The 62,904-nt window shown below is 50.4% G+C and overlaps 1 protein-coding gene across 1 annotated transcript; it reads left to right on the plus strand.

Moving 5' to 3' along the window:
- The first annotated feature begins 26,821 nt into the window (after window positions 1-26,821).
- Window positions 26,822-60,739, plus strand: CCN4 (cellular communication network factor 4). The gene is made up of 5 exons (XM_059395201.1): window positions 26,822-27,171; window positions 44,416-44,695; window positions 51,217-51,477; window positions 54,854-55,047; window positions 56,636-60,739. The coding sequence occupies exons 1-5, from the start codon at window positions 27,103-27,105 to the stop codon at window positions 56,933-56,935; spliced, it is 1,104 nt and encodes a 367-aa protein (XP_059251184.1). The 5' UTR covers window positions 26,822-27,102; the 3' UTR covers window positions 56,936-60,739.
- Window positions 60,740-62,904: the final 2,165 nt, after the last annotated feature.

The raw sequence follows: 62,904 nt of genomic DNA on the forward strand, positions 1-62,904 counted from the left end.
GGGAGGTGACAGTGGGCAGGGCTGAGTGAGGAGTGCAGTCCCAACAGAGGAGCCAGCATATACATGGGACCTGAGCCCAGAAAGCCCAGAATGTTCTAGAATCAACAAGAAGCATGGGGCACCTCAACTGGTTAAACGACTATGTTCAGCTGAGGTCATGATCCCAGGGTCCTGGGATGGAGCCCCACATCAGGCTCCCTGCTCTGCGGAGGAGCCCGCTTCTCCCTCTCATTCTGCATGCTGTTCCCCTTGTGCTCTTTCTCTCTCTTTCTGTGTGTGTGTCAAATAAATAAAATCTTAAAAATTAAAAAAAAAGGCAGTGTGGTAAGGGTAGAATGAAAGAAGGGAAAGATGAGACAGGAGGAGATGATACAGATGTTTTAACATTTATAAAAATGGAGTACAGGCACTTTACTTAATGTTATGGGATTATTTACCATAAGGACTATGAACAAAGAAGTCAAGATAGTAATTTTCAAGGTATGGACTTTGTATGCTCTTTGAATTTTTGTTTCCCTATGAACCCATGGCCCTCATGTTTTTTTTTTTTTTTAATTAAAGTGTTATTAAGTGGACAGAGCAACACACCAGGGAGAGAATAAGTGAAAAATGAAGACTTTTGTTAATAGCAAAGTAAGTACGTAGGTTATCTTCTACAACTGATTCCAAAAGCTGCATCCAGGTTAGCTCACTCCTCCACCATCTACCACCATAGTCAAGGAAGAGCCAGTGCGAATCCACTTTCAGGAGCATCATCCTGATATCCTTACGGAACTGTATGCCCCAGGGTATTTGAACGCTCAGTCTACTCTACGATTTTATAAAATAATTTTAAATTGTTTTATTTTGTGACTACAAAAGGAATAGAAGTTTATTCTAGAAAATTTTGAAATCAAAACTTAAATGAGAATACTGAGCCATGATGCCATCGACTAACTGGTCTCTGTTAAATAGGATATGTTTCTCTTTCTAGGTTTTTCTCTATAGTTGAGATCATGTGACATAAATAAACTATAGTCTACTTTTTTCTTTCTTTCTTTCTTTCTTTTTGCTTAAAGTTATAGCATTGATTTTCTAGTTTCTTAAAGAGAAAGAGTGAGAGAGATCATCTAAGGGATGATGATTGCCAAAACTCTTAATTAACCAGCATTTTGAAGTGACTAGAATATGCCATTTTCCCAATATTCTGGAACTATAAAGCTCATCACTCAAACTGTATACATTTAGAGATTCACTTGAAATCTTACTTCACTTGAAATTCACTTAACAGATATACAGTTCCATATATCAAATGTATCTCCGGTCAAAATAAACTTCAAAGGAGTTTCCTATCCTTCTAACCAAGTCCCAGCAAATTCTCAAGTGCTAATTCTACTCTGTCCCTCTTTCTGTCAATCAGTTAGCAGGCTGCTCCCAGCATCCAGGGACATGCGCAGGAACAAGAGCAATGGCAATGAGGAAGGGAGGAGTCCCTACATTCAAGATCCGCTTAAGAGGTAAAGTCAAGAGGATTTATTAAGAGGCTAGTTAAGGAAACATGCCCATTTTTCTGACATTAACAAGTGAATGGATGGAGGTGACTTTGACCAACATGGAAAGAGTGTGGGAGGAATATTTTGGAGGTCCCACAAAAGCTCGGTTCAGGACGTGCTGTCCTTGGCATGTCTGTGACATAGCCATTGGACATTTGAGTCTGGGTTCTGAGAAGAAGACATGGCTGGAGGTGTACATCTGGGAGTTGTTGGGATGTGGTTGGCACTTCAAGGCACTGGAATAGATGACGTCACCAATGAAACAGAAGAGGTCCTTAAAAAATTCAAAACCCAACTCAGTTATTTCTAAACAAAATACCCATATTCTTGAAGATTTTTAGAATAAATGATACTTGGAAGGATTTCCTCCATGGAGCTGGGTTCCACTAGTCATCTTTGGCTGCAGGTTTGATGTTGCTGGCCCCAGTCCTTGGCTGATCCACACGGTACAAAGCCGGCTTGGAAAGCATGTGTCCTCCGGTACTCCTGGTGCCAGGTCCTGTGATCCCACTTCCTCCCACTCCCCCTTCTTCCACTCCCTCTCTGCTCCAAGGTAATGAGACTTTGGTCTCGGAGTTCTGGAAAAGTTATAAGGATTTTACAACAAGGTTTTGCCTTCTTTCTCATATGCTACAGCTTCATTTTGGATTAGTCATACATGTCTAGAACGGATATGAGAAAGCCAGGTCTGTAGGATTCAGTCTGGGGAAAGGCTCAGCACCAGAATAAATGGATCCAGTGAGGTGGTCTAGAATTTGGGGCGGCTCTGGTATCAGGGCAGACAGAGGTCGTTGCAGAGGGAGGAAAGCAGTGTGAGCCTCCTTCTCATGGGCTTCTCACTTACTATAGCTAAAACAAAAACCCTGATGCTTTCTTCTCCAAAGCAAACCCTCATTCAGTCTTGCTAATTTCTTTTAATGATGTCATTATTCATCAAATCATTTGACCCAAAAGGTAGAGATAAACAATGAAGATTCTGTCCCTTTCCACATTGCCCAGTCAATGAGACTCCCAATTTTGTGGACTCTGCCTCCCTGAGGTGTTGCTCACGAGTCTTCTGTCCTCACCATATATCCACTCCAGCAATCCTTGCTTGGGAATACTCGCTGGGAGACTTACCCCCTAATTCTCCCCCAACCACCACAATCTCTCTTCTGAATGTTGCCCGATATAATTCTGGTTCCATAATGTAAAACCCTGCCAGGGTCCTCCTAGTCCCTCAGGATGAGTTCCAAGGTCCTTAACTATCATGGCCACTGCCTACCTCCCCATCTACCTCCCCAATTTCCTCTCATACCTTTCACCTCAATCTTAGTGAAGTACATGTACCTAATGCTCACTGCCTTCCTGTACCTCCATTTCCACCGGCATGTTGATCCTCTTGCTTTGTGCCCATCCCCCCAGCTATATCCTTCTCATCCTTCCCTGGCTTCCCCCTGCAACTGCACCTCATCTGACTGAGATGCCACTTCCTCTGTGGTCCCATTATTATGCTGTTTTGACACCGGACACTGTGTTGTGTTGTTGAAGTTCATTAGCTTCCTTCCTGGCAGGTCTGCATGATCTGTGAAGATGGAAGCCAGACCTTAGCAGATTTTATGTTTCCAGTGATGGCCACAGTGCCTGCCACAGAGGAGACATCAACGAATGCTTATTAACCTAGAGAACTGATGATCAAGATACACCCTCACATACACATCAGTCTAGCTCCCTGCAGGACATACAAAACACATTCATGGGGGACTTGAAACTGGAGGGACACTTGGTTGAGTTGTAAAGAAGGGATGTCAAAGTATAGGGACCAAGCAATAGCAGACATCATTACCACACCTCTGCTAGAGGAGCCAGTAGAGGACAGTTTTACTGGGGTGGAGTGAGAGCCAAGTCCATGAAGATGGGCCACCTGGAGAGAACTTTAGGACAAGCTGGTAGAAACCAGGAGGCTTGGGTCATTCCTGTTGGTTTCCTTGTCTGACCTCCTCATGAAATTGTAAGCTCCTTAATAAGTCACATGTTATTCATCACCAGGTCTCCAGAATTAAAAACCAGGCCTGTCATTGATGAAGCATAAGTTCAATTAATTTATTAAGTAACGAGCCCTCTTATTTCCTAAGACTAGGAATGCCGGTAATGTGACCTTCATAACCTATCATGCACTTCCCTCAAAGAAGCAGCAGACCAGCTGTACCAGAAAATGGTCTCAAAAAGCAGCATTCAGTTTCCACTATATGTGCACCTCTCCATTTGTGGTACCAGCTTCTGGATCCTGCCTGATAATCCCAAAGAACATATTATAGTGACTGTACACTTGGCCAAGCCAAGTAAGCTACAGCTAAAGGATCCCAAGCCTCCATTAGAAAAGTCAGAGAATCTGAAATGACTGGGGCAGCCAGAGAAAATCTCCTGCAAAGCCTTGTATGTTTCTTCTGGTGTTAATGTGAAAAAATGGGGAGCGAAGACTAGAATCTTCAGAATCTTCTAGAATCTTCAGGTCAGTTGCTGAAGAGGAGGGTTATGTCAATTCTCTTTATTTTGTTCTTAACCAACTTTGAATCTTCTCCTCTATGATTTTCCCTTCCCATAATCACAGTTATATTCACTCATTCATTCATTCATTCATTCATTCATTTGTTCATTCAGTTAATCATTCAATATGTACTAAACACCCACTCTATGCGAGGCACAGTTCTGAGTGCTTAGGTTCCTTTTTTAGAAACAAAAAAAGCCATATTCCAGCCTAATGGGAGGGAGACAATGATAAATAATGAGATTAATAAATAAGCTAATTATAGGAAATCTTATAATGTGAGAGGTTTTATGATTAAAAAAAAAGTTGAGCAAGAAAAAGAAGATTGGGAGTGAGCAGGGAGAAGGGGCAACTAGAATAAGCAGCAACAGCAACAAAGTCCCCATTAGCAATTTTTTAAAAATTATGTTAGTCATCATACAATATGTCATTAGTATTTGATGCTGTGCTCCATGATTTGTTATTTGTGATAACACCCAGTGCCCTCCTTAATACCCACGCCTGGGCTACCCCATTGGCATTTAAACTTTTAACTCACTTCGTTAACTTTGGGTCACTCTTTTCTAGTGCTCTATTTTTCTCCTCTCTGTGACAGCAAAATTCTGAAAGAGAATTACATTGTCTATTCATTCTCTCCTCCAGTAGGGTACCTATCCCCATGAGTTGGCTCTGAACAAGGTCACCAGTGATGCCTGCTAGTCTCATCTCAATCAGCCTCTCGACACTTCTGTTTCTTCTTGAAGCTTCTGCAGTACTTCTCACCTGGTTCTCCTCTTACCTCACTTGTGTCTCCTTCTCAGTCACCTTGCTGCTGCTTCTCCTTCCACTTATACCTATAAATGCTGAGGTAAATACCTTGGTTATCTATTACTATATAAAAGACACCCCCAAAATGTGGGGGTCCCAAACAACTAATTATTATACTGCAATTCTCCAGTAGATCAAAATATTCTTCTTCTTCCTGTGGTGTCTCCTGGGGGTGCTGAAACACTTGAAAGATCCAGAATGGCCTCACTTACATGGCTGGCTGCTGACTGCCAGCTGGGGGCCTTTCCATGTGACTCCTTGGGTTTCCTCACAGCATGGCAGCTAGTTTCCAAGGTTGAAGATTCCAAAAGGGTAAACACCAAGGGCAAACACTTAAAAAGCCTTTACTTGCACCCTGCTTGGTAATAGCCCATTAGCCAAAGCTAGTCACATGGCTAAGTCCAGAGTCAACATGATAGAGAGGTACAAAGGGATGAGGACCAGGGACGATGGTTGACCAAGAGCCACCATTGTAATAGTTGTTCACAGAGTGTCCATAGGTTTTGGACATCGCCTATCTTCTACCCTCTCCCAACACTGTCTCCTCATGATCTCACCCAGTTTCATGGCTTCAAATGCCTTCCAAAAGCTGAGGACATCCCATTTATTAGTAAACCAGGCATACTTTCTTTTTTTTTTAATATTTTATTTATTTATTTGACAATCAGAGATCACAAGTAGGTAGAGAGGCAGGCAGAGAAGGAGGAAGAAGCAGGCTCCTTGCTCAGCAGAGAGCCTGATGCGGGGCTCGATCCCAGGACCCTGGGATCATGACCTGAACCGAAAGCAGAGGCTTTAACCCACTGAACCACCCAGGCACCCCCCAGGCATACTTTCTTAATCAACATCTCTTCTTCTTTTTTTTTTTTTTTTAAAGATTTTATTTATTTATTTGACAGAGAGATATCACAAGTAGGCAGAGAGGCAGGCAGAGAGAGAGGAGGAAAAGGGTTCCCTGTCGAGCAGAGAGCCTGATGCGGGGCTCGATCCCAGGACCCTGGGATCATGATCTGAGCTGAAGGCAGAGGCTTTAACCCACTGAGCCACCCAGGCACCCGTCAACATCTTTTCTTTAGTATACAAAACTGTCTCAAACGTAGCATACCCTTGACCCCGAGTCTCCTCTTCCCCCAACAATTGATCAAGCCCAAATCCAAGAACTCATCTATTATTTTCTCATTCTTTATTACCCACACACAGACAACTCTGCCTTCAAAGTAGATCCCAAGTTCACCATGTCTCACCACCAGTACCATTTATCCCTGCACGAAGCCAGTAACTGATTTGCCTGATTTCAATGTGTTCCCTTTCCATAGCCCATCCTCCATCCAGCAGCCAAAATCTTCTTGCCACAGAGGAAGGTGGTCAAAGGGACCTTATGGGACCTAACCTTACACCCAAGCCCTAGTGCCAGAAAGACGCTCTGTGGTCAGCTTCCAGCTACCTTTATACTATCCATGCTCCCTCCCTTCATTGTGCTTCTCCACACCCACCTCCCTTGCATCCTCAAACATCCCATGGTCCTCTTGAGGTCTTTGCATTCTCTGTTCCCTCTGCCCAGAGCACTCTTCCCCTAGACTGTCACATCTCTGCCTCTTTCTCATCATTCATGTCAGAACTCAAGTGACAGCTGCTCTCTGTCTTCCCAGAACTTAGTAGATGAATTTGATGCTTCTAAACCCTCTTTTCCATATTCCCTGATTTCTTCTCCATCCAGCACTTAGTTTCTGACATTTTCTTATTTACTTAGGTAGATATTCATTATCTGACTTTCCTTTCTGAGGGGTAAGACTCTGTCTGCCTCTGATACTTCTGCATCCTCAGTGTGAAGAGGAGAGCCTGGCACATAGGATGTGCTTAATAAATCTTTGCTGGCTGTCTACTTATAGCAAAATTAGAGCTATGATTTAATAACTACTCACATGTATGGAGATAGATAGTATTTTTGTAAGAATTCAAATTTTTGCAAGAATTCAATTTTTTTTGCAAGAATTTCAGTCCATGCTAGCTCTGTGGTTTGCCCATGCTGCTTAACTTCTCTAAGCAACATAAGATAATATCAGCCCTTCCTTCCAGGAGGAGAGGATGGAAAGCTCACTGATGTTAAGAAAGTCAACAGCTTTTTGCAAGCTGCCTATTCTCTCATTTCATCTTTCCAACAGTTACTAACTACGCAGTAAGTGTTTTTTTTTTTTTCCATTTTACAGAAGGCTGAACCTCAGAGCTGCCGGTTGACTGATTGGAGGTCACACATAAGAAGTGGCAGAGCAGGACGTGACTGTACCCAACTAGTGCTAACAACAGCACTCGGGCCTCGACTTCACCTTGCTTGAGTATTACATTCAGCCTGAGAGACTGAGCACCTAAGACAGCTTTCCGAGATAGTTTGATTTTATTTTCTCTTGGCCTTAGTTTTCCCATCTTTGAAACAAGTCGATGGTCTAGACACTGCCCATGACCTGTGAGGACGCACGAGGCTGACACTCAATTCTCCATTCCTGGAATGACTGGTTGTTCTTCCAGAGTTACTCATGGCAGAGAAACAAAATCAACAACTCTAGTACATGAGGTTGTTGGGGGATTTGTCTGAGGTCAGAGGCTGGCTTTGGGTGACACCAACCAACCACAAACCTACACTAAGCTCAAGGCAGCCTTGTCTCAACCAACATTCATAGCACTGGCATGGCTCACAAGTGAGCTCATGGCAGCTGAGCAATGGGGGAAACCATGGGATTGGCTCAGATTGCTCCAGTACATTGTTCAACCATGAGAGAGAACTTCCATCTTCCAGAGCTGTGGAATGGCCTTAGACCACGGGTTTGCTGTAGAGATGCCAAAGCCTGGAGAATGTTAGCTGTGAAGCATTATCAGCCAAACCTCAGCCCTGGCTATGGTTAGGTTGAAAACAGTGAAGGCAGCAAGAGGGGAGAAAAGGGAGTCTCATCACAGAATTGGGGTAGCAGTGGGAAAGGGTTAAGGGAAGAGCGGGTGCCATGGGCTACCCTGTTCCTCACTCGAGTTCCTTGCCCAGGCCAGATCTTGCTTGGGCAAGATTGCCTCAACCAATTCTGATTGATTTTTCAGACCCAACCTGTGGGCACCCGGTTTCTAACAATGTTAGGCTCCAGATCATTAATTATGCAGCATAATGATTTTTTTAAAGATAACAATAGTGGAGTGGGTGGAACCTGGGTGGCTCAGTCAGTTAAGTGCTGACTCGTGATTTCAACTCAGTTTTTGATCTCAAGATTGTGGGTTCAAGTCCCATGTTAGGGTCCATACTGGGCATGGAGCCTACTTAAATATTTTTTTAAATATAGTAAAAATTAAAAAAAAAAAACCCAAAGATACTAATACTTGGCACCAGAGTCCCTTCATTCATTTACTTATACTCGTACTTGCAAAAATATTTATAAAACCCTAGTGTTATGCCTACATTCTTTAGGACTGAGAGAACAGGCAGCTTTCAAAATGCTGTTGACTTTCTTAACATCAGTGACCTTTCCATCCTCTCCTCCTGGAAGGAAGGGCTGATATTATCTTATGTTGCTCAGAAAGGTTAAGCAGCATGGACTAACCACAGAGCTAGCATGGACTGAAATTCTTACAAAATTGATCCTAACAGTAAAGATAACCAAGCCTCTAGCCTCTTTGAATTTATACTCTGATGGGAGAGAGATAACACAAATGTAAAATATTTGGAGTATTGGGTGGATATTTGAATAAAATCAAGATGGGGAAAGTGGTAGAGGAGGGACCTTGGCCATTTCCAACAAGATGCTCCCAGAAGTCTCTCTCAGAAGGTGACATTTTAGTGCAGATATTTGTTCAGGGAGTGACTTTGATAAGCAACTTGAGATTGGTTTGGGGGGCCTTGTGGGCATAAATAAGTAGAGACAAGGAACCAAGAAGTATTAGATACAAAGATGAATTCAGGGTTAAGGAAAAAAGAGAAGAGAGAGGCCAAGACATATAGCAGAGAAGCTCGTGACCCGGTAAGATGAAAGATGTGTGTAGTTCAAGATTATTTTCTTAGTATTATGGTGAATAAGCTTCCTTGCCTGTCCTGTAAGCTTTCTGGTAAGTCAGCTACAGACAGATGCCCTGTGTTTGGTGCATATGTGTGTGTGTGCATATGTGTGTGTGTGTGTGTGTGTGTGTGCGCGCGTGCGTGTGTGTGAGAGAGAGAGAGAGAGAAGACGAGGGCTGAGTCTGAGTCTGAGTCCATCCCAAGACTAGATACAGAATGGAGAACAACCCTACAGAGGTAGCAGAAGGCAGTGACAGCTGGAGGTGGTGCTCTCTGGCAGAAGAGCAGTCCTTCTGAGCTCCCCACTGCCTCCCAGGCAGAGGACGTTCTGCCAGCATATTGCACCTTGTTCTCTCCGCCCCTTTGCACAACCTGCCCAGGTGAGAAGAATCAGTGGGTTCTTGCTCTCTTCCTTGGGAGCACAGACCTTTCTCTGCTCATTGGAGTCCACATCTCTCTGTGTGAATTCCACAGATAATTCCACCCCCAGAATCATGAAGAGTGACCCACTCAGATAAATGCCAGTAATTGTTAACACAGGTGTGAAGCATGTAGAGTCTTGTGGGTGTGCGCAGACCCAGCACACAGAAGACCCACACATCCAAACCTTGGAAATTCAAGGAAGTTTCCTAGAGATTACTACCTAACAAAGCACCCCAAACTCAGTGTTTTAAGACAATCATTTTATTTTGCTCACCATTTTATGATTCAGGAACACAAGAAGGACTCAGCTATGTGGTTCATCTCTGACCCACATGGTGTCCACTGGGGCTGGGAACATCCACATCCAAGATGGCTGCTTGGCAGGGATGGTGGAAGGCTGGACTTGGGTGGGCACCTCTGTTTCACATGTAGTCTCAGGCCCTCTCTGGTAGGCTGCAAGAGACCGCAGGAGAGGATCTATCCCTTTAAAGTTCAGGCCCCAAACTGAGTGATTTCTGCTTTACTTTATTAGTGAAAATATTGATGGAACCAGTCCAATGTCAAGGGGAGTAGGGATCGACTCTACCTTCCACTAAAAGATTGCCAAAGAATCCCAGCCATCTGTAATCTTCCAAAAGAGGGGATGCCTGAGCTCAAGGATACACTAACATTTCTTGAACCCATAGTACAGGGCAGGCCCTTTGCTGAGCATTTCATACATAACAACCCCCTGAATCTTCATCCTGACCCTCTGAGGAGGTAGAATTATCAGCCACATTTTAATTTGAAAAAAGTGGGACTCAGAGAGGTTCAGTCACTTGCCAAAAACCACACAGGGCAGAACTAGGTTTAAAACCCAGACTGACTGACCTGGAGCTTACCCCACTGAGACCTCCCCTTAGGGGCTGGTAGGTGAAGAGCTTTATGAAAGAAAGATCGATCAAAGATGGGTCTTCTTGGCCAAGAGAACAGAATGAGCAAGGTCCGGAACAAAAGAGAAAGAGTGTGAGAGACTGTAGGTGCTTGCTTGGGTCAGATTCAGGATGTGGAAAGGCATGGGGTATAGATGGTCAGGAGAGGACCCATCCCAGAAGAGTCTGGGCCCCAGGCTTTTGAAGCTTGGTCTTACCTTGAGAGCAAAAACACCACTTGATGGATTTAAGGAAAGACAGGGCAATGGTCAGGTTTCTATTTTAGGCCAGTAGCTCTGGCATGTGGGCCGGGCGGGGTGGGGGTGGGGGAGGACAGCTGCGAGGGGATCTGAGGGGGGTGTTTGCTGCAAAGTGGGAGGGAGGATGCTCCTACCTCTACGGGCCATCTCTCCTCCTGAGCTATGTTTTAGGAACGTGTGCACGCACAGGAGAAGCGGGGGCCACATTCAGCATGCACTGCTGTCTGGAACTTGCTCCCTTCGCAGCCCCTCGCAATGTGGTCTTAACATAGAGTAAACAGGCCCAGAAACACATGGTGCTGTGTTTCTTGCACTTAGGAAAACAAAAACAGATTTACACGAGAAACTTCTGAAGTCGAGCTTTGAAGCTTTGGGCCAAGCCCTAAAGGACAAAAACAGAGCAAAACAAAAACCCCAAACATAAAACCAAAACCATTCTCAGCAGATTGCCCCCTTCCTGCCCGTGAGTATTCAGCATGTCTCTTCACCCCTCTTCCCCCGAAATCTCCGAATCCCCCCACCTTCCCATCGGGCAGACCATAAGGGAAGGGAAGGGAAGGGAACAGGCTCTAACAAGGGCACATCTGTAGTTCCTTAGTGAGCTGTGGGTGGCACTCAGGCTACTGGGTTTCTGGAGGGAGGTGGAGGAAGGATCCCGGGGGAGTAAAGTTGGGCAGAGGTGGAGTTTGAAACTTCAGAGACTGGCAGAAATTGCAGCCTCAGCCCCTGGGAAGCCTCATGGGTCACACAGTCATCCTGGGCTTTGGTCTCAGGCAGACTTGGGTTCAAATCCTGAGCCTGCACAGCTAGAGTAGTACAAAGTTGGAAACAAGCTAAGTGTCCAGTGATAAAGGAATCGCTTGCCTAAATCTCAGTGGGACCGTATACAGGGTGTCACTTATCCACTTCAAACGAGGCCCTCCCAGGATGCTGAAGGCACAAAAATAATTTAGCTTAAAATATCAAATAAAAAGTGAATAAATACAAGTAACTTGACTTCGGTTTCTGAATATATATGTAATATATACGTATGTATAGGAAAAAAAACTGGAAGTCACTCAAAATGGTAGCCTCACTTTAGGCGTAAAATTCCTATGTCTTTGGACTTTCTTCTTTAATAAGTTTACTTTATAAGCAAATATTATTTTAAAAATATATAAATTACACACACACACACAGGGATACACACACTTATAAGTTAGTATGAAAAATGGCCAGCATTTCGTCACGTGGCAGACATTTGGCCAGATTCTTCATAAAGGTTCTATGCTAATTCTCATAAAAGCCCTTCTTGTCAATTGTTAGTTAATTTTCACTTGCAGAAGAATAAATTGGAAGGCTAAGTAGCTTATTCAAAGATATCCCACAAGTCAGAGGTGAGGGGTGTTTGCTGAGGGGCAAAGTCTGGTTTCATACTGATTCTTCTCCAGGGGCCCTGAGTCTCATTGCGCTCCCTGCACCCCGGAAACCTGTCCCATCCGGGGTGGGGGTGAGTTGTTTTGGAAACCAGTCTGGGCTGTTTTTCCTGTGGAAGATCACGTTGAGCTCACTTTTGACAAACACCAGGTTCCCACTGATCTGGCAGCTTTCTCTGGGGCAGAATTTGCTGAGACTCATAGAAAATAAGGAGAGAGAAGAAAGCAGATGGTTTATCTAACCCAGATCTCAAAGAGAGAAGACAGGCAGCATTGTGCCCAGGCAAGGCATGTGGGCTGGGGACAATGGGGACCAGGCGCCCTCCAGGCAAGGCTACCCACGCAGAGCCAGAGATGTCCCTGTAGTCTGCAGGATAAATGAATTGGGTGCCATCCCAGCCAGAGACTGCCAGCCCGCCGGGCAAGGGGGCTGTCCTCAATTCCCCTCAACTGCAGGAGGGTACTGAGGTTCTCTGGGTAACTCAGGGAGAGTCAGAGGGGGAGGTTTCCCTCAGATGGTCAGTCTAGTCATTCATTTGATAGAATGAGAATCTGAGGCCCAGAAGGAGAAAGACCAGCCTGGGGACTTACAGTGAGATAGTGCCTGAGTGTGCTGCCCAAGCCAGCACCCTACACCTGGGCGCAAAGGGAAGGTGTACTAATTCTGCACCAGCAGTGGGCAAAGCACACAAACTCACTAGTGCATGGAGGCCATACCCCAGTGATAAGCACTGTATACCCGCTTAACAGAATGGGAAACTGAGTGCCAAGTGATTAACAAACTTGCCTCAAGACCACCCAAGCAAGAATATTTGAGGTTCCCCTACTGCTTATACACACAGATTCATAAGTAGAAACAGCCCTGAATTCAGAGGCTGGGAGTCAGTTCTTTAGGTCCTGTTCCTCCATCAACCAGCCCAGAGACATCCATTCTCTAAGTCCACCAGGCTGTAGGCTGTAGGCTGTAGGGCTGGCCTTGCCATCCCAATGGTTTGCAAAAAAATCAAATTGATCTTCAGCTCTCCAGCATTCCTGTTTCTTCATTTATTTAATTATCTCTTTAATCCATCAGTTCATGTCTGTCTATCATCCATATAGCCATCCTTTCCATCCATTCTTCCATTCTTCCATCCACTCATCCATCCATCCCTCCATCCCTCCGTCCATCCATCCATCCATCCACCCATCCCTCCATCCCTCCATCCATCTGTCCATCCATCCATCCATCCCTCCATCCGTCCATCCATCTGTCCATCCATTCTTTCACCCATCTGTTCGTCTCTCTGTCCTTCTGTCAATCCATCATCCATGCATCCATCCATCCTTCCATCCATCCATCCATCCTTCCATTCGTCTTTCTGTTCTTCCACCCATCCATCCATCCACCCATTCATATACCCATCCATCCACCTTTCCACCCATCTAATTTTTTGTCCACCCATCCACCCACCCACCCATATATTCATTTTCCCAACTCGGTCATCTTTTTGTCTATTGTTTTCACTTTTTATGCTTTCTTTTCCTGTTCTTCTTTGTTCTTTGCTCCCTCTCTCTTTCCATTCCTCCCTTCCTTCCTGTAAACCCTTAACTGAACACAGGTTGAACACTACAGCTAATGTAGACAGCTAAATGAAGACCCGCTTCTGCCCCCAGACATCTCAGAATCCTTTGAGAGAGTTCAAAGTATTTCCAACTAATACTACACATAGGACATGTATATGTTATGTGTAAAATCTATAGCGGTCACTTTAACTATACAGGGAGAAACAAAATGTTACAGGAATGAGGGTGGGAGAGAGAGAAGGAGGGAGCAAGAGAGAGAAACCTCTAGTTGAGGGTTCAGGGAAACCTGCAAAGAGGAGAACAACAGCATTCAAAGCAGCAGGGACTGTGGCTAAAGAGCCATCCTCTGGTCTGCAAATCTGTCTCTTATTCCAGTAGAATCTCTGCCCTCCATCATTGCTTCACATACTGTGCAAATAGTTGGCTTGTCCCAAACCGGGGCCAGTGCCCAGCATGCTGCTGGATGGTTGAATGAGCCATTCACCTTTCTTGTCTCCCTTTCACACCTGCTTTAATCCCAGAAGTGGAGACTGTGTGTGCTGGGCACTCAGATTCTAAGTCAGCCCCTAGTGCCCCAGGAATATGGGTATGGCAAAGGCCTCACACCTTTCTCCACACCACAGCCATAGCATTCCTCCCTTCTTTCCTTTGTCCACTCACCCATCCTTCATCACGTCAGCCCCACTCAGCAGCCCTGGGAGTGCTCCTTACCTAGAGGGTGAAATCACTTCTGTCTGCTTCTGTGACTTGCCTCGTGTGGCCTGAGCCCAGCCACCTCAGCCACAATAGCCCCACAGACTGGACTCCTTGCCTCCAACACTCTCTCCACCATGCTCCCACCCAGCAGGGGCCATAGGAAACATTCTAGAAGATCTGACCACATCTGTCCTGTAATACTTCTTTAAGTGGCTCTCACAGCCCTTCAAAGGACATGCAGGGCCACAGGTTTGGGGTGTCTGGCCCCTCTGCAGGTCTCCCAACCACTCTCCCAGAGTCTCCTACAGTCTGAACTCATAGCCCCACCAACATGCAGGGACCTTTCCCATCCCTGGGTCACCTGGTCTTCCTTCTGCCCAGAAAGCCATGTTCTCTTGCTCCACCTCATGAAGTCTACGTCTCCCATCTCAGCTTCCTCCACTCACAAACTTCCACCCACCTCTGGCCCCACATCCCACAACCCTTGAGGGTGAGTGACCCGTCTCCTCGGTATTTCCATAATTCCTTGCATTTGCCTCCAATGCCATCGTATTGCAGAGTATAGAATTTTTTTTAATTTTTTAATTTTTTTTTTTTGTCTGTTGTCTTTGGGGCTGCAGCTGTGTTGACCACCATAACCCCAGCTCCTTCCAGGGTCTGGCAACAGAAAAATCACCATCAGTGCTATAGACAGCAAGACTGCAACAGTGTTAAGCAGGAGCCACACTGAATAGCATCCCTGCCATTTACTAGCTGTGAACTTTGGAATGAGCAGTTTAATTTATCCATACCTCTGTTTACTCACATATAAAACAGAGCTGAAAAGACTGCTAGGTTTTGTTTTGTAGTGAAGATTAGTGGGTGAATGTGTGTCAAGTGCTTTAAATGGCGCAGAGATCTCAGTAAATGTAAGCTTGCATTGCAAAGACGTGCTTTCCTCCACTTGAAATCTCAGTCCGCCCACTCCCTTACCTAGTGACCAGACTCGTACTCATCCTCACTGTCCCCTTTATGACCCATCAACAGCTTTCTCACATTGGCTCTCTTTGTCCCTAGCACAGGTGACCTGAGTCCCCCTTATGAGGAAGTTGCACATGGACACATCATGATCCCTCACAGCCCTGCAGTGGCCAGGACCTCGGCTTGCCCTCTTGTTCCCCTTAGGGTATCCCCTGGGAGTCAGGCCTGACTCACAGCTTCGTCTGCAGACACTTGACTCCCTTTACTCAGATGCTCATGAGAGACTTGCCATCGGGGGGGACAGCTGGGCTGGGGCAGAGCACAAGGGGGCATCACATCACTTTGCCACAGCGGTATCTGTGTCTCCATCTGTGGCTTGGAAGCTGGACAGGGAACCGGGAAGAACTCTGAGACCACGTAGCGCTCAACAACACCCAGAGAGTAACAACACTCCACAGAGGCAGGAAACCACCACCAGCTCCAAACATCCCAGACCGTCTTGGCAGGAAAAAGCGCTAAGCAGGGGATACTGTCTGACTCCTAGAACCTCCCAGGCATTCAGAACTCCAGGGAGCAGGGTCACATTCCAGCTGGCTGGCCCTCTGCTGAAGCAAGCTGAGTGTCGTGCCCAGGGGACAGAGCCGCAGCCCAGCTACTCGCCTCCACGCTCTGCCGAAGGACAGCAAACCCAGTAGCGGCCGGCTTCCTGTAACCTCGGCCCACGGTCTGCTTGTCTGAGTCACCGCCTGGTGGCCCTGGGCCCTGTCTCTCACCATGTCCACTCACCCGTCCCTGGAGAATCTTCCCTGATAACTAGTCCTGCTCTGTTGATTACCAGCAGCGTGTTATGGGCTGAACGGTGCTTCCCCCAAAATTTGCATGTTGAAGTCCTTCACGCCAGAACGTCAGACTGTGGCTGCATTTGGAGACGGGGTCTTTAAAGAGGTGATTAAGGGAAAAGGAGCTCCTTAGGGTGGTTGCTGATCTGATATGACTGGTGTCCTTATAAGAAGAAGAGATTGGGGCACAGGCGCGCCCAGAGGGAATGTGATGTGAAGACACAGAGAAGCAGGCCATTTACAGGCCTGGGAGACAGAGCTCAAAGAAACCAGCCCTGCTCACACCCTGTTCTCAGACTTCCGGCTCCACACATGTGAGAAAATCACTTTCCGTCCCTTCGGCCACCCAGGCTGTGGTACTTCTTAATGGCCCCCAGCACACTCCGTGATCCCCGCGAGCTCCCCTCCCTCAGCTGCGAAGTGGGCATTCTACTGTCTAGAGTCATAGGTCAGGATAGAGCAAGCCTTGACCTTAAAAGTGCCTGGACCATGTCATTTCTGACTGCCACCCAGAACTCTCTGGCCTGCATTGTCAAGGGTTTAGCTCCCCATGTCCCTGAGGCGGGAGGAAGTTTGCCCCCAGCTCCTCATCACGGGAAGCAGAACCTGAATGTTTCCCCCTAGATCCCATGGATGGTCCCCAGGAAAATGTCTCAAGGCATGATCACAGGGCAGTTGCCTGAGTGTGTCTTATTGCTAAGTGGTGTTCGGTGGCTCTACAGAATGGCTGCCCCAGCCTGTCCTGGGTGGGGTGCATGGCCATGCAGGCTTCATCTTCCCTGCATCGTCTTCGGGAAGCAGGGACAGTGTGTGGTTGTGCTTTCGGGTGGCAATGACTCCCAGGCCTGGTCCCAAGCATCCAGCAGCTGACAGACAAGACCACCATGGCAGACACCTCCATTGACAGCTGGAGCCTGGGAGAGCTGAGCCTATAGCAGGATGCTGTGTGTCTAGAATGTTTTTCTCTCAATAGCCAGGATGTGTGAACCAATAGGAGCGTGTGTGTGTGTGTGTGTGTGTGTGTGTGTGTGTGTTTCTATTATGGTTCTGAAAGAAATCCTTATCTTTGGTAGTCAAAGGGTTGAGATTTCTGAAAGCCAAACCCAACACGAAATCCTGGGGTGACTGAGTGATAATGCAAATTGTATCCACAACCTTGCAAGGAAGGAGGCATGGAGAGAGTGGTACCCACAATACTGAGATGAGGACAGATGAACATTTTCAATGAATCCGAGGACCATGGATGCTAATTCTGCAAATTTCCTCTTCCAGGTGGAACAACCCTCCCTCCCCATCTAAGAAGATCGTCTTCCCCTATGTGTAGAACCCACTAGGGAATGTTCTGCATGTCAGGAAGGGCTGGTCCTCCTCAGGACCCACTTCCACCACCTCTCCCTGCCCCCAGATTGACTGCCGCATGCAACTTCCAACAGCACTGGGGGCTAGAGTCCGAAACCTACAAAGTTTTGCTAGTTTATATCTGCAGGCACTTGAGTCATTTATGATTTATAAGGTTGATATGATTTGTAAGGTTGTTGGACTAGGGTGAAAGAAACAGGATATTGAATCAAGTCTTATTTATTGACACAAGCTCATGATCCAGAAACCTAGGGTCCAGCATGGCAGCTCAAATGGCTGGGAGTGGTTCTAATGGTCAGTTTGGTGGAGACACAGAAACCTGGACCCAAAGATGACCCATATGGAATGAAGTTGACATACCAGAATTTTTTGGTGATCCATGAATGGACTTAGGGAAACTGGATTACTGGGATGGCTATTTTTTTATACATCTGCTCACTTGCCCCAAGTTGTACCCCCAGGAGGGTCCCAGAGATGCCCATGTCTCCAAGCCCCTGGAAATGGTGGTGGGAAGGGCCCTGATGTGGACCTCTTCAGCAGGCCACTGCTGACAGCAGAAGATGCTCTAGCCAGTGAGATTTCTGAATTCAGCGAGGACGATGAAGATCCAGAGGGGAAACTGTCAGAGACCAGGTGGACACGACTGCCATAAGAGACAGCAGTGTCAAAATCAAAACTGGGCCAACTTAGCAGGTATGATTCCCCAACTCCCTCCACCTCCTTCCTCCAAATCTGCATGGCCCTTTCCCGGACTCCTGTGTGTAAGCTCTAATGCCTGAAATTTCATTTAAAAAAAAAATCCCATGTGCAATCAATGGAACTCATTATTTCCAGCCTGGTCTGAGCTGAGGGAAGCAGAAAGTGTGTGGTGTGAGATGAGGCTGGACAGTAGTTAGGGCCGTCCTGAGCACACGGTGAAGGACATCGGTCTTTCACATCTAGAAAACCCCACTTTCTACTCAGGCCCTTGATAATCTCCCTTCCCTCTGAACAAACGCAGCATATACAGCAGAGATGAGCACTAGGATACAGAGTTATGGAGACTCAAGGCTTCAGGCAGGAGCCTTCCTGGATGGGGATGAACGGGGAACTGGCCTGCCCACCACCACCACTCCAGGAAATGTCGAGCTGAGTTGATTCTGAAAGCCCCAGCTCTCCTGAGGGCCAGCCAGGGCACCCCGCCCCACCACCTGAGTTCCAGAAAGACCACTGCTCGGCACCCGTGGGTCCAGCTCCAGCCATCAGAGAGGCCCCCCAGCACTTCTCAGAATGGCTAGTCTCCCGAGGGGACACTGTCCCTGGTGAGCCCAGTGTCTGTCCACGTCCTAACCTCCAGAGCCTAGGGATGTGACCCTATTTGGGAAAGGGGTTTTTACAAATGGAAATAAACTAGAGCTCTTGAGATGAGATCAGCCTGGACCCTCGGGGTGAGCCCTGGATCCAATGACACGGGTCTCTACAAGACACACAGAGGACAGACCCACAGGCAGAGGACAAACCAGGCAAGTGTCGAGGCACACAGGGAGGTTATGCAGCCAGAAGTCATGGGACGCCTGGGGCCTCCAGAAGCCAGAAGAAGGTGCAGAAGGATTCTCTGCTAGAAACTTCGGGGAGACTACAGGCTGGCCAACTCCTTGGTTTCTGGTTTCTGACCTCTGGAACTCTGACAGGAAAAGCATCTGCAGATCTCAGCCACCAGGCTACGGTCATTTTGGGAGTAACCCTAGCACGCTAACACAATGATTATATGCCAGCCTCACAACTCCAACACAACACATCATCAGCCCATTTTACGGATGAGAAGTAAGAGGCTAAGAGAATGTAGACAGCTCTTCCAAGACAAAACGCTAGCAGGAGCTGAATCCAATTCAGGTCCGCTTGCACCCAGGGCCTGGGCTTGCTTACTCTGCCCTGTTTCTCAAAGCAGGCTCCAGGGAAACCCTCCTGCAGACTTACCAGGAAGTGTTTGTTTAAAAGCAAATTTGCAGCCTTTCCCAGACACACTGACTCAGAACCTCTGGGTTGCAGTCCTGGGAAGCTGTACATTTTAAAAGTTAATTCCATGTCCAGTGACTTTTGAGAATGTCCAGGCCTCACTGGGCTGCGTCTGAGGCTGGCCAAACACCCAGGAGCTCACGATAGAAGACAGGCCCATCACTGGCCCAACCTAGCCTCCTGTGGCACAATGGCTGGGGTGTCTCTGGCAGGCAGGCTTTGAACCTGCTGCTCGGAGGTCCCCTTCACAGGGGTTTTGAAAAGCCTCACTGCCAAGGACAAGGGTGAAATTAAGCTCCTTTCTGCAACCAGACAGCTCCCTGCTTCCGAGCCTGGAACCTGCGTTCTTCCTGCTGACTTCTGCCACACCCAGCACAGACCCCAGCACTCAGCGAGCACCAGTTTTCCCCACCAAGCCTGCCCAGGGCTCCAGACCACTCTCCCTTTCTCCTTGACCATGCATGAGCCCTGGAGCTTTGCACAACCCTCACTCAAAGAGGCATAAGTGTGGGTAAGGGTCCCAACATTCTGGAGTCCAAGCCTCAGCTCCAACATCCTCAAGACTTGGACCTCTTTACTCCTCTCTGTGAACCCGTTTCTGCTTCTGTTAAATGGGGATGATGTTTGCATCCAGTGGCTCTGAGATAACAGTAAAACATGGGGAGATTTCAACAATAGTGTGAAACAGCTATCCACCTAGGAGAACGGCCCAAATCCAGAACACTGACAATCCCTAGTGCGGGCAAGAATATGGGGCAACAGGAGATCTCATTCACTGACGGTGGGCATGCAAAATGGAGCAGCCACTTTGGAAGACAATTTGGGGGCATCTTACAAAAAGAAATGTACTCTTACGGTGGATCCAACCATTGCGTCCCTGGGTGTTTCCCCGAAGGAGCTGAGAACTTACGTCCACACAAAACCCACACACAGGTGTTTATTCCAACTAGATTCATCGTGCCAGACTTGGAAAGAGCCCAGCCGTCCTGCAGGAGGTCCATGAAGAAACGTGTGGTGTATGCAGAAAATGGAATATTATTCCACGCTAATGAGACACGAGCTCTCAAGGCGTAAAGAGACCTGGAGGAATCTTCAGAACATATCAGCACGCGGGAGACTCCAATCTGGAAAGGCTAGATGGCTAGATGCTGCCTGAATTCCGATTACGAAACCCCCTGAAAAAGGCAAAACTATCACACAGGAAAAAGATCAGCGGTTGCCACGTGTTGGTGTGAAGGGAGGTGAGCGGACGGAGCAACAGGAGATTTTTAGGGCCGTGAAAATACTCGAGGGTATGTTAACGGATGCCTGTCATTGTGCGCCTGGTCCACGCTGTGGCGCGCGCAACATCAAGAATGAGCCCTGACGTGCCTGTGGACTTCGGGTGAAGAGCGTGAGTCAGTGTCGGTTCATCCCTGGTGGGCAACGGGCATGGTGGTGGACGACGGTGGTTGGGGGGGGGGGTTGTGTCTGCGTACGGGCAGCGGGCGTACGGGAAATCTCTACACCTGTCTCTCAACTTTATTTTAAACCTAAAACTAAGAAACTAAAGTCTTAAAAAAAGAAAAAAAAACACACACACACACAGGGAGGGTTTGGGTAAGTCGCCAACACAGAGCAATAACGCATGTCGCCAACTCTCACAGGGACCCCAGACACAGAGCGTCACCCATTTTCTTTGATTTAAGACTCACTAAAATCCCAGGCGGTAGATAGCATTGTCCTTTTGGAAGAGGGTGGAGAAGGTTTCTTTTTATTTTTAATTTCTAATTTTTTACATTTCTTTTCAGTGTACCAGAATTCATTGTTTATGAACCACACCCACTGCTCCATGGAATACGTGGCCTCCATAATACCCACCACCAGGCTCATCCAACTTCCCACCCCCCACCCCTTCAAAACCCTCAGATTGTTTTTCAGAGTCCATAGTCTCTCACGGTTCACCTCCCCTTCCAATTTCCCCCAACTCCCTTCTCTCCATCTCCCCATGTCCTCTGTGTTATTCCTTATGTTCCACAAGTAAGTGAAACCATATGATAATTGACTCTCTCTGCTTGACTTATTTCACTCAGCATAATCTCTTCCAGTCCCGTCCATGTTGCTACAAAGTTGGGTATTCATCCTTTCTGATGGAGGCATCATACTCCATAGTGTATATGGACCTCATCTTCCTTATCCATGCGTCTGTTGAAGGACATCTTGGTTCTTTCCACAGTTTGGCGACTGTGTTTCTTTTTATAATGACCATCTCTAGAGTCACTGTTGCAAGCAAGGCACGGGGTCAGCTCAGAGGGGCAGAAATGGAAAGGTGTGGTGTGGTCTTCGGAGAGTGTCCCTGCTCCCACCCACAGCAGCTGCCTCCCAGCCAGCCGGGAATCCCAGGAGGGAGATGGCGCAGAGGCTCCAGGACAAGGGCTCCCAGAGACCTTGTGGGTCCCGGCAGGAAGGGGTCTTGGGGTGGACAAGTTCAGGGCACATTTGCATTTGCATTCAAGGGGTTTCAAGCAAAGGACCTTGCCACCCCTTTAGGAGAAAGCCCCGAAATGCCACCAGGGATTCAAGAAGCAGCCTAGGTGGCTGCCAGGACAGCCTGTCCCTGTCCCACTGTTTCCATTTGTCTTTCCTTGTCTGTACCCGCCCCCCTGCGCCCCCGCTCATTTTCATCAAAGAGCCCGGCAGATACCCACGCACTGCTGGGAGGACTATGGGATTTTACTGGAGGAGACAGGGACAGAGAAGAGCGGGCGATATTAGGTCCCAGCCTGCACCCATGCTGGGGACAGGAGACTCCCGGTGAGCTAGGGGTGACCCGGGCAGGGCCGCAGGCAGAGTCTCTGTGATGCAGAGCCAAAAACATACTAACCATAACCACGTACTCAGCATCTACCACAGACTGAGCACCAGTTTAGTCTCTCTCATGGCTAGGAGTAGATATGATCATTACCCCCATTTTATAGCCAGGAAAACTGAGGCTCAGAGACTAGAATTGGCTTCTTCCAAGATCTGCCACCTGATACATAACAGATGGAGAGCTTGCTGTAGGCCTGGCTCACCCCAATGTCCTTCCTTGCTTTTCCCCTCTACCTTTCCAGCTGAAACATGAGGAGTCCTGGGGATCCACACCTCAGGCCAAGGCTGACTCTAGAGGTGTTCTCCTGCGCAATTCTATCGTCCTTCTAGAACCAAGGAGTAAGCAGGGGAGCCCTCCAGGGGCTGCCTGTGACTCCAGCCTCCTGGAGCAGATCTAGCTGTTCTGGCTGAGCACGAGGGAGGTTTACCTTGACCCCTTGGGATCTAGGCAGTCCTGGAGCCAAGGGTCACTCCTTCCAGCATTCTTCCGTTCTTGCTTGGGGCCCAGGAGGAGAGCGGAGCCCCGCCTGGCACCAAGCAAGCACGGCAGGGAGGCCCCGCAGACCCACCTCTGCCTCTGCAGCAGCCAGGTTGGGTCAGGGCAGCTGGCCTCTGTCTCCCAGGCAGGGGTGTGTTGTGCGGATCTGAAGAGCCCCAGGAACTGGCATCGTGTGGCCTACACAACGTGGGCTCCGTGCTCGTTTATGGGACAAACACATGATAAAAGGGCTGTGAGCAGATCTGGGGCTTCCTGGGCGTCTGGTGCTGAGCGTCTGGAATCTTCCGTGCATCTGGTTCTGGTCAAAGCAGCCTTACTGTTTGGCCTCGGAATCCTCTCGGATGGCCTCTGTTCTTGAACCCCCTCCTCCAGCCCCTCTTTGGAATGTATTTATAGCTCTGGGAGATCTGCTGGAGGAGGCCCCTCGAAGCTGTGCTCAGGCTGACAGAGAACATGCCAACAGCTGGAGACAGGGACACTGGAAGAGGCGGAAGCAGAGGCTTCTGGTAAGGGGGCTCCAGCCAAAACCTGCCCCACGCAGCCTCCCCTGTCCACCACACACGTCTGCAGTGCTGCTGTGTGTCAGGCCTGGGGGCAGGTCACAGAGCTGACCTTGTCCAGACCCTGCTCTGTGCTCCCAGCAGAGGCCGAGTGAGAGCATTCATTAAGACGAGGGGTGCTATGGAGCCCTGATGATGTGCGCAGCTTGTTGAACACACGCTCACACAGCCCTGACTCCAGGCCAGAGATCAGCACCTCCCTCATCCCCATGTTACAGACAGAGAAATCAGCAGGCCAACCAGAGAAATCACACACAGCAGGTGAATGGCAGGAGGCAGGATCCCACCCAGGCCTGTGCATTAGCTACACAGGAACGGCAACAGCTACAGTGACATCTAACTGTGAGGCCCAAGTCACACAGAAATCCCCCACCGGGCCTGCTGGGTGGGAGCTGGAGGTCACGTGATGGCCCCTCACGGGGGTGATGGGATGAAGCAGCACCTGAAGATTGCACCCTGGGGAAACTGAGGAGCGGCAGAAGCCACACGCCAGGAAGAAGTGGAGGGATCGGAAGACCACAGAAGTGAGTGGGAAACAGGAACTGGAAGGTTCCAGGAGGCCGCGTCCCACCCTTCTGCAGGAGGAGCTCGCAAGTGCCCCCCCCCCCCGCACACACACACACACACACACAGCCCACGCTCTGCTCTGGACTCTGCGCTGTGACTTGCTGACCCTTCAGCTCTCTGTGCCTCAACTTCCCTAAATATAAAGAGAGATGAAATCAGCACCTCCCTCCCTGTAAGGTGCTCAGAGCAGAACTTAGCACATAGTTCACGCGTCATACGTGACTATTAAATCAAAACCCTCACTAGGTATTTTACAAAGATATATAGGGGCGGCATGAGTTCAAGGACACAGGTCCTTGCTGTTGCAGGTGGGGGGTGGGGAGAGGCATGGAGGCAGGGGACATTGGGAGTGAGGAGACAGTGTCACCTGCGGATGGGGCCCTGTGTAACCCTCCCCCCTCCCCCTTCTCTCCTTCCTTCCGTCATCGTCCACACGTCCATCCAGCACCTCTCCACGCGCTCTGCTCATGCACCTGGCTGCTCACTCCCCGTGTGTCTTGGACCCGCACTCTGCCAGGCTCTGTGCGTCTGCTGGGATACGGCACAGAGAGAAAGACGTGGGGCTGGTCTCACCCTCGGACCTCACCATCTAGGAGACCCCCCAGGACCTATGTTGGCAGAGTGGTCAGGGAAAGGAGACGTGGATGCAGAAAACAAATATGTGGAGCCCAGGCTGGGAAGGCCTGGGACCTGGAACATTCCAGACAGCAGACTCATCTCTGCATGCATTCCTCCATCTGCCAAGCCGTCTGCCCATCTACTGCATTCATTCATTCCTGCATTGACTCATCTGTTTGTTCCACGCGTGGTCTGCTTGACCAAAGCCTTGTTTGGAAGCTGCTCAGGTCTGAGTTCCGATCACAATTCCGCTGCCACGTGGTACGTGATCTCCCCAGGCCTCAGTTTCCTCATCTGTAGGACGGGGCTGTGCCAGAGCAGGAACTAAGAGGAGGACCCGGTGGGACAGCGAGCATTCCTGGAATGTGGTGAATGTCCCATAAATGGCAGCTAGAGTCCCAGTCACCACCAGCCAGTCACTTACAGTTTGTCCAGCTTGAGGGAGGGGAGTGCCTGGCCCTGAACTCCCACCCACCAAGGCAAACCCCAGCCATACACCCAGGCTGCTCCATGAGCTCCAAGAAGCTGGACCCCTGAAACAGGATGTGCATGGGGCTATCCGGTCATACTGGTCCATTCTGACGCTGCCCTTCACAAATGCCAAGACACACCTCCCTATCTCGGGCAGGCCTCCTGATGACCTTGTAGGCACTAACACCATCTTATTTTTTTATGCAAAGGCAACTGAAGTACAGAGAGACCATTTGTTGTCCAAGGCCCTCCAGTAAGTGGCACCGCTCTGCCTGGGTCACCACGTCACCTTTCTCAAGGTGTCATTGGTGCCGAAGGATGGCGGCTTCCAGCAGGACCAGCTGGCCATCTGAGACTTCCCCCGCAGGGGCAAGCGGTCAGCACTGTGCCATACTTTGCAGTATCTGTTCTGACTGCCTGTCACCATCAGATTTCCCAAAACAGCCTGGCATTCTCTGGGTTCTGCATGGCTCCTGGCAGAGAATATCCAGAGCCTTTGGTAAGTCAAGCTCACTTGCTTGGAAGTATCGGGTCCTGACTCGGTCTTGTCAGGGTTCAGAGTCTTGGGTTCTTGTCCCAGGCCTGCCACTAACTTAGTGTATGCTCAGCATCAGCCAGCATCTCTGAGTTTACACTGTCTCTCTTCTGGTCATCAGATATCTCGTAGCATGGGGACCAGTCTGTACTTGGTGCTCATCAAAGGGTCACCAAACGTGGATTAGCACCTAACACCTTGCATGACTCCTTTAATGACACCTGTTGATGGTGCTTGCTTCATGGGACTTATTCTGAAGACCAGCAAGTAAGTTCATGAGAAGGAAGCAAGGATTCACACTTACTAAGCAGTGTCCATGTATCATAACCCTCCTCCTTGGCCACTTGACATGCATGATTTTTGTAAAGCCCCATATAGTAGTTAGGAGGCATTTGGCACCAAAGAATAAGATACCTAATTTCAGCATGCTCAGTAAGTCACTGAGTTAATTCATGTAACAGAAAGTCTGGAGGTCACTGTTCCAGGTTTGGTTTAGTAACACCATAAAATCCCAAAGCCCCAGCCTCTTTTCCTCTTTCTGCTCTACCATCCTCAGCACGCTGGCTTTTCATCCTCAAGTTTGTGCCTCATGTACTCAATAGGGCTGCTGCAGCTCCAGCCACCAATTCTGCACACAAGGTAAAAACAGAATGAGTAGAGAATTTTCTCCTTCTAAGGGATTCAGTCTTTACTAAGGAGCCCCCAGCAGATCTCTCTTTATGTCTTACTGGCCAGAAGGAGGACAGAGGCCAAATCAATAAATGGAAAGATCACCAGAGTCCCCTCTTGAGGGGTCATGTCCATGGTCACAAACCTACATCACACTGAGCAGCCATGCATGCTCCACATCCCCTTGTAGAGGCTGCAGGAAAAGAGAAGAGGGGAAGTGACTGCTCTGGGAACCACAGGGATGGGACCTTGCTGGGGTGTGAGTGGGAACAGCAAGGCGGCCAGCATGGTCAAGTGTAGCCCAGGGAGAGAGGACAGAGAAGTGTGCAGGGAGGTCTCAGATGCCTCAGCAGGACTGGGGATTCTGCATAAATCAGTGGGCGGGCTCAGGGAGCCTGTAGCCATTTCTAGATGGCTGCTCTCAAAGCCATCCCCCTTCGCCTGCAGCCGGGGAGAGAAGAGTGCATGATGGCAAATGAAAACCAGAAGTAGGCGCAGTCTGAAGAAATGGGAGGGAGTTCATTTCCCTCCGCTGGGAGCGCGTTCAAAGCCCCCCGCCCGCCCAGGGTAACAGTATCCCCACCTCCACCTTGCGCCCTCCCCGACTTCCCCCTCCCCACCTTTATGAAATAGCCGGGCAGGATGACCCCAGCTCCTTCTCTGAGAATTTACTGCCCCAGTGTGAAATCATAGCCCTGTAACTTTCCCTTTAAGAGCTGTCAGAGCGGGAGAGGCTGGCCAAGCTTGGGCTGGAGGTGGGGACAGAGGGAAGAAAGGGAAAAAAAAAAAAAAAAAAAAGGAGAGAGGCAGGAAAAGTTTTTTCAGAGGAAAATGCAGGGTTTGTCCTTAACTCTGACGTCAGATCTTGCTTTAATAAAACCCCCCCAGGGCTGTGGGAAGAGGCATATCTGCTGCTCCTGATGGGCCAGGCCAGTCTCTCGGCCCAGCTCCCCGGAGAGGCAGCCGGAACCCTGGAGAGGCTGCTTGGTAGATGCCTTTGCCCCTGACTTCCAGGCATGAGGTGGTTCCTGCCCTGGACGCTGGCAGCAGTGACAGCAGCAGCCGCGGGCAGCGTCCCGGCCACGGTGAGTCCTGCCGGCAGGGGCTTGCAGAGGGGTCCCAGATCCCTTTCTCCAGCTGGTTCTGCTACATGGGTGGGCCAATCAAGAGGGGCTGGAAGTGTGGGGGCCAGTGAAGCCCAGGGCGGGAGGAGGAGGACTGTGCGGGGTCGGCTGATGCTGGAGGAATGCGGGGGGGGGGGGGGGGAGAAGCCCCCGGGGGGGGGACCAAGCAAACAGGTGGCCCACGCCCTTCTTTCCCCCCTGAAACTCAGAAAAAAAAAAAGGGGACACTTGTTGGAGCAGGGAGTCAGGGCCCTGGACTCCAGTCCCAGCTCTGCCCAGGTTGGCCGTGTGACCTTGGGCCAGTCACTCCTCCCCACGCAGCACTAACTGAAGACTTTGGCAGGAGACTTGTCAAGTCTTAGGTCTGGAACTTGAGTCTCCAAATGCTAGGGATACTACAGAGAGAGGAGTCAGAAAACACCCAGAGAGCTTGGGAAGGCTAATGCCAGCTTTCAACACAAGTGCCTCCCTTAAGCAAACATTGCCTGGGCGTGCTTTCCATCCCCAGCTGCTGGTGTCTCGGGCTGGCACAGCCCTCTACAGCTTAGGAAGCGTGTGCCTTGGGGCCCTGCACGTGACACCTGCTGTTCAGCGGATCCCGAGGTTTCTCTCTCTCTCCTCTCTCTAGCCCAGGGCATGCCAAAGGGAAAAAAGGGGAAGGGTCTGCACCTCCAAGAGGCCAGGGGAGCAAGACACGTGGCGGCACACAGCCAGCCTACTGGCGTGGGGACGGGGCAGACCCAGGGTGCAAAGGAGGTGGGCAGCAGGGAAGAACAGAATCCAAGACCCTACGGCCCGGGGCCAAGGCCTGCTGCCTGTAGTAGTGCCCAGAGGCAGTGAGAAGCTTTCATCACCAACTCCCCATGACGGTTTCCTTGAGGATCACTGTGCTCCACTTGTGGATGGGGGAGCTGAGGCTCAGGGGTAAAGTGACTCACCCACGGGCTCAAAGACATGGGTTCTGATTCAACCAGATCTGAGGCTGAGCGCTGGCCGCTGACCGCAGCCCCGCTGCCTCTGGACCTGGGGGTGAAGTGGGGTAGAGGTTCTTCCAAGCACCATAGTAAGATTAAGGAAGGTAGGGAGTGTATCTTGTGATTTGTTGTGAAATCCTTTGAACCTAGGCTAGTGTGGTCCCCGCCCAGGGTGGGTGCCAAGCCGCGCTACAAAAAGAGGTACTGACTTCACTTTATAAAAGAAAGAAACGGAAGCTCGGGGCAAGCAAGGGACTTACCCAGGGTCTCACAAGGAGTAAGTGACCAGGGCTCCAATTTAAACCTTCCCCTGCCAAATCCCACTCTTCCTTCTAGAACTTTCCTAGCTGAGGGGAAACCGAGCATTTCCTGCAGACTGCAGCAACCACGAGGAGCCATAGCAGCCTTTTTTGGGGGTTGCTCTGGCTGGGAGGACCAGGGGTGGATGGAGAGGCGAGACGGGTAGGGGAGCAGGAGTGTGAGGGAGTGTGAGGAAAGAAGCTGACGATGGCAGAGCCCAGTGCCCTGGGGCCCATTACCTCCCACAGCAGGCAGTGCTGGGGAAGGGAGGGGTCCTGATCCAGGGGCCCAGCCATGGGGCCATGTAGCCAGGGAGCCAAGAGCCGGGACAGATCCTCCGGACAGCAGGCTGGAGGGGAGGCTCCTGGGAGGATATCAGGCTCCTCTCTCCTGTGTAGCCACCCCCACCCCGAGGGCATCTCTGGACCCCCAGGCCCACCCACTGCACAACAAACAGATTAAGGTGCTCCCAGCAGGAGGGCTCTCGGAGCAGCCTAACATTCGGCAAGGGCTGGGAGACAGATGTCGACCAGGGCTTTGCTTTCTGGCCAATTCCATACGTAGCTGTCCTCTGCTCACTAGTGTATAATAGGAATGCAAGTTCCCTTTGGGGCCCAGTGAGGTTTTAATGGAAAAAGGATCATAGAGGTTCATATGGAAGACAAGGTTTGTGGGAATTGCCAAGAGAACTTGAGGAAATAGCGTTCTGAGGGAAGACTTGCCCTGTTGGATAGTGAATCTGTGCCTGAAGGAGCAAGATGCCGACCAGGAAGAGAAACGCTGAGGAGGACAGGGCAGCGCGCTCAGAAACCCAGCCAGCCGACTTGAGAACGTGATATCTGTGATAAAGGTGACTACAGATTCGACTGGTTTTCCCATCTCTTTGTTCTTTCCTTCCTCCCACGTGGAGAGTACCCCGCCCCCCACGCCCGAGAATGGGGCTACCCTTAGTGGTTGATCTCACATGCCCTGCCAGGTGCTCCAGACCTTCCTCGAATCATCCAACAGTCAAGGGCATTCATCGGACACCTCCTGAAATCCTCATCACAAAACCTTGGAGTGGATGTGATGATCCCTCTTTGTAGATGCCCAAACTAGAAGTCAGAGAGGGTCAGTTATTTGCCCAAGGTCACACAGCTGGTGATCAGCAGAGCTGACTTTGAACCTAGGTCCCACGCTTTGCCATACGGCCGGCTGCCTTCCTGGTCCAGGTACTTGCAGAGAAATGAGAGGCACAGAGTTTCTGCCCCTACAGAGGGTACGGGCTAGAGACGGATGACAGCCACCACGCGTGGGGAAGTGGGGCAGCAGGGGCGGAGTCATCCAGGAGGGAGAGGCTGGGTGCAGGTTAGGCTGCGGGCTGTGCCAGCTTCGGCAGGACCCTTAACTACTCCGGGCCTCTCTGTCTTCTCTTGTTAATCGGGGCTCACGACCTCAGTCCTACCCAGCGCCCTGCTGGGGCTGAGGAATGACCACAGGACTGCATCAGGGAAGCTGCCCAGAAGCCTGGGGCTGGGGAAACATATTATGTGCCAGGAATTCCAAGTACACATTGGGTCCCTGATAGTGTGCAGAGGAGACCCACGCCCCATCTCCCCTGTGAATGTACATGGGAATGGGCACAGGTGTGCGCGTGCACGCGTGTCTGAGATTGCAGCTTGTCTGAGTGTACAAATCGGCCTGGCGTGTGTGAATACATAAGGATGCGCATGTGGGACGCACACTCTTTTTCCGCTCCTAGGACCAACCACGGGGCGCTGCGGCCCAGGAGGCGGCCTGTCCCTTTTAAAAATGTGAGAACAGAAGTGACACATCTTCTTTACATCGCCTGTCCATAACTTTGGACCCAATCCAGCATGCAAATCTGCACCCCACCCCCACCCCGGCCCCTGCTTGGGGCCTCTCCCTGCAGCTTCGCTGCTCTGCTCACAGCGGCAGCCCCTCCCACTCGCCGCTTGTCCAGGGTGCAGGAGTGAGTGCAGCACAAGCAGGCATTTCCCACCTGGCACAGCGCTTGACAGAGCCTCAGCATCTGGAATGGGCATGGGAGCAGTGCTCCTTGGAGAACCTGATCCTGGCTAGAGGTGGAGCAGTACCTCTGGCCTGTCAGCAGACTCACCAACCCCAGCGTTTAGAAAAGGCCCCTGCCCCATGCCAACAAAGCAGCCAAATACCAGGAAGCAGCCTTTGGCTTTGTACAAGGATTTGGGCACGGGGTTCCTCCCAGGAGCCTCAGCCATCTCTCTGGGCAGCTGTGAGGGGCCACGACACACAAGGGTTTCCATATGGGGGCAAGGAAAGTAAGACAGGAGTGGCCCAGGTGGGGGGGTCCCAATGGGGGCTGGGAGCCTTGCCAACAACAGCCAGGAAAGCAAAGCAAGGAAGGAAGTGTTGAGCAAGAACACAGAATGCTGCGAGTGCCTGAGAGCAAGCCTTCAGCACATGGTACATTCATTCAACACCTCTGGAGCTCCCCAGGTCTCAGAAACACCGATGATAATGAAGGCGGTCACTCTGTAAATGCTCACAGTGTCCTATGCACCTGTATCTATCAGCTCACTTGAAAACCACACCCAAAAGGCAGGCAGCATCCTTCTCCCGCCACCGTCCAATGTGGCCACTCATTGCGTGAGGCCACCAAGTGCCAGAAATGTGGCTCATCCCATGTGAGATGGAGAACCGCATCAGATTTCAGACTTGGTATGAGCACAAGAACATCACATGCTCACTGTAAATTTTTCTATCGGCTCCATGTTAAAACAAGAATATTTTCAATACTTTGGGTTAAACAAATAGAATGTTAAACTTCCACTAGTTTCTTACTGGTTTTCAGTGCAGCTGCTAGAAAATATAAAATTCCATATATGGTTCATCTTGTGTTTTACTAGATACTGTTGGCCTGGGAAGACGCAATTGTGCATAGATGGATTTTAACAAGTGGAGAGAGAAAGATACAAAGTGCTCTAATCCCAGCACCTCCATGGAGCCAGTCTTTTTATCTGTGAAAAGATGTAATATTAGTACTTGCTTCCTTGGGTTACTGACAAGATTAAAGAATGAAACAGAGATAAAGCACAGGAACCCCCAGCACATGCAAGGGGAGGTGGGGACATGATTCACATCCCAGCTTGAGAGGAAGCATTGGCCACGACAAGGGCCAGGTCTGAACAAATGAGCAGAGGTTCAGAAAGACCCCAGACAGCAGCAGGTGGGTGAGAGGAGGGGCAGACTTACCTGTGGGCCATATAGGGCTCAGGGCTGAGTTGGTCTCTTAAAGCTCCCAAGATTTCCCCATCATGGCTAGCTTTCCAGTACATTTTGAGGGAGTCAAGGAACATGTTTGGATTATCATGTAGGAGAGAGAAATACTAATGCTGGCTGTGATGAGGAGGATGGAGCTGATTGATGGTGGTGCTGTGACGAAGGTGATGATGATGAAGTTGGGGATAATGATGGTGGTGGTGGTGATGGTGATGATGGTGGTAATAATGGTAATGATGGCGGTGATGGTGGTGGTGATGATGGCGAAGATGGTGATGATGGTGATGATGGTGATGATGATGATGGTAACAGTGATGGTGTTGGTGATGGTGGTGGTATAATAATGATGGTGGTGGTGATGATGGTGATGGTGGTGGTGATGATGGTGGTGGTTGGGCTAATGGTGATGATAGTGATGATGGTGGTGGTGGTGATGAAGATGGAGATGATGGTGATGGTTGTGGTGGGGTGAAGTTGGTAAAGACGACAGTAGTCTTGATGATGGTGCTGATGAATTATGGTGTTTGTAGTTGAGACTTGTGTCTTACAACCTTGAATCTCTTGATGCTGATAGTCCATCCACTTATGCACTCCATGGATGCTCACAGACTTGCTGTGCACTCAGCCCCTTCCTATTCTAGAGACATGGTGATAAATGGTCATTTCTGCCCTACTCTCAAGAATGGCTCGTGTGTTGGAGATAGACTTTTATGCTAGCAGAGAGGAGCATGTTGAGGAATCCAAAAGGAAGCTCAGAGGGCTTCAGGAGAAAAACACCAATTCTGGGGCTCTGAACCTGATTTCCTGGGGAGACACCCCAGGTACATGCACATTAACTGGCACCTCGGTGATTCTTAACACACACCTGAATTCAAAAATCACTCCTGTCTGTCATCTAGCCTTGACGTTTTGCTCATCTGCCAAATGTCTTCCTGCACTTCTCTGTGAAAGGGGGAGGTGGAGGAGGAAGGAGAGACAGACTTGGAGAAGGAACTGTGCCTCTCAAAGCATGAATAATGGACATTCCAGGGGATGTGGTATTATCTGTGCCCACCCACCCCAAGGCCCTCAGCCTGGAGGGAAGTCCAGGCTTGGGACATCGACTATGGGACTGCTAAGGCCCAGTAGGGGTGGGCAGGGGGAGTGAGAGGAAATGAGAGTCGGGGCCCAAAGAAGAGGAAGGGACGGGTCCAGCCTTGCCCTTCTGGGAATCCTGCATTTAGCCTTGGAGGTGAGAGAAGAGGCGTGTTCTATGAGCCTGCCTAGGTCAGGGTGGGTCTGGGGGGAGAGGGTGGAGGAATATTCTGAGAGAGCAAGGATGTGTCACTCTGTCATTGGGGCAGGTGGTGGACTGGCCTGGTTGCTCGCCTTCTCAGCCCTTGTTATCTGGTTTTAAAACTGAGGAGACTGGACTTGACTCCTAAGCTTGCTTCCAGCTGGAGCCACCAGAGTCCTGAGGTCCATTCACAGATTCACTGGGCGGCTGATCCTCACACCAGGAACAGAGATCATGGGCTGGGATTCTCATGCTGTTGCTGCAGGACAGGACACTGAAAAGGGTGTCCCATGCTCTGGGATGACCCTCCAGATATGCCTCTTCCCCTTAAGGTGTCCAAAGATGATTTCCTGTGTGCCTACATCTCGTCTTTCAACCCTCAGAGTGTATCGCTGGTCTCATAAAGCCGTAAAGCACACCCCCGGCTTAATCTCCATAGGATTCCACCCCAGTCGGGCCCAATCCTGAGGATCCCCAAGTACTCCCTACAAAAAGCAATCCCAGGCTCCCCAGGCCTACTGAGTCAGGCTGGGCAGGGATCCAGGACTCCAGAGGTTTAACACTTCCCACCACAGATGAACCTTGATGCCTTGAAAGTTCGGGAGGCACCCTGGCGGGTAGCAGTGCCCTTGGAGGACTTCAGTCCCCAGCTGCCTCCCCATGTCGGTGAGGAAGTCTCCATCTGCCCCTAAGGCCAGCCTTGTCTTCAGGTCCCCCACTCCTCCCAGCTGCCAGCGGGAGCACTGTGACCTTCAGCTGCCCCTCCTTCTGGGCCCTCCAGGGGTTTCCTCTGACCTCGAGGCTCAAGTGCACACACGGACATTGGAGGGAAGAGAGTGAACTCTGCAAACAGAATGATCGAGAGTAAACCATGGAGTCTGAATTTAGAAAGGGGCTCATCTTGAGCCCCTCACTTAGCTTTTTTAAGTCTCAGTGTCCTGTGACACAGGGATCTGGTCCTGAATGTCACTGTGCCAGGGGACGAGCTGGGTCGAACACAGAGCCTAAAGCAGGTGGGCGTGCCCTGAACACCGCTGTCCTCCCCACTGTGAGTCTGGCCAAGCCTGCATCCTCATCCTCATCCTCTGGGACTGCCTTCGTTCACCTTCTTCCCTACATCAAGGACAATTGTCCCAAATACACAAGCGTCCTCTCTCCTGGTCACAGGCCCCTTTTGTTCCTTCTGCCTGAAATGTTTTCCCTCTCTTCTCTGTTGCTGAAATTGATGCTGTTGGAACTGACACCCTCTAGGATGTTCCCTTTGGTTCCCTCGCAGGTGGAGCAGGCAGTGGGCACCCATGGGTCCTTGTTCTCGCCCACGGAGAAGGAAACATGTCACAGTGTCGGAGCCCTCTGCTGGCCCCACCCCCATGCATGAGCCATCCGCCCTCAGGCCCCTACCTCCAGCAAGGATACACACCGGTGACCTTGGCACAAGCTGTGCCCCACTCCCCTGGCCTTGAGCACACTTTCCCCTTCTGGACCTGACACTTCCTGGTGGACAACAGTGTGGTTGAATATTAGAAGTGCTCAATACGTACTTGTTGGTTGGTCAGTTGAATGAATGAATGAATGAATAAACAAAGCCAGAAAGGCTGGGCAGGATGGGTATAGAGGGGAAGGGAGGGAGGGAAGCTATGGCACTGACCTTTACGGTAGAGGCTTTGCGCTGGGGAAGGGGACAGGGGAATCTGACAAGGCCTGGGCCTGAATGCTAAGAGGGCTGAACGGGGAACAGGAACGTATGGACTGACTTCCTGAGCTCAGAACAAGGAATCCAAAGGCGTGGTCCTAGTCAGGCTCTGACAGTCTCTGAGTCCCTGTTTCTCCATCTGAAATGCAGACAAGAAACCTGGGCTGCCTGTGCTGGACGGCATGCTGGTTGAGGGCAGGCGGCGGCACACGGCCCGGGGCGAGAGCCAGCTCTGCCATTTCTCAGCGCAGCATCAGCTTGTCATTCATAAAATGGACTTTAAAAGCCCGGCTGATGTCTGCGTTGGACCCGATCCAGGATGGGGGAAAGGAGCTGAGGTCAGGGTCTGGATGCTGGAGGGAGGAACCACCTTTATCAGAGGCCCAGCTCCACCAGCCAAGAGTGCTGGAAGGTGCCAGAAGATTGCCTCACCTAAGCCTGCCCTGCGGGGGAGCAAAGGGTGGTCCAAGGCCACAAATCTCAGCCTGGGGGCTGGAGCCCAGGGCCTCCCATCGAGGGCAATTTTTTCCACCCTTGTTGCTATTGGCTATTGCTCCTGGACAGCCCTGTCCCTGGTCACCTCATGGCCACTGCCATTTCTAGACCTAGGACAGGGAATCCCCCCAGTTCCTTTGGGTGAATTGCAGGAACTGGACATTGGGCAAGAGAAGCGTCGCTTAGAGGCCACTGGAAGACTATGAGATCCAGAGTCTGAAGACCAGAGTGTGTAATTTTCCTGCTGCATGCTAACCTCTGTGGACCTCGGTTTCCCCATCTGTCAAATTGAGACCATGAGGGCTGACCTCCCAGGGCTGTTTTGATCATCACCAGCACAATGGGTTGGCTACGTCATGAAAGACTATTTCCCCCAGGGATGCACATATCCCAGGTGTGGCTCTTAAGGTCCTCTGACCATGGCGCCAGCCTACCTTCTCCGTGTCCCTGAACCCTAAGCCCCAACCTTGACCACAGGTCATTCCCGCTCCACACTGCATCACTGCTACCAGCACACCCTGCTCCTGCTGTATCTCTCTCTGCCCTTCTGGTCAGTTCTCAGTCATCCTTCAGGACACAGTGCACGGGACGCCTCCTCCAAGAAGCACTCCCTGTTCCTATGCCCTCACCCCTTACCGTCGTATCTTGCTCTCAAAGCCCTTATTTAGACTCTGCTGAGACAGCACGTGGTGTGGCCATTGGAGTTAAAATCCCACCCCTGCCATTTGTGGGTGGCCTTGGGTAGATTATCTGACTGTTCTGGGGCTCGGTTTATGCATCTGTACATTGGGAAAGATGGTTGCAAAAGCCACACGCCGCCTGGGGGTGTCATGAGTTAGACAGAATGAAAATGATTAGGAGGCACAAAAGGCAACATGCAGAACCCAATGTAGGCCTGGCATTGATCTTGATTCAGAGAAACCATCCCATTAAGAAAAAAAAAAAAGAAATCTTGGAGATACATCCATGAAATTTGAATAAGGACTAAGGTGTAGGTACTAACCAGAGAAAATCACGACACTGTAACTGATTTTATTGGTGTGACCATTCTATGGGGGTTACATTTTTTAAAAATTTCTCGTACTTTCATGCACCCTCAAGAATCTCAGGTAAAATCACGCGGTGTCTGGGACTCGTTTTGAAATCCTCAGGGAAGGAACCCTTGTGAGTAGCCAGGAGTGACAGATCAAGAAAGATCCACACAGCGTCGATAATCGCTGATGCTGGTGAAGGGTACGAGAGGTTGTATTATTCTCCCGACTTTGGCGCGTAGCCACACCCGTCTCTAACAAAGAGTGACGAGCAAACGCTGCCTATGAAAGATGGAACCGTAAATAGCCTAGGCTTTGTGAGCTAGAAGGTCTCTGAGGAATATTCTTTGTTTGGGTTGTTTTTCACAAATTTTTTTGAAAATGGGAAATCCATCCTCCCCCTTGCAAAATGCAGTGGGCCAGATGTGGTTGATGGGCTGCAATTTCCAATCCTTGTTCTGGACGCAGTTACCCCTTTTAGAGTCCTGTCTCCTCGGAAGGCGGGGTGCTCCTTGAGGCTTCGTACTGGGAACCTAGGAGATGCTTCATGTGCTTGGTGAATGAATGAATGAATGAATGAATGAATGAACAAACGAATGAACGGACACACCAGGGCTTGTTATTTGGAAAGAAGTCTGGCTTGCTGAGCCTTCACCCCTGTCCTATACAGTTGAGTTCCCCACCCCTTCCAGAAGCTCACAAGACTGCATGTTTATAAAACCAATTAACAGAAAAATCCCCAAAACTCTTCCACACCCTGTGACCTGCAGCCTGGCCAATACTGAGTCATCTGCGGGGCGTTCAGTTTCTGCGTGGGAGCCAGAGCCGGGCATGCGAGGGTACGGGCAGTGCTGGGTCCTCCCCTCACTCAGGCGTGGTGGCATTAGGGGTGGGGAACTAAGATCTTTCCGAGACACTGCCCACCTGAAGCCAGCCCCACCAGGAACACGGCTTATAGACTCCTAGGGGTGCTTTCCTACAAGGAGCTCGGGAAATAGGGGTCCACCGGCTTACAGTGTGACTGCTCCTGTCCCTACCAGACGTGAGAACAAAGTGGTAGAGAAGGCAGGTGGGCCGTGGGGGTCCCCACACCTCTGCGCCCAGGCCAGAGGGGGTCACAGTCTTCCACTGCTCCCAGGGCCCTCTTTTCTGTAAAGAGGTGAACAGAAACTGCTTCCAGGCAGGGCAGCCCTTTCCTGAGGTCCCCAGATCACAGCGGGGAGCTGCTTAGACCATTTCTGTCTAAAGGCTGCCCCCTTGTGGAGCATCTCGTTGCGGCCTCCCAAAAGCAGAGAAGCCAGGCTCCAGGACCATCCAGATCCTCCGGGAACTGAGCACTCCCTCACCACCCAGCCAGGCACCTTCCTGGACACTGAGGAGGTGATGACAGCCCTGCCTTGAAAACCCTCTGGTGAGAGGTTCCCATCTCCTCTCCTGGGGTCCTTGGCAACTTGGGCTCAACCCCATTAGAATCCTCACCACCGGTGGGGTAGTCTTGATGCTGTACCCTTTCCTCTCCCACGAGAGCTCCTGCCCCCCATGAGCTACACACACACACACTCAGAAGACGATTGTGTCCATCTCTGTCATCCAGCAGAACATTTCAGTCCCCTGGGTGCCCCACGCCATCCCAGCCGGCTTCCTACTTTCTGCTCCCTTGCCTGGTGCCATGTGTTCTTGGAGAATGGATAATGCAAGTCCAACTGTAGATTCACTTGTTCTCCGGTCCATTTTCAGAGGCTGGAAAACACCATAAAATCCACAGTTACTGCTCTTGGTTAAACAGCATCTCCAAGCTCCATTTGTAGCATTTCCTACAGAGGCTTTAATTTTTTTGCCCCCAATTTTCATTTGCTTAAATTTGTCCAGTAAGTTCCATTGAAGGGATCAACTCCTTTCTTTAACCCTGCCTCGTGGTCACCCTCCCTGTCCAGAGGGGTAAGTGTCTGATACTGTCTTAATCCATCAGGCAGCTGTAACCACAGACCGGGGGACTTAGGAACCACAGAAATGTGTCCTCACAATTCCGTAGCCTGGAAGACCAAGTTCAAGGTGGCCACGTGGCCATGTTCTGATAAGGACCCTTTTCCTGGGCCATAGCTGGTGACTTGTCACTATGCCCTCATGCAGAGGAAGGGGCGGGGTGGGGGGCTCTGTAAGGACAGTGAGCCTTCTGGGTCTGCTGCTCTAACCCCATCCCCCACAGGTCCTGCCCCGCTGCCGATGTTCAATAAATACTCTACAGAAAAGAAACCATGGGCTTCACATTCTCTTCCAAATGGGCAGGTTGGTCAGAGAGGAGTTTAAGACACCCCAAGCTGGAAGCCTCCCGGACCCTTGAGAACAAGGTCCTAAGCCCTTCCCTACTCCTCGCTTGGCAGCAGGCTCCCGCTTCTGTTCTCTCCAGCCTGCTCAACCCCAGGACCATAGCTCAGGACAATTTCTGCAGGAAACAGGACTTTGAAACAGGGCTCTTCGCTGCTGGGCCTCAGTTTTGGCCGTGACACGAACACCTGAGGTCTCCTCATGTCACGAAATGCGATCCTGAAGGGACGGACACGTCACACAAGGATCCCCACAGCCTCTCCTGGAGCTCCCAGCCTCTGGATATTTGCTGTGATGGGAGTGCGTTCCCAGGGACCACAGGAGCGCCGTCTTTCCTGGGAGGGTGACCACAGACGGCAGAAGAGTGAGGGGTTCAAGACCTTTGGACAAGGCAGACTTTTGCTGCATCCTGGCTGTGCCCCCCACCTCCCAACCGTGACTAGCTGTGTGGCTTCAGACCATCACTCAACCCCTCTGAGCCCATTTCCTCTGCTCTGGGAAAATGAATAGGTCTGTCTTGTGTTGTGTTGGGGGCACTGTATAAGATGGCATAAAATGCTTCCCCATATACAGTTGGCTAAGCGTCCAACTCTCTCTCTTTTTAATTTAATTTAATTTTTTTTATTATTTTACAGAAAGCATGTGTATATAAGCAGGGGGAGCTGCAGAGGGAGAAGGGAGAAGCAGGCTCCCCACAGAGCAGAGAGCCCTATGCAGGGCTCGATCCCAGGTCTCTGGGAGCATGACCTGAGCAGAAGGCAGATACTTACAACTGAATCATTTAGGCGTCCCAAGTGTCTGATTCTTGAGTTTGGCTCAGGTCATGACCTCAGCATCATGAGATCGGGCTCGTGCTGAGCTGAGCTGAGCATGGAGCCTGCTTGACATTCTTTCTCTCTCTCCCTCTGCCCTTCTCCCCAACTTATTTTCTCTCTCTTTCCCTCTCAAAAAATAAAGAAAAAAATTTTTTTTAAAAGTTCTCCATATACAACAAACACTGGTAGATATTAGCTATGATGTAAGGGCCTGTGTGTGTGCACACATAGGGAAATGGATGGCATATGGTTTCTGCCCTCAAGGGAGGACAGCATCAGGGGGAAAATGTACATTGACTCATTCATTCTATTCGCAGATGCTTGTCGACACCTAGTATGTAACAGGGTTTGTGAGACCTGAAACTCCTCTGCAGCCCCCAGCCCAGATGATGCTACTTCTTGATTACCTCCACTGATGATGTGCTCACTATCTTACCACTGATTTCTTCCATTAGAAAATTCTCCTTCATGTACAGTGGTGGGAAAAGCATGAAGTCAGCATATTTGAGTTTAATCCCAAATTCTGTCACTTACTACCTGTTGACCATGAACAAGTCACTTTGCTGATCTGTACAGTGGAGCTCATGATAGCAACCATTGTGGGGAAGACAAAAGAATAGCCACAGGAACTGAAATCTAGCTCAAGACTGGCCCTTAGTGGTCACCGGAGCTAAGGTCTGCAGTGGAACTGTAGATGGACCGACTAGGACAGTTGGAAGCCATAGCCATGATCTCATTTGGTGCTTGCTCCCAGAACCTTGGTGGGCGTATCTAGCAGGAACAGCAGAGAAAACCAAGGCTCAGAAAGTGAACTCCCAGAGTCGCTTGGACAGTACGTTGCAAAGACTAGGCTTGACACAGGGTGATGTTTCTAAAACACAAATCTGTCCTGATTCTTCTGCTAAAATCCTTCAACAAAGGATGACGGCAGAATCCAGCCAAAAGCCCGAGACCTTAGCCAGGCATTCAGGGCCCTCCTTGATCTATTTGACAATGACCTCATTGTGATCTAGTCCAGCCTGCATCTCCTTGTACGTCTTGTCTGCCCCAGCTCCCTGCAATTCTCCCCCATCCCAGACGCACGCCCTGCACATGGCCTTTGCGTCTGCTGCAACGTTCCCGCTTGCCCTTCGCTATTCTTCCCACACCCCACCCCCACCCCCCAAAACGCCCCCTCTAGTCCCAGCAGACATGGCCAACCCTCCTAAGTGCTCACACAGGCAGGTCAGCTTTGTCTCCCCGTGGTTTCCCCCACTGTCTGCCCAGCACTGAGTGCCACAGTTGGACAAAGGGAGAGCTGACCAGAGGTGTGTTGGTGACCCAGCGAATAAGAGGGGTGGGCAGGTGTGTGTGGTGCCATCATTATAGCTTTGATCACACTGAATTACAGTTACCGTGCTCACATCTCTGGGCCTCCGGGGGTGGTCGACTAGGAAGCAGATGGGTTGTGTCCCATGCAGCCTTGCTTCCTTCAAGCCTTGCACAAATCCAGGCACATGGTTGGTGTTCATTAAGCATCTGTCCACAGAATGCATGAAAGAGTCGAGCACATTTCCCCAACGAAACCGTCTACTCTTGAGGGCAAGAAGCACATGGCACCCCTCGGCTTCCCTGTGTGCACACACAGAGAAAACTCATCATTAGGAAGAATCCTCAGTCACATCCTTTGTGGTGTCAAGGCTGGACAAGACAGCAAGGATTCAAGGGTCTCACATCAAACCCAGGAGTTCTCAGTCCCCCCCACCCATGCTCTCCCCCCTACCTTCTTCCCTGGACAGAGGTCAGGAAGGTTTCCCACCAGCAGATGGCGCCAACAGCTAGAGCAGGGCTAAGCGGAAGGCCCAGAGCCCATCCCTCAATGTCCCAGCTCCCCTAAGCTGCTTCCCCTAAGATTGTGTGCTCTAGGGCTCAGGCAGGTATTGGAAAGGAGGTTTCCTTCTGGGGAGCTTTAACTTGGAGACCCCGGGATAGGCGGCGGCCATGTGGAGAGGGGTATCTGCCAGATGACAGCCCATCCCAGCTCAGTTCAAAGGACCTAACCTGCTAGTCTTCTGCATACACAGGGCTGCACCCCCTCCCCATAGCTCCCGGAGGGGGACATTATTGTGGCTGGATCACAGATGGGGATGTCAAAGCCCAGAAAGGTTAGGAAGCTTGTCCGTGGCCACACAGAAGGAACACACTCAGGTCCCATGTTCTTTTTTAGACACTCAAATGTAATCCAAGCTGAGAGGCAAGGTTCCAGGACTGGAGGTCCTGAGTATGAAAGGATGCCAAAGCCCCTTGTAATCAGCAGTCCCCCATGGCCCATTCCTCTAGGCAACACTTCCACAGTCCTGCCGTGGGCCATGGGCCATGTTTCACAGACAGCAGTAAGGCCTTTACAGTTCACTATCTAGTGGGAAGGGACCCCCTCTAACACCACCTGGGGAAGGCATGGAAGGCTTCCTGGAGGAAAAGGCTTTTTAAAATTTCCTCTGCCAAGAGTATATATATATATATTATGGGCCTGAGGACTGGTCAGAGACAGTTCATGGGTGCTTACGAACCTCTGAGCCTTCTAGTGTCACAGAATGATGAGGAAAATTCTCTCCACAGATTCAAAAAGAGAGGGGTGTGTGTGTGTGTGCGTGCACGTGTGTGCACAGGCGTGTGCACATCTGGCTGGTTTATTGATGAGGGGGTTTGAGGTTTTGTTGTGTCTTGTTGCATTTCTAAAGAATAGCAGGGCCAGGGAAGTGGATCGCCTGGTGAATGGGAACCCGCACTGCCGACCTCCTAGAGTTCTTGGACCCCAGCCAGCAAGGCCTTGCCAAGCCACATCACCCATGAAGGATGGAAGTGGCCGCAGGCATGATTCTCCTGGCTGTCCTGCGTCTCTGTCTCTGGCCGAGCAGAGAAGCCCCCAGTAAAGAGAAGATAATGAGGGAAGGAAGGGACAGGTTCCATGGCATCTAGAGAAATGGGTGGCAGACAGCGCCAGCCTCCCTACGGCGCCTTGCTGTGGGCCAGGTCCCCTGTGGAGGGCCCCGCTCTGCCCTCCTCCCCATGGGCTGGCTTAGTCACCCGAACACATGCAAGTCTGACTACCAAGTGTGGTCAGCAGGCCAGGAGCGTGCTCTCCGCGGGAGGCCCGTAAGGTGGGGCCTGAGTGCCAGTGCCCCGGTGAAGGGAAGCAGGAAGAACATTCTGGTCACAGGGAACTCAGGGCTGAGGTCCTGCGGTGGGAAAGGAGTGGGCACCACTGAGCCCTGAAACCAAGCCCAGAGGTGACAGAAGCCTCAAATCAAGGTTTGCCAGTTGGATTTTCAAAAGTTCAATCAATATTTACAGAGAAAAGGTGTACATGCCCGTGAGTCCAACCTCTCGACCTAAATCATCGCTCCTGGCCAAGTGTGCAAGGGTGGGCTTCACTCCCCTGGACAGAGCGACTCCTGCCCTCGCCTTCAGGGAGCTCCTGGGGCTCCCCATGGGACGCCCGGCACTCTGCGTACAGCTTTGCGCTCTAATAAACCATCTCTCGTGTCCATCTCTCCCAAAAGCTGTGGATTCTCCAAACTGCGAGAATTTTTAAATTCATCTTCAAACATCTAAAGCTCTTGAGAGGCTATGGGCTAGCCCAGCACACATCTGCTGTGCAACTCTAAGAACCCAGAGGGCAAAGGGTGTAGAAACGAGAGTTACAAGAGTCGTTTGTGCCTCGGTCCTGACGCACACTGTGTCACTCTGGCCGTGTCCCTCCGCCTCTCTGGGTCTCGGTTTCCTCCTCCGGAAAAGGGAAGAAGAATCTGTATATGTCAGCATGTGTCATTCCAAGGATGGAAGGCAGATCTCTAAGCTCCATTGAGGGGGGTTTCTTGGGTTCAAGGTAGGGGTGGGGAGGGTGCTGTGGCTCCACCTTGGCCGCTTGCAGAAACCCTGGTCCCTACCCCTGCGGACCTTGGAATTCCAGAGCACATCTGAGAAGCCCTGGATGGGATGCTCCCCGGCAGGGACCACACTGGCCTGGGAAGGAGAGAATGGCTGGGACCCGGCTGTACACTCTGTCCTCAGACAAGTCCCTTTCTCCTCGGGCCTCTGCTTCCTCCAGTGTAAAGAGCAAGGGGCAGGATAGGGGTCAGGGCAGCACCCAGAGGGCATGGGAAGGTGACTGGCTCCCAGAGATACAGGCAGCTTGAACCTCCTAAACTCAAAGATACCCCAGAGCAGCCTTGCATTCTGTCTACTCGTTCTTCCCGGCAGGGACGGCTCTGTGGGCCTATCTCCCCTCCTCCCAGCTTCCCAGTGTTGCGTCCATCGTTATTTTCAGGATGATGGCAAACCTGGGGGATGGGAATGGGGCCATGGGACGTGCGTGGGCTGGGGGACTCCTGTCTGCAGACCTGGCACAAGCAACAGGGGCCGAACTCCCCTCTAGAGGGGCTGAGAGGGCCAGCTGCAGGGGTCATTGGTTGGTGCCCACCCATAGCCTTTAATGGGGCTCAGAGGGCAACTAACTATAATAATAATAGGTCACCTGGCTAAAACCTGCTGTCAAGTATGAGTCACCTGCTCTACAAGCTCCTAGGACTCACAGTGGCATCAAGAAGGTGGCTCCTTGGGCTGTGGAGGAAAGGCAGTGGGTACAGAACAGGTCACAGTGTGGCTCATGAGAAGGCATTTGCTGCTCAAAGCCTCAACTCCCTCATCTGTGAAATGAGACCAACCCGACACCCACCCAGGTTGTGGGATGCTTGGGGATGGAAGGAAACACACATGAGGCTTAGCGTGGCCAGAGTTCTGACATAAAATCGGGGCCCCACAACCTCCAGCAGGGGGACTGGGGGAAATTGGCTTGACTTCTCCAACCTCCTGACTCTTTGCTCCTATTTGTTTTACGGAAGAGAAAGGAGATTTCTGGCTATTAAAAACATGGTAGAAGAAACATAATTGTATATAAACCTTTTAACACCAGGAAGATGAGAAGGTGATTGCTGGCCCTTTGGGCTTTGATACCCCTGCCTGGCAGCCCTTTATCTCTGCTGTTCCCCCACAGGCCTTCTCTCCAGGCTCCACGGCCATGGCTTTCACCCCAGTGCCACTGGAGGACACAGCTTCACGCCCCCAATTCTGCAAATGGCCGTGTGAGTGCCCACCGTCACCCCCTCGCTGCCCGCTGGGGGTCAGCCTCATCACAGATGGTTGTGAATGCTGTAAAATGTGTGCTCAGCAGCTTGGGGACAACTGCACAGAGGCAGCCATCTGTGACCCCCACCGGGGCCTCTACTGTGATTACAGTGGGGACCGCCCGAGGTACGCAATAGGAGTGTGTGCACGTAAGTGAGACCCTCCCTACCTTCTGGCCAGCCTCCAGCACCCCAGCTCTATCCTCCCCTGTAGCCCGTCCCCTGGCCAGTCTCCTGTCCCCCTCCTACTCCAGTCCATCATGAGAGGTCAGAAGTTGTGCCTTTCCCGAAGAGGGAGGGATGCCTGCATTCCTCTTGTCTCCAGAGCCTGGCTTCCCACTCTCTTCTTGGTCCTGGAGGTACATCCATGGCTGACTCAGGAAAAGGGAGCCACCAGGAAAGACCTAAGCATGGTTTCATTCTCTTTTGGTTTTCATTTCTTCTGGTAGTTATTACCATATAATGCATGTCTTCTGTTATAACTCAATTGGCTTAAAAAAACAATTTTAGATAACATATCAATGTTCGTATATGACACCTGATGACTTAACTCCTCAATACCACCTGACACATTGCCTATCTTTCAGTATTATTTTCATAATTTTTGGTTATACAGGAATCAGTATTTATAATATTATGAATATGTAAATAATGTTGCTGAAGGATGAGGTATTGTATTTGTTTGAATTTTCTTTCTCTTTATTTTTTAAAGTTTTTAGTAATTTTTAAGTTTGTTTATAAACATATAATGTATTATTAGCCCCAGGGGTACAGGTCTGTGAATCGCCAGATTTACACACTTTATAGCACTCACCATAGCACATACCCTTCCCAATGTCTATAACCTCTACCCCCTCCACCCCCCGGAAACCCTCAGTTTGTTTTGTGAGATTAAGAGTCTCTTATGGTTTGTCTCCCTCCCGATCCCATCTTGTTTCATTTATTCTTTTCCTACCCCCCAAACCTCTCACGTTGCATCTCCACTTCCTCATGAAGCTTTTTGTTTTTCCTGGGGTTCTAATTGCTTTTGTTTTTTCTTTACTCTTGCTCTTTAGAATATCCTCATGCTGGGGGAACAAGTGTTGCTGCTGTTTGTTTGCTCTTCAAGTGCTCTATCATGTCGTTGTTTGTTTCCAAGAGACTTCCTTCAGGGACTTTTGGATCTCCTGCTTCTATCTGGAATGGTAGTCACTTAGCTTGAATCGTCTAAGCATTTATCCAAAATACATGACCCAGCATGATAAAGAGAGGTAACTAGGCATCATGACACAATAGCTTAACTTCTGGAAAAACACACAAAGCCTCATAAACCCAAGAATGCCTTTCTTCCCTTAGTGCTGAGTCAAGACTTCTCCTTAACTATGACTCCATATGCACCCAATTATATGTTCACACATAGCATAGTCTCTCTTCCTCAGGTAACCTATCATATATCCTGAGGTAGGCGGTTGCTAAAGGTTAAAACCATAATTTCAAGTCAGACAATCCTGCCTGTTTACAGTTAATTAAATGCACTTTCTGCTCTTTTATCATTGATTCATGCTTCAACTTTCATACAAAGTCATCTGTCTTTAGCTTTCCAAGTAACTACGCTTGACCCTCCCATTCCTTACTTTTCCCCTTTCATTCAGACTCACTATTAGCCCCACACAACAGTGTGCTCAGACAGAACTTGCACCACTCCTGCACACAATCATCTGATGTGTTGGTGGAAAATGTTATCCCGGAGCCCAACCCCTGACTAACCGAATAAAATTCTCTAGAAGTGAAGATGGGCACCTACAACTTTAACGGGATGCCCAGATGATTCTCATTTACACACAAGTTTGAGACTAACTGCTTACACATATAGAAAGTCATATAGTCTCTCCTCATCCCCAGGTGAAGAAATCTGGCTGAGACTTCCTATACTCAAATCCCTTTGTTATCGGAGATTGTTTCATCACTTCTTTCCCTCTTTACAGCTGTTCTTCAAGGTCATTAAAAAGGTAACTAAGTTCACTGTGATCCTACTGATCTCTAAAGCTATACTGATGTCTGATTATGTGCCTGGCACCATGTCTTCATAGACATTCTCTCATGGACCCAGAGATTGTGCAGGCCTTGGAACTGCCTCTCGCACCTGCCCTTCTCCACCAGACGCTTGGAGAACCACCTTCCCAATCCATCCATAACATGTATCTCCTTGTATCTTGGGTCTTGCTTTCACTCACTATAGCCTCTTAGCTTCACCTCAACATGAGCCCCCATGTATTTCCTTTCCTTTTACCTGGAAAGAGAACTGGTCCACAGGTTTTAATAGGTATTAGACTTGCCAATGGTTCCCTGGTCATATAAGTTTGCAGACAGTGTAATAAACAAATTTACCCAATTTCTGAGAGGTTTCAAATGTTCACATCCACTGCAAAATTCTAAAATTGGGAGATATAAGAAGCCCTTGTTTTTGAAACTTATTTGCACAGGAAATTGTTTTGTCCAGGTAGATTTTTACCACTTATCCACCCCACCACATATGTGCACACTCACAGATACACACATCACATGCCTGTATGTGTTTACACATACACACAAACACACAACTCGCTAGTGTTCTATGAAACATCTTCCTAGAAATGGCGATCACGGTGTCTGAGTTCACGAGACCCTAAGGCAAGACGGAGGAGCAGGCAGGGTCTGAGGGGGAAAGAGAAAGAAGAGTCCCACAGATAATCTTGTGGCAAATGGTTAACTCAACCACTGGACGGTCCCCAAGACAGGTTAAACCTGTCCTTGGAGCTGTGCATGTAACTAGGCTGAGAAAAGACAGGTCCTAAGAATGAGCAGTCACAACACCGACACAGGTAACTCAGAGAAAGGTGAATCATGGCAACTTGGTGAACGCAAGCTGTGGTTACCAGGGGTCCCTGCTCCTGGCCACCAGACACTGTGGCCAGGCAGAAAAGTGAGCTTGGTCTTGTCTAGTCTACTCAATTTTCAAGAGAATCCAAAAGTTCAGATTTGTGTATGTTTTGTAAATGTTGGCAACATGTTAAAAAAAAAAAAATTTTTTTTTCCCCCAAAACATTCTGTGGGCCAAACTAAATACTTCTATGGGCAAAGAGTGACCTCTGAATTACACTCTTTGGCTATTTTTGTTGTACAAACATTACTCTGCATTTAATACAGCTGGGCCAGGCCTGAAAGCAGTGTGGTTTGCTGAAAGGATCATGCAGTTTACAGGCAGACAGAACTGGGTTTTGAATCCTGGCTACGTGACCTTGGGCACATCATGTAAGAAGCTCGATCAAACCAACCTCATGCAATTGTTGAGAATAAACAAGGGATCGCATTAAAACCTCAGATGTGACCGGCTGTTCTGGGTCATTGTTTTACTTGCTTTGTTTTAACCTTCCCTTGTAAAAAATTATCTCACCTTTGCCCATGGTCATCCTTAGAGGAGGAGGCAGTCTCCTTCCAGAGCAAAGGAGTAGACAGCTCATGCATGGTCTTTAGAGACAGATAATCTAAGTTCAAATCCCAGCGCCATAACTGATATGGTGACCTTGGGCAAGCTACTTAACCATTTAAGTGTTAGTTTTGTCATCAAGGAAATGTGACAAATAATACTTCTTTGTGTGGTTGAGATGTCAAGAACCTGACACATGGTAGCCAAATACAGATGAGGGTTCACCCCACCTCCCATCCATCCATCCATCCATCCCTCCATCCCTTGATTCATTCACACAGTTTTGAATAGGTGGGTGATACTGCAACAGTTGGGTTACAACATGGCATGACCCCCTGTTCTTGCTCCCATGCAGCTGACAGTCCATTAGGGAAGGGAGGAAAGTGAAGACCTTGATGGTGGAACCAGGGATTTGAGTTCCTACAGGTCCTTCGGTAAGAGGAAGGCTCACCACACTACTCTAGTACTTGCAAGCCTGAGATTAGATAGGATACGGTTTTCACCAGGAGCCGGTCCTTCCATTAGTTCAAAAGTAAGCGATGTGGGGGCATTAGAGTCTGCTGTGGGTCCAGTCACCATACATGTCGTGCACCCTACTCTCACTCTAGCCAATGGTGGGCAGGCTGCTCAGGGCCACCAGTACCACCACTGTCCCCATCTGCCCCAAATTCCCAGGAGACTGGGAGCAGCTTTTGGAAGCAGTGGTTCCCAATCTTGGCTACAAACTGAATTCACCTGGAGATCTTTAAAAAAATATCAAAGGCCAGGGATGCCTGGGTGGCTCAGTGGGTTGAGCGTCCAACTTCAGCTCAGGTCATTATCCCAGGGTCCTGAGATCAAGTCCCATGTAGGGCTCCTTGCTCAGAGGAGAGACTGCTTCTCTCTCTGCCTGCTGCTCCCTCTGCTTGTGTGCATTCTCTCTCTCTCTCTGATGAATAAATAAATAAATAAATAAAATCTTAAAAAAATATTGAAGTTAAAAAAATTACAAAAATATCAAGTCCCGGGTCCACCCCATATTCTGGGGCATGGTGAGGGCATCAGCATTTTTGAAATCTCCCCAGGTGGTGTCACTGTGTTAAGGGCTCCCGGGCACTCGGTACTGCCTTGCCTACCCAAAGTTCCCCCAACAGGGGCAGAGACCAGGCTTCAGCACACTCCCTTTTCCCCATCCACCAGCGTGTCCACACATGTGCACACACGCGGGCTCACACCTTCCCAGAGCAAGGGCGTGGTCGGCGTGTGACTCAGAACAAAAGGATGAGTGATTCACCCAGTGCTTCCTCTGCTTTGTTTTGTTGTGCCTTGGTTTTTGTTTTTTTTTTTTTTTTTTTTTTTTCCAATTCCCCCTCCTTTCCTGGTGTCTGGTGGAAGGAAATGGGCTGTGGAGTCAGATCCCCGGGGACCGAGGTACAGCTCTGTCATCACCAGCTGGGTGACCCTGAGCTAATGAATCATTCGACCTCCCTGTCCATCAAATGGGGCAAAGAAAACTCTCCTGGTGAAGTCACTGGGAGAACCGAATGAGATAACATATCATGGTGCCTGGCACAAGATCAGATGGCCGCCAAGCGGTAGTGCCTTTCCTTCTCCCTGCACGATCACTTCCCAGGACAAACAGCCGTCATGCCAGGCTGAGACTCTGCGTCTAGCTGTGTCATCTTCGGCGCGTGACTCAACTTCACTGAGACTCAGTTTTGCTGTATGTGAAAATGGGGTGGTGTTTCCTTATAGGACGAAATCAGCAATGCATGAAAGTCTGGCCCAGAGCAGGTCAGGTGGCCAAGAACAGAGACAGAACTTAGGAACACTTCACTCCTGTTAGATACTGGGATTATTACTATCAACACTTCACTCCTGTTAGATACTGGGATTATTACTATCAACGACCGGCTGCCAGCGAATCCGGGAGATACGCCGGAGCTTTGGGCAGACTTCGGATTCCAAACTAGCCCTCCTTGGGTGGATACCCCTGCTGCCTGGGAGCCCTATGCTTGTATTTCCAGACACTGTCCTCAAGGCTACATGGCATCCAGGGGGCAGCGCTGGCCAGGCCCTGCAGCCCCAGGTCCTTCCCGCCCTCCAGGCTTCTGTAACCATGTCCTTCTCATGTCTAAGGAAGAACTCTTGAGGTCACTCACCCCACCACCAGCTCCTCCAAGGACAGAGCATCCATCACTCCCCTGCCAGGGCTCAGGTTATGGGACGAGGAGTGTCTCCCGACTCATCTCCTCTGCTCCTTACATCTCATCCAGCGGCAATTCCTTCCAAACACACCCAGAAGCTGAGCTCCCGGTCCCTCCAGGGTGTGAGCACGGCCCCCCGCCAGCCTGGACTATAGGGGTGGCCTCCTGACTGTCCCTACTCCCTGTTCTGTTCAGCAGCTCCCGGGCTCTTGTGAAGCACGAGTTGACTCAACAGTTCCTTACGGAGCACACACTGCACGTCTAGCTGCTAACAGTTCTGAGCCACCAAGGAAGCCCACTGTCACCTCATCTCTGGCTACCCCTAACCTCCCAGGTCTCTTCCCTCCCTCCCTAAAAGATCCCCCACCAACACCCGTGCCAGCGAACTTCCTTACCTCCTTCCCCCTTTGCCGAAGCAGCACCACACAGGCAAGGGGTCTGCCTTAATCAGCCACCGCCCCCCACCCACCCACCCCTCCTTTTCGTTGTTCTCGCGCACACCGGTAGCCTTCCGTTCTCTGTATGATCTCTGCATCCCTTCTGAGTGGCCCCCACTGCACGGGAAGCTCTACGAGGGCATGGTTTTGTCCATTTTGTTCACTGTATCTCCAAAGCCCAGAACCTTCCGTAAATGCCTGCCTTGAATGAGTGGGATCTTTGTTCCCAAGTGTTATGATAGGTTTTACACTTGGCCCCTCAGAACCCTGGCCCTAGAGGTCTTCCTCAGTGCTCAGCTCTGTGCCATGTGCTGGGACAGCATGGGTGGGACAGGACAGGTGGCACAGGTTCCAGTCCCGACCAGACTCTGTCTCCTCACCACAGCCAGCCTGGCCCCAGGGTCACTTGATGGCTGGTGGCTGAGTCGCACCCCACACTCTGGGAGGGAGAAGGGGGGCTGGCTGGGCCCTGCCTGCCTTGCCGGCCTGCCAGCCCCCAGGGTGGGCACTCCCCAGGTTCGGGGCCAGGTCCAGGGGCGGGCTGTGTGTCCGTGGGGGCACGATGCCCAGCGGGCCTGACCCGAGTGGCACATGTGTTTGCAGAGGTGGTCGGCGTGGGCTGTGTCCTGGACGGGGTGCGCTACACCAACGGCCAGTCCTTCCAGCCCAACTGCAAGTACAACTGCACATGCGTGGATGGCGCGGTGGGCTGCACACCCCTGTGCCTGCGCGCGCGCCCCCCGCGCCTCTGGTGCCATCGTCCCCGGCGGGTCAGCATCCCTGGTCGCTGCTGCCAGCAGTGGGTATGCGACCACGACGCCAGGAGGCCACGCAAGACAACACAGCGCCACACCGGTGCTCTAGGTGGGTGTGAGGAGTCGGAGGACAGAGCGCAGGAGGGGGTGGCGATAGGAGGGGGGAGGGGAGAGGGAGGAGAGGGCGGGGCCCTGACTCTCTATGATTGGCACACAAGTGCCATGACTCCCAGTCCCCAGACCTCTGCCCACTGGCTGTGTGACCTTGGCAAAGCCATCTGTCCTCTGCGACCCTATTTCTCTCTGTGTCCCAACTGTTCTGTGAGGTCCTCCCAACACAAAATGAGGAAGAGATTTATAAAGAACAAAGCCAGATCCATGGGATTCATTGTTAGTTATCCTACTTAAGAGATTAGACTGGGGCGTATGCAGCACCCGGGGAAGGAGAAGCAGGGATACAAGGTGTAAGAGCAGGAGAGGGGGGTGGGTGGCTTCCCTCACGATGGAGAATAGATGGGCAGGTGAGGCTGCAGCCAGGTACACAGGCCGGAGGGAAGTCCTGGAAAGGGAGGACAGGGACAAGCCCACTGGTTTTACCACTGCTTGCTGCAGTGGCCCAACGCCAGCCTCTTAGCAGGTACCAAATCCATAGTTGTCTTAGGGATGGATAAATGGATGGATGGTTGGGCAGATGGATGGATGGATGGATGGATGGATGGATGGATGGATGGGCCAATGAGGATCTGAGCTAGGCCAATGGAAGTGGAAGTGGCAAGGAAGGGACAGAGGTGAGAGAGACGCTGCGTGAGAAGTAAGCCTGAGGCCATGGCCTCAATCCACTGCGAGGAATGAAGGAGAGAGAGAGATAGACAGTGACTCTCGGGGCTCATCGTGACCTGGGAGGGAAAATGAGAGGGACACATTGAGGATAAAGAATTGCACTGTTTGAAACAGCTTGAGTTTGAGGCTGGCATGGCCCAGAGGAGTTCTGAGGGTGCTGGTAATTTTTTAAAAAGCTATTAAGTGCATGAGATTGCTCAAGGAGGTTGTGCTGAGCAGCATTTCTCAGCCTGGGTTCAGATATCTCGAACCTGAGACTCCTGTGCACTGTGTGATGTTTAGTGGCACTTCTGGCCTCTACCTGCCCCCCCCCCAAGTAGCAACAACCCCCAATACCTCCAGACATTGCTGTTTGTACCCTGGGGCACCCAGTCATCTGGGGGAGAACCACGTGTGTGGCGCTGGAGATCCCGCCATCCAAGGCGAGGGAGAGAAGAGAGCTGGGGAAGACAAATCCAAGACGCAGGAGGAAAACCGGAGAAAGAGGTTTGGCAGGAGCCAAGTGAGGAAGGTGTTCCAGAGAACGCCCTGGAAAGCCGGGGTCCGAGGGGACCAGCCCAGGCGTTGGAGACCTGCCTCCAGGCTGTGTGTCCTCAGTGGCTCTGCCTGCGCGGGGGTGATCCTGCCCTGCCCGCCCTTCAGGGGTGCACAGTCTCTCTGGAGGGGTTTGGGGGTGGCTCCCAGGGTCTGAGCCAGCCCCATGAAGAGGCTGTCCCATGTCCACGGAGGAGGTGGCAGGGGAAGCTCTGTCCTAGCAGAGCCACACATGGGTCACTGGGGGCGGGGCCGTGGCTGTCTGCCCATTGTGTGTGGCCCAGTGACCCCGTTCTGACCCAGGACAAGCAGGGCCCCCGCCTGCTGGTGGGCGACCCAGAAACCAAAGCCGTTTTATCCTCCCAGGCAAATCCTTCCCTCCGCTGCCCTGCTCTGCGCTCGCCCCGCGCGGCCATCCCCGCGGCCATCCCCGCCCCACTCTCCTCTGTCCTCAGATGCTTCTCCCGCTTTCCTCCACCTCTCAAGTCTCTCGCAGCTCCCCTCTCACGCATTCATGCCCGCCTTCATCCCGCCCTATTCCCTGCACGCCCGCTACCTTGGTGGGGGTGGGGGTGGGCATCCGGCGCTGCCCCTTCCCCGTGCTCCCTCCTTCCGATTCCATTAGGTGTCTCCTCTTCGCTACATTTCCCCTTCCCACTCGCTGCCCCTCCCCCACTCTTTTATTCCTTTCCTGCCCCCTCCTGTTCTCCCCCATAAACCATGCAAAGCTCGCTCTCTCCTCCTCTCCCCGCCTGTACCCTACCGTCTCTCCCTCTCTCTCCCTCTGCCTGTCTCTTCCTCGGCTTCCCGTGATGCCCACCTGCTGGGTGCATGTGCGTGGGTCAGGGCTGGACTGACTGACGTCCTCTTCAGACCCTCCTCTCGTGTATCTCGTGGTCTTTCCGTGGGATCCATCTTCTCCCTTCCTGGCTTTTTATCTGCCTCCGCCTCGAGCTCCGTCCGTTTCTCCATTACGCAGAGACCACTCCCCACATTCTAGATGCTGCGATTCGTACGTTAATAGAGCCAGACAAGTCCATAGTCCATAGTGTCTCATGGTTCACCTCCCCTTCCAATTTCCCCCAACTCCCTTCTCCTCTCCATCTCTCCATGTCCTCCATGTTAATTGTTCTGAAAAACAACCTGAGGGTTTTGAGGGGGGGTGGCGGTTGGGGAACCAGGTGGTGGGTATTCAGGAGGGCACGGATTGCATGGGGCGCTGGGTGTGGGGCAAAAAATATGAACACTGTTAGGCTGAAAAGAAATTAAAAAAAAAAAAAAAGTTTAGAAAAGAAAAAATAAAAAATAGAGCCAGACAAGACTTGTGCAGTTAACAGTCAAGAAACCATACGAGCTCACATTTACTGAGCCAGGGATGGCTCCCAGCCTTCACAGATGTGAGGACGATGCTATCGCCAAACCCCATTTGCAGGTGGGGAGACTAAGGCAGGAGGTGGGCGCTATGGAAGTTCCAGCTACTGAGTGGCTTTGCTCAGAGTTGAACCCAGGGGACGTGGCTGTGTGTGTCCTTATCCACTCTGTCCTCAGCATCACCCGGCTTAGACATCAGGCACCAGCGTATAGACACTCCCTCTGATTTTCTCCATCTGAACTTGACCTCTGTAGGGGTAGGGCCAGTACGCTCCATTCTTCAAATCCCAGCACCTTGCAGATGCCTGATACATACTCAGTCAACAGGTCCTTTCATTGTCACACCAGCCGTGGAAGGCTGTTCCAGTGAGGACACTGAGACCTGGAGGGAATTATCTGGAACCAGATAGCTTATAGGTAGTTGAATAGGATGGTAGGATTTGCACTCTGGTCCACCTGTCTGTGAAGATGGTTTTTCCTCTGGAGAACTACAGGAGCTCAGAACGGGTCCTCCTTTGCCGGGGAGGGACCCTCGCTGACTGCCACTCCCCCTCTGCTCCTGTCCCACCCAGCCCACACGGCCCCCGGCACAGGCACAGGGGACCCATGATGGTTAGAAGTGGACTTGCCCTTTCGGGGCTGGGGGTCGACAGCCCGCCCCCCTCCCCTTGGAGGTTCAGGTGGGAGAGAGGGGCTGCCAGCAGCTGGAAATTCATGGGCAGTCTGATCTCTATCCTCAGCGGCCACAGGTGAGATGGAGTCGTGGCACAGGAACTGCCTCACCTACACAAGCCCCTGGAGCCCCTGCTCTACCACCTGCGGCTTGGGGGTCTCTACTCGGATCTCCAATGTTAACAGCCGCTGCTGGCCTGAGCAAGAGAGCCGCCTGTGCAGCCTGCGGCCCTGTGACGTGGACATCCGTCCACACATCAAGGTCAGTCCACCTCCCCCGGGCAGGGAAGAGGGAGCCATGTTGGACTTGCAGGCAGTAGAGCCTGCTTCAAACCTGGCCTCTGGACTTCCTCGTGGGGGCCCTTTGTGAAATGGGAAGACGCGTGGTGCCGGGGAGGGACCCTCGCTGACTGCCGCTCCCCCTCTGCTCCTGTCCCACCCAGCCCACACGGCCCCCGGCACAGGCATGACAGCCATGCTGGGCAGTCGGGGAGCTGGAAACAGGGCTCAAGGCAGCAGAGGTTCAGTGGCCGTCTGTTGCTCGCTGCGTGTGACGGGGGCCATTCTCTATGTCTTAGAACCCCAGGCCCCTCATCAGTAAAACGTGGCGTGGGTCTCAGGCCTCGCCTCCAGCTTGCAGAGTCTAAGATCCTTAAAACAAGGGAACTGGGATAGAGTAGGTCACGGCGGTTAGAAATGAGTCTGATTGGCCTCTCTCGAGGCCTCCTCACTTCTGTCTTAGGACTGGTCATCTGCCTTGCCCGGAAAAGAAAAAAAAAAGAAAAGAAAAACTCAGCACTGACTCCATTTTTGGAGTACTGATAGTCTTGGGGTTGCTGAGGAGAGGGGGGCCTGGTAGACAAGGCAACTCAGCACCCCCAGATCCTCCTCGCTGGCTGTCCCCGCCCCTGCTCCCATGAGCTCCGTGCTGGCCAGCGGGATTCTTCCACCTCGTCCTTCTCCTCCCCGTCTCTCTTCTTCTCCCTGTCTAATCAGGGACCTTGGCCATGCTGGCCTTCTGTACTTGGGGCTCGATACACAGTAGGCACTCAGCCGATGTGGCTTCGCTGAGAGCATGGACAGAAAGGCTACCAGCAGCAGGAGAAACAGGAGCAAAGGTCCTAAGCTGGTGACTGCCTGGGGCCCTTGAGGGTCTCACCCAACGTCTCAAGTCCTCGCTGCTGGTTCACGCTTCCCACCCAATTTTGGTTTTACAATTATGAACCTCAGATGGTTTTTCGAACCGTATACGCCTCAGCCCCCACGGAGCCTGGCTCTGCACCACGACCCTCCCTGTTCCGGCATCGCACCGGTCCATAGTAGAGCCACGCCTGCGATGAGCTTTGTGAGTGCCTACGGTGTACCAAGCACGGACTTGGACTGTAGAGTCATAGAAAGGGCCTGCTCTTGACTGGCCCACATCCCAGCGGAGAGACAGAACACACTCTGGTTGGACAAGTTAGGTGAGGAGGGTATGTGCGAGAGGCTGGGAGTAGAGAGGAGGAGGAACAGGTTGGGGGATCGTGCATCTCCCCAGTCATGGAGCCCCGGGATGGGTCTGCTACTCACTAGCTGGGGTGTTGGGTGGACTGGAAAAGCGACATGGGCATTCTCTGTTGGGGACAGAGATACAATGATACAATGCCCCGAGAGGTCCGCAGTTAGTCCTGCATAGTGTGGCTGGGCCTTCCTGTGTTTGGGGAGGTCCTTCCCAGCTTAAAGGAGCCACAGAACTGAAGGAAAGGTGCAGTGGTCCCACATGGTGCGTGCAAAGGGAGAATTGAGGGCTTGGTGGGGAGGAGTGGCTGTTCATCTTCTGAGCAACCCAGCTGGAACCACCTTTCCTGCAGGAAGGGAAGAAGTGTTTGGCCGTGTACCAGCCAGAGGCACCCATGAACTTCACCCTCGCCGGCTGCATCAGCACACGCTCCTACCGGCCGAAGTACTGTGGGGTCTGCACGGATAGCAGGTGCTGCATCCCCTACAAGTCCAAGACCATCGATGTCGCCTTCCAGTGTCCCGATGGGCCCGGCTTCTCCCGCCAGGTCCTATGGATTAATGCTTGCTTCTGCAACCTGAGTTGTAGGAATCCCAATGATATCTTTGCTGACTTAGAGTCCTACCCTGACTTTTCAGAAATTGCCAATTAGGCAGACACAAAACACGGGGCTCGGGGCCTGGCCCAGTGTTTGCAAGCCAGCCAGCCCTCTGAGGCCCACACTTGAGCCCTCTTCATCCACTTCCCACTGACTTCTAACTATCCTGATCCAGATCCTTGGCCCCCTGTCCTGTCTCCATCTACCCGAATATCCCATGCTGCATACACACTCCAGAAAAAGTGTCCATCTCCAAAGATTCTGGACAAAACCCAAGCCTGTCCAAGTCACCGGAATTCTTGCCGGATCTCGCCGGAGTTCCGAGGAACAGCATCAGCGAGGCACTTAATATCACTCATTTCTGTTCTCGATCCCGAGCCATGAGACTCTTTGGGTCTATTCAGAAGGACAGATGGGATGTAGGACCCTGGACCAGTCTATCATCTGAGCCCTGCCAAGGGGCACCCTAACAGACAGTTCTGACCATAGCCCACCCACGGAGCTCTGATTCCAAAGATCTGTGCACCCTAAAGTCACCAAATATTTGCCAAGTGTTTGGTTGTTTGGTTTTGAAATTTAATGGAAAATTGTGTTCATTAGCCTAGGTTTTGTGGAGGTTAAGTCTGTCTTCATCCCTGCCCAGTAAAGGGTAAAAATTGGATTCATTTTGGTCAGAAATGCAATTTAAATAACTTTCACTCTTTTTCATGGGAAAAGTCTCTAGGGTCAGAGCAGGGTCAGCTCATTTTCAGAAGTGTCGGCCCCTAGCGATGAATCTGATGCTCATCCACAGGACAGGGGCAGCCGGCCAGCTCGGGCTCGCATCCACGCCCTCTCTCTGCTGGGGGGCTCGTGGGAGTTGGTAGAGCCCCTACGATAGCCCCTGGGGCCCCTGGGAATGGCTTCTGGGAGTATTTCTGCTCTTGCAGAGCCCTGGGCGACCCCGTCGTTGTCCGGGCCAGCCCAACTTGAAATAACCGACATCGTTTTAGGCTGGATGTGGCTCAAACCAAGAACTGGAGCCAATTCAGCACGAGCCTGGGAAGCCAGAGTCATCGGGTCACCCCCTCGGCGCAGGACACCTCTCTTTCTGACACAGGGACCCCTTCCACAGACTTAGGGTCTGTGGACCCAAACAACCCAGTTCTGGTGTGAAGACAGAGGTATACCAGTTGTTTAGAAACAGAAATATATTTTAACAGGAATCAAAAGCCAAAAAGGGGTTGGAGCTAAAACAGAACAGAAAGCTGTTAGGAGTTGAAACAAGGTTATTATTTATGTTATTAGTAGAATATAAATATTTACTGTTCTCTTTCTTTTATTTAGTACCTTTTGGGTCCCAGACCTAGTTCTCAGTGCTCTCTGTGCATTAGCTCCTGGAGAAGCTTTGCAATGCTGAAAAGTGCCCAGTATTATTTCTATTCTCACAAATGTGAAATGGAAGCCCAGAGAGGTATGGAGCCTTGACCAAAGTCGCCCGGCTGGTGAGAGAGGGAGCGGGGATTCTAATCCAAGTCGAGCTGACTTTCTAAGCCACGTGGCTGACCCTGCGTGTACAGCTTCCAGACGTGTCGAGCGGGAAAATATGTCGGCATCACCGACTTCACGGTCTCCTTTCTTACTCTTTTTACTGTCTCTCTGGCTCCTTTTCCAAGAGAAGAGTATCTGACTTTCTGATATTTTAGGTGCCTGAGCATCCAAAAATACATGGGCTAGACAAAACCCCATGGATTCCCTGCCGATTCCACCCCCCCCGCCCCAAATCAGAACCAGCTCTCATCGTGCATTTAAAAGATGATTTTGTCTACCCAGTGCTGCTGATGAGGGATGTGTAAGCTGTTCCTCAGGGAATTCTGTGTGGTGTGCAGAGGGATTCTGGAGGAGGACCAAGGGTGGGAATGGGCCCGCCTGACTGTACCTCCCATATGCCTGGTCCAGTACAAGGCATACAGTGGTGCTCAACACATATTTGATGAATTAAAAAGAACCTTGTATGTTTTCCTACTTTTACTCAGAGGCTTTCTTCTTCCAAAGGTACATGCCAGTCTAATTTTCATTAGCCAAGTCTTATTTTAAGCGCCATAGGGAAAGAGGCATTTAATATTTAAAGAAAGGTATATTTTTATTGGAAAAAAAAAAAAGAATTCTTGTGTGAAGAGCTTTCACCCTACGAATAGACTCTCCAATGAGCCCATGTGTGTCAGATTTTCTCAGAGTGAGATCTGTAAATGACAAGGACTGGGTGACAGCTAACCGCATTTGAAATTCAGCAGAAACCCAAGAGCTAGGTTCTTAATGAATTTGCATCCCAATTTGGGAAAATGAGCATAGCTTCCAAGATCCTGGGAAGCCGGGCTGGAGAAATCTGGGATTATCCTGGGACTGAGAGGGCCAGCGTGTTTTGAGAAACAGACCAGTCCAGGGCAGAGAACGCCTCAGCCCCATGTTACCACGTCACTGGGAAGGAAGTTCGGGGCAAATGTAAGTAAGGAAGATCCTTCCAGCAGCCACGGTCACTCTGCCCTGGTGCAACCTACTTCGGTCAAAGTTAGGAATAAATAATCCCAATGCAAAAATGTCTCTTTATTGAAAGCTTACGTGGTACCACCCACTTTGCTAGCTTTTAAATTCTCTTACTCATGATCACAACCATTGTAAGTAAGCCTCTCGTTCCCATATTTTCCACGAAAAGTTTGAGACTCAAAGAGGCTGAGAATTCAGCCAAAACACGCTGGAGCCCAAATTCCAGCTTACTGCACTGGGCCTTGCTCTCCAGGAGGCCTCCAGGCAGAGGGTAAATGACCCCCAACCAAGTGTTTATTGGCTGGGGAATCCAGTGGGTGAGATAAATGAGCTCTCTAGTCCTTAGTAACTCCAGGAAAGGATTTGTTAACCTTTGTTGAAAAAATTCGCATTCGTGCTCAGAGTGAATTTCTTGGGCATGCTCAGGCGGGCAGAGAGAGGAAACCTGCCTTCACCAAACCACTGCTTTTTGCTAAACCTTGAGCATTTGGGGAGCACCCCTGAGGGCCAGGCCTGGGCTAGGTGCTTCACTGCAATAACTTATTCAATCCTCATATCAAACCTACGAGGTGTAGCATTATAATCATTTTCCCATTTTAGAGGTAGGACACTGGGGCTCACAGGGGCTATTCGCTCAGTGTCTTACCAAGTAGTGAACTGTGGACCAGGATTGCAAACCCAGGTCAGTCTGACACCTGAGCCATCTTTCCTGTCACTAAGCCCAGTTAGCATGCCCCCCCAATTAAAAGATAAAAGAGACGCTTTACCGACAAGACAATAATTACAATGATAATTTCAAAGTGATTCAGGGAGTGAATAAAGAAAGTAGATTCGAATGATATGATCCAACTGATATAATTTCATTAACATTGTACTGTGTTAGAGATAATGGGGAAGCAATGTAGCCCCTGACTAGTCTATTGAATTAGGTCACTGCCTTTTTAAGGACTTATCTTGATCCAAAGTAACTGCCTTAAGCCTGCACAGCTGGGACTCGTGAATGGTCAGAATGGTCACCTGTGTATCTCTACACATATACACGTGTGTGTCTGTGTGTGTGTATGTATATCTATATCATATTCAGACTGTGACTTCGTATTTAAGTATTCCTACTGCCATTTTTGCAAGGGACTAAAATACAAAAGAAGGAATGTCTCAGAATTTCCCAACAGAGGAAAAAACAGCACTTGGGCAATCTGTCATGTTTTATAACATTCCTCATTTTCTCATGATCTGTGTAGCACAGAACGTGTTTGTTCAATGTGAAGGATTTTCATTGCTCAAATTCCCCATTTATGTTTTTCTCCTTAAAGCAATAAATCATCAGCAAAATCACCTCCTGGATTTGGTGGATTTTCTTGTACATTCAGTTATGATGCGCAAAGACGGAGCATTGAGTACATTTGATAAATGTGCAGATGGTGGAAAGTTAGGTCCCAGATAGTTTACGTATGGTAATAAAAATAGCTAGACATTTGGAGATGGGTTCAGAAGGATGAATTCTGGAATTCACAAAAGGTCGGTACTACAAATGGGTCCGGGCTGGAAGACACCTCCCATAAATACAAAAAGGAAACTTTAACATTCCTGTGTTCATTTGTTCATTCCCTGTCTCATTTATTCAGTGCCTTTCTACATCTCCAACTAGACTGTGGGTGCCTTGAGGTCAAGGACTATGACCGCATCCTCTTGGCCTCGCACAGTGTGTGCCATGTGTCAGGGGCTGGGTAAGCAGGGCTTGGACCCATGGAGAGACGGAGAGGGGCGGGTATCTATTGCCAGCTGCCTTAGGAACGGGTGGGAGTAGAGAGACAGATAAGGCACGTTGCGGGATGAAATGGAAAGGGCTCTGACCTTGGGAGTCAAGTGGATCTTTTCGTACCTTATTCCTTCCTGGAATTCCTCTCTGCACCCACCTGAGCCTCAGTTTCCCCAGGTGTGAAATGCAGGAAATGACTGCACCTTCCTCAGGGGGATGATGCCGTGATGAATAAAATGCAAATGACATGCAAAGTTTGGAACAGAGCTTGGCAGACCATAAGTGCTTAACAAAACCAGTTATTATTGGCCGATGTTTCCGTGTCCTTGTGTCCTTGTCCGTGTCCGTGTCCTTGTGAATGGGGTATAGTCAGCAAACGTAGAGTAAAAATTCGAGTCAGTGTATGTGTCTGTATATTTTGTTTTAGATCATTGTTTCACAGCAGCAAATATAAAGAGAAAGTGTCAGCAATGTTTAGTTGAGTGTTTTTCTACTTTAATCATATGCTGCTTGCTCCCTCACCTTTTCTGTTTGATGTTTTCATTAGATGTTATAATTTGATTAAACACTGGTTCTATAAGGCAGGAAAGGCATTCTTGTCTGTCCCCCAAACCCAGTGCAGCACATAGCACGCGCCCTGCTGTGTGAACAGATGTGCATCCAGCTGAGTACACAGGGTGAAAGACATGCGTGATGCCTTCTGGCCAAACCCCCTCCTCCACTACCTCCAAAACACGTTCTGCTACTATAATAAAGTCAGAGGAGTGTCAATTCCAAGAAAAGAATAATTGCCTCATGAATTCTTTCCAAGAACATTTCTATCCTGAAGCAGAACCTTCTCAAAACCAGAAGTTAGATCATGGAATCCTATGGATGCCCCAGATTAAGATAAATGTGCAGATTTGGGGAGAAATTTATGATGACTTCTCAGGTGGGTGAAGTTTGGGGAACACGGCATTTGGCGGAAATGGCCAGAGCATTTTATCGCGAAGGTAAAACACATGGCAGAGAAGTCGGTGTTCTCCATCCCCTCCCCGATGAAAGGAAAATGCCAAAGTATCCTCTGTATTGAGAAGTCTGGGTTCCAGCTGAATCTGGGTTCTTTCCCGGTGTGGAACTGAGCGAAAATGTCTTCTAAGGAGATGACAAAGCTGGCACCACGCCCCTGTATGTTTTCATATAATATATTCTATAAAGAATGTTTCCAGATTTCTGTGCTAAACGGGATTGCTCTCATTTTTCACACAATATGAACAAAGTGGATTTCTTAGTTCATCACATACAGAGGCAGAGGCAGCTACTAAAAGGAGGCTTATTGATAGCCATGAGAAAATGTCAGCCCGCCAACAGAGGGGACAGAAGAATTGAGAGGCAGGTAGAAGATAGCGGTAAAACACAGGTCACCGGAGCCTGGGTGGGACCATTTAACGGAGGAACAAACATCTCCACAAGCCTTAAGGGCATCTGTAGGTTCAGGCCGGGGAACTCAGCCGACGTTCTGCAATCCCGACACATCGATCGCTGGTTCTATTCATCATGTGCTCAGTGAACTGTTTTTAGAGGCAGCGAGGGACGTGGTCCATTTTAGAAATGCCTGGGCAAGTCATCTAATCTCTCTGAACCTTGGCTGTCTTATCTGTGAAACAAGGATCACTCATCCTGAGAGACAGAATAAAAAAGGGAAAAGAAAAATACTACTTGCTAAATATTACACTTATTAGAGGAAGTGTTTCTCCATTTA

The sequence above is a fragment of the Mustela nigripes genome, chromosome 3 (assembly GCF_022355385.1).
Source record: "Mustela nigripes isolate SB6536 chromosome 3, MUSNIG.SB6536, whole genome shotgun sequence".
Lineage (NCBI taxonomy): Eukaryota > Metazoa > Chordata > Mammalia > Carnivora > Mustelidae > Mustela > Mustela nigripes.

Coding starts and splice junctions, on each gene's coding strand:
- CCN4 (XM_059395201.1), top strand. CDS start 27,103: ATGAGGTGGTTCCTGCCCTGGACGCTGGCAGCAGTGACAGCAGCAGCC. Junction 44,696..51,216: donor CGCAATAGGAGTGTGTGCAC/GTAAGTGAGACC, acceptor ATGTGTTTGCAG/AGGTGGTCGGCGTGGGCTGT. Junction 51,478..54,853: donor GCGCCACACCGGTGCTCTAG/GTGGGTGTGAGG, acceptor CTCTATCCTCAG/CGGCCACAGGTGAGATGGAG.